The 72,089-nt window shown below is 42.4% G+C and overlaps 2 protein-coding genes across 3 annotated transcripts in view; both read right to left on the reverse strand.

The window, feature by feature from the left end:
• The window catches only part of TM2D3 (TM2 domain containing 3), a 9,248-nt gene extending 29 nt beyond the window's left edge, over window positions 1-9,219 (reverse strand). Inside the window, exons 1-6 of one of the 2 annotated variants that reach the window (XM_037510087.2) lie at window positions 9,108-9,219; window positions 8,552-8,629; window positions 6,813-6,970; window positions 4,587-4,761; window positions 2,516-2,591; window positions 1-707 (exon numbers count right to left, since the gene is read on the reverse strand). The exon at window positions 1-707 is cut by the window's left edge and continues 29 nt beyond it. In XM_037510087.2, the coding sequence (XP_037365984.1) occupies window positions 542-707; window positions 2,516-2,591; window positions 4,587-4,761; window positions 6,813-6,970; window positions 8,552-8,629; window positions 9,108-9,198 (744 nt within the window). In that variant the 5' untranslated portion in view covers window positions 9,199-9,219 and the 3' untranslated portion in view covers window positions 1-541. The remainder of the gene's footprint in view (window positions 708-2,515; window positions 2,592-4,586; window positions 4,762-6,812; window positions 6,971-8,551; window positions 8,630-9,107) is intronic. The other variant, XM_037510088.2, reaches the window with a different exon arrangement.
• An 11,543-nt stretch (window positions 9,220-20,762) lies between these two features.
• Window positions 20,763-56,794, reverse strand: TARS3 (threonyl-tRNA synthetase 3). Its single transcript, XM_054694774.1, has 19 exons — window positions 56,531-56,794; window positions 55,595-55,660; window positions 54,134-54,330; window positions 51,779-51,902; window positions 50,425-50,546; window positions 48,830-48,947; window positions 46,590-46,654; window positions 43,935-44,013; window positions 42,947-43,093; window positions 41,690-41,788; window positions 37,143-37,309; window positions 34,632-34,794; window positions 31,782-31,919; window positions 29,583-29,660; window positions 29,390-29,490; window positions 26,918-27,022; window positions 24,230-24,302; window positions 23,165-23,279; window positions 20,763-21,892 (listed from the first exon to the last, which is right to left on the reverse strand). The coding sequence occupies exons 1-19, from the start codon at window positions 56,792-56,794 to the stop codon at window positions 21,744-21,746; spliced, it is 2,370 nt and encodes a 789-aa protein (XP_054550749.1). The 3' UTR covers window positions 20,763-21,743.
• Window positions 56,795-72,089: the final 15,295 nt, after the last annotated feature.

The raw sequence follows: 72,089 nt of genomic DNA on the forward strand, positions 1-72,089 counted from the left end.
TTTATTGATTTTCAGTATTTTTACAACCTTTTTATGTCACTAACACAGTTCGACCACAGTGACTAGACACAAAAGTTGTGCAGTTCACGTCAGTCACACAAGCCCAGACTACATACCTATTACAGTGCAGAACTCACAGGTCACTGAAGTTTAGGTAGGTAACTTCATTGCGCTAAAGAATAAAAACAAGTCCCACTTTCTGCGACCAGAGCTGACAAGCTTTTCGAGACAGATGACATTCAGGCCAGAGACACGAGTGATACACTTTAACTTAAACAATATAAAACTAAAGTCATAGGAATTAAATAGATTTTCAATCACTGTAGTTTGTTCTTCTAGTTAAATTTTTCACAGAAAAAAATATATTTCAGGCAAATAAAAACAAATTTGAGACAAGCATGGTTCAGTGTTTGTTTTACCTTCATCAAGGCAGGCGAAGTACAGATGCTGTACATTAAAAACATATAAATAACCCCCTCACGGCACATTTATTCTGAAAGGCAAAAGGACGTGTTGTGAGCACTGCTCCTCTCTGAAGCACCTAAATGTACAGAGAGCCATCCGCTGGTCCAACATAGCCCACTCCAATTAGCAAGACATCGATCAGGGTCCAGATTCCCAGGCCACCGAAACTGAAGAGCTTGCCGAGGCCTTCTCGCCACTGGCCCAGGTAGAAGCGGTCGGCTCCAAAGCCCCCGAGGGTGATGCTGCAATGGCAAACAGGCCAGATCCATCAGACAGCCGCCCCCCACCCCCTCCAGGTGTGGCTCAAGAACTGTGCTAACTCGTAGTTGTGAAAGGGCCTCTTACTCTTACACTAGTGACTATTTCACAGATGCAGACACCACATCACCAGGGGCAAGAGGCGTTACATGTCAAAAGAAAGACTGCAATTTTAATTCTACTGAAATCCGATGCTTCTCTTCTAAAGTAATCAATCTCAACACTTCTTCATCTTGAAAAGAGCTCATTCAGAGAAAAAAGCAGCAACCCCGTCTACCAGAAAGTGTGACAAGTCAGCAGTCAGCCTCATGAGGCAGCCCAATGCCATCAGGCCGGCGGACTGACAGTGACTCAGCTTTAAAAATGTAGGGATAGGCAGAAATGACTTTTAGGGCCCTTCAAATTCTAAGATCTAACAGTAATGGACACTTTCCTTTTTACTATTTTCTTTTTGTCTTGTAAAATTTTTATCATGGAAAATTCCAAGCATATCAGAGTAAAGAGAACAGGTGCTCTAACAATCATCGACCCTGGCCAGCCCCATTTCATGTAAACCCTCCCATCCCAGAGGACCCCAAAGCAAGCCCGAGACATCACACTTACAGCGAACAGTCTGAAAGATGTTGAGCTCTGAGAAGCAGACTATTCTTACTTTTTAAAAGCCAAATGTTAAATAAGACGTTAACAATGTTGGGGGAAGTCGGATGAGGGGTGCCAGGAACTCTACTCTGTACGGCTCTTCCTGGAAATCAAAAATTATCCCAAAAGAAAGCTGCTTTTTTAAAAGTCGGTTTTCAGTTTGAATATGAACAGCTGCTGACAAAGACCCTGGACATTTGTCAAATCTTACTCTTGCTGTCTAATCTTCTAACTCGGACCCCTCTTTTACCTTCCAGCTACGCCTTCCACCAAGCAGGATCTTTTCTTGCCCAGGCCCAAACCCTAACATAGTGGTTCTCAACAAGGGGCCATTCTGGCCCCCCGGGGAACTGTCAGCAAATATCTGGACACTGTTGATTGTCACAAATGGGGGGGAGGGAGGAGTCACTGACATCTAGTAAGGAGAGTCCACAGATGTCACTCACATCCTCCTATACCCCGGAGAGCCCACCACAAAGAACTATCTGGGGAGAACATCATCTGTGACCAGGCTGAGAAACCGCCCCACATCACCCTGCAGGCCTTGAGGTCTCAAGCCAACTCTAAAGCTTCCACTGTCGATGGAGCAACTTTAAATAGTTAATCATTTAATCAGTATCTCACCTGCTCTGCACACCCTTTAGTGACTTGGCACATTTTTTAATTATTGGAAAGTTTGAGAAATACAAGTATATCTTTATATACAAATTATATCTACAATTATCTTAGAATGGTAGTATTCTAAGTGATTTTCAATGATTTTTTTGGTCATTTTCATTCTTCTAAGTTTTTAATACTGAATATTATTTTTACAAGAAGGAAGTTGCTAAAAATTAAAAATATACATCACAAGCCCACTTACTATAAATCCTCTGTGGCATATTCTGTACTCATGGTCATTCAGGATGGGAAACCCTGACGGCCCCAAATGACCTACATTGATTCATTCATGTCATCCCTAAAATGGGCAAGCGAGTTGGGAGAAAAGTTAACACTAAATCCCACGAAGCTGCCGGGCTGACCACCTAAGAGCTCCTGCTGCTACAGTTTTCAAGAGTTTATTTAACACATGGAAGAGAATATGAGCTCAGTGTCTGGGAGATTCACTGATCCCAAAGAAATGCAAGTGGCATTTATTAGTGACAAAGCTTACCTGAGCGCCAGAGCTGTAGACCACTTATAACCTCCAGTCCAGTTGCAGTACAGCATTTTGGGAAAAGTACGGTTACCTTAGGAAAAAAAAAAAAAAAAGGAAACACGGGTATAAAGACACGCCTACAAAAAGACATTTATCCATTTATCGCTAGGGCCTTGTTATTTAGAATTCTCTTTATAATGAAAAAAGGTTTACTACTACAGGAAGCAAAAAAAAAGTCCTTATCATTTATAAGCTTAGAATATTTAAATCACCTAAGAATGTGAGATGCCCTATAGGGCCTCCCAAGTCTCAGGGTTGGGTAAAGAGTGCCTAAGGCGGTGCGGTACTGAGAGACAACACAAGCAGTGGGGAAAGAGCCGAGACCACACACATATAACACTTCCCACAAGACATGGGGCACACAGGACTGGCCCAGAGGCAAGTGGCTGTTCACATGGGGAAAACGTGAAACTCAATCTACTGCAGCCCACACACCATCTAGGGAGAAAGATTTCTTTAACAACAAAGCACTAACAATGAACGACCAATAACTCCAACAATTAAAATTTTCAAGTTCTGTTTATCAAAAGGTACCACAGCAAAAATGTAAAAAAATAGCCAAAATCTGGGACAGAATTTTAGGGTGAGTATCTAAAATATAAAACTCAGCTTTCCTAGAAAGCTTTACGAAAAAAGATACAACTTAAGGACAACATACATGGGACAGGATTTGGGTCGTCAAAGAGTTATGCACCCGTGGTGGGAATGTAAACTGAAAAACCACTCTGGACAACAATGCACCCGGGGCACACAGGCTGCACACAGGAGACAGGTGCACGGAGGTGAGCAGCAGCTCCCCCTGAGGAGCATAACGCTGTACATAAGCCAAGCACTTGGGGAAGCGCACACTGTTAAACACTCATACAATGGGTTATTAGACAGGAGTCAAAAACTTTAGAGAAGACACAGGGGTGAAACTCAGAGCCATAACGCTGAGAGGAGAGAAAGGCCCATATGACCATACACAGCCCATTATTTCATGTAACCATGAGACACGCACCCCTGAATATCACTGCCTCATTTGTTACATACATGTGATATTTAAAGAAAAGGAAGTGAGGGGGATTCAGAAGAGTCGTTACCTCCGAAGAGGAGGCAGGGCATGAGCCCCAAAAGAGCACTCTGGCAGTGGCAACATGATGCCAGCACTGCTTTAGTTGTTAACTGGTTGAAAATCCTTTACTGTAGACAGTTGTCCCCCCTTTACCTGCAGGGTATACATTTAATCCAAGACCCCCTGAGCATGCCTGAAGCCATGGCTAGTACCAAATCCTATGTACACGAAGTCATTTCCTGTACACCCGAAACTGGATACACGATTATAAAGAACCAGTAAGATAGAAAAGGCATAGCAATGTACTGTAATCAAAATCATGTGTATGTGTTCTCGCTCTAAATCTCTTACTGTACATAATATTGACCACAGATAACTGAAACTGGTAAGGGGGAAATTGATGTATTATGCTTCATCATCTTACATATTTTTCTTTGTTTTGTCAAGTATTACATTTGAAAAGCTAAGAGATTTGTAAATTTTCTGAATGCTTTTAATTTTTTTAGTTCATTGAGCTTATTAATAACCTTGACAGAACTAAAAAGTGCCGATGAAATGGTTCTGATTAAATAATTCCAATTCTTAAATTTCTGTTTAAAATTTCTCTAAGCGGGCCTCCCCGGTGGCGCAGCGGTTGAGCGCTGGGTTGTGAAGCTGCCCGTAGCCTCTGCAGCACCAGTTCGATCCCCGGCTGCTCCCCAGCCACCGGAGGCGGGTCCCGTATGGCGCGCAGACCTCTCCTGCCGCCCGCTGCTCCCCTCAGCAGTGTACTTCAGTCCTTCTGCCTGTTCTGCTCCCCGCTCTGGCTCTGGTGAATCCTCTCACCCTCCCGCGCTTCTGACTGTACCCAGTGCTTGTATGTATGTATGTATCAATCAATCAATCAATAAATAAATCTTTAAAAAAAAAAAATTTCTCTAAGCAAGCTTAGAGAAAAACATTGTACTCACGAACTGCGTGGAATGGACTCACCCAAGCAATGAACATGGTCTCGCGCCGTGCAGTTGGCGGTGTAGCGCTGCCGCGGGCAAGACACCGTCATGCAGTTGGTGGAATTGGAACACTCATAATCGGTTTCTGGAAGCTGCCAGCAAAATCTGCAAGTCATGTTGATGATGAAGTTCTTTTGGGATTTGAAATCTTGATCCTATGTGCCAGAGGACACAGCACTAGTCAATCATGATATTGCAGTTTGTTACTATGTCAATGAACTACACAGTGATCTGGCACAAAGCTTCTAAAATATTGAATTCTCACTTAGTTAGAAGTGGTGGAAAAAATAGGTACCAAACCCGCATATACAAATGTATGTGGAATGACCCTATAATCATAAAGATATACATATACCCTAAATGACTCTTTAATCATAAAAATATACACCCCCAAATATCTAGCTAAATTCTTATCAAAAAACGTTAGTTCATGGCATTAAGATTATTTCATCACTTTGTTTAAATTTTTAATAATGAACTTGCGTATTTTTATAATACAGGAAAAAGAAATTTATTTTATAAAGTTATAGAATGACAGAGTTGGAAGCGCAGATAATGTGCCATCTGTTCAAGGTCACTGAGTCGCAAGCTATGCAGAGAACACAGGTTCCCCAAGTACATAGAGGTTTGGCATCCCAGCATTTACTGAATCCATCTTTTCACTATACAGAAGTACAGACCCTTCAAAAGCTCATGAATAGTACGAAGATTTGCTACCTTTCCCTCTGCAACAGCTGTCACTACTAAGAGCCTAAGAGCACAGAACCCAGCTAAGCGACCATACCTGCTCAGATCCAGGAGTCTGACATCTTCAAGAAAGCAAAGTAATACTTGTGTCAAGCACGTTTCTAGCCTGCGTCAACTGGCTCGAGTTACTATTATAACCGGAACAGCAGTAATCTGATATGGAAAGGGTTGGGAGGTTTTTCCATGTATTTCTATACTTACATGATCATTATAAAATAACTGCTTTGTGTAGTGCAATCCAACTGCGATTCCCTTAGCCTGTGAGTCCCTAGTCAGTGCGCGTGGACTGCAAGGGCTAATGTCTTCCATTAACTTAAAAGTTCGCAGTTAAGGTTGAGCGCCCAAGGGCACCCACACATATCAAGAGAGGAGTTACACACAGGTGATGATCATAAATAATTCCTTACTGAGATGGTAGCTTATTTACCAAGAAGGGAACCTACAGGTCCTTATTAAACAAATAAGAACGGTGGCTTGTCCTAGGCTGGCTGGCTGGGATGCACATGTCCTGTCAGCCAACTCACCAGGTTTTACTGTTCTCATTTTCAAGAAGAAACAGACCCTCAAATTGCACCCTTCATATTCTACACCTGAGGAATGGGCAATATTACTGGCTATGGGGTCAATATTACTGGCTAGTAATACAGGAAACAGGTGACACAAAAGCACCTGGAGTAGGTGGAGAGAAAGAACCAACCTGGTACATCTTAGCAGGCTAAGGACTGTACCAGGCACCATGACCAGGGAGATTGGGAACTTCCCTAAGTTTTGTAATTCCTCTACCACAATTATTTTTCTTATCCTCTATTTTCCATGAAGTGAATCTGCATGATGTGGGGGCAACAAAAGAAGGAAGAAATTGAGCACTGTGTCTCACTCAGAACCAATTTTGGGAGGTGAACGTCAAAGAAGCTGAGGCAAACCGAGGAATACCGGGAAAGCGCCCCTAAGGCCTTAAGTTCTCCCATTTCACACTAAAGACCTGCTACGCACCAGACCCCTGAAATAGCCTTCAAGTGAGTTAGCCACTAGGCAAGTATGCAGAAAATTCTAGTTAAGACACAGCAACAGACTGACTGATACCCAAAGATAGTCATGAAGACTACCTGGCAATCAGATGCATTTTCCAGTGCACTTTAAAGGGTAACACTGGGATTTGAAAATGGCAGATACTTCAGTTTATGAAAATGACATTCAGGCAGAGTCAGTATAAAATCTTATCTTTTCTTTGGAGTGCAGCCTCCCTCACCCACTCCTAACACAAGGCCTCAAGAGAATTACAGAAAGAGCTGGGGAATGGAAAGAACTACAGAAAGATCTGGGGAATGGAAGGAACATTCTAGCCCTCTGCAGACCAAATGCCAAAAAACGGAAGGGAAAAGGACACCTTGTTTTTCTCCTTGACCATGTCCCAGAACAGGACAGGGTTACACAGAAAGACCTTAGTTGCAATACTTACAACACAGGTAACAGAAGGTTTGACTGTGCAGTCAAACGTGACAGGCTTCCCATAGACACAGGAGAAATTTGTCTTGCAGTCTACACAGTCCGCAGGGAGTCTGCTGCACAAACCGTTGCTAGGGCACTTCATCATGTAAGGTGGAATATCAGTGCTTTCTGTGAAAGACGAACGCACAGCTTATATTCTATTATAACACTGGTCAGAACAAAAGAAAACAATTTTCTTAGGTTAAGGGTAAGCTCATTATAAACAAGATGCTGTGAGGAATGGAAAAAGCACAGAGTTGGAGTCAATCCCGAAATCAAAACTGGGTTTTGCCACCAGCTAGTTATGTGACCTGGAGCAAGAGCTAAGTAAAATATATCTAATTACTGTCTCCTAAATGACCATGCGACTCAAAAGTGCTTGTGTTTACACAAATATACATATATAAGAGAGAGTGTGTGTGTGTATATATAAATTGCTAAGTCGAAGTTGGGGACTCAAAATCTATCACGTTAAGATAAAACTAAGGCTTAAAGCTGGTAGGGTTTGCTCAAGATCAACGGGATCTTGCAAAACTTGGAACCAGAACTCAAGTCTCTCAACTTCCAATCCAATATTCTTTTTATTTGAATGCATTAATTTAGAAATGAAACCACTGACTTTAACTGATTCAGTATGGTACCAATTCTAGAAAATGCCCCCTGTCATAGTTCACATTGGTACTTATAAGCTATAATTTGTTAACCCAATATCTACAGTTTTATACTACCAAAGTTGAAAATAACTCTATTATTAATAACTTGTCCTGCAGAGTGCACTTTTTCCCAGCCAACCTAGCCAGAAATGCAATGTATTTTTATCAGTAAACAAAAGGTCAAAATTGCAAGTATTCTTGGAGAGGAAGAGCAGCTTCCAAAAGTATCCAACAGTCAAAAATTCTTGTGCTTTCTCTATAAAATAATCTATGTTTTAAATTCAAGTATACTATTGTCTTCTTGTAGTATTTCATAGTCACATAAGAATCAGTAAAATATCTCTGCCAGATTCAACTGCTTGAGATAACAGAACTCCAAAGGAAACAGAGACAAAGGTTCAATTTTGTAAAACACACTAAAACTTATCACTTAAATCTGATCCTACGTAGTGTCACTGCATTACGGAGGCAATTCTACAAATGCTGTTTTTCTTATGTTCGTATTACTACTGTAACTGGGAGTGGAAAGCTTCCTGAATCACACAGCATAAATGACTTTAGAGGGCCAGACTAAACTCACCACTTTACGAAAGTGGAAACCCAAGCCCAAGAGGGGGAATAATTTGTTCAAGTTCCCAGTAGCACAATCAGACCTAGACTCCAAGTCTCTATCAGTTCCTCTGTGATGCTTCCATTCCACCAGCCTTGGGAGAGGGAGACTTTAATATCCAACATCACTAACAGGCTTCAAGAAGAAACAGAAGAGATTTTCTGATGGGGAAGAAGCACTGATGGTTATCTTGATGGATGAAGTGGAAAAATAACAGAACTCAGGAGATGGAAATGAGGAGTGTGAAACTGGAAAAAGAGATGAGGCAGAGATATATCCAAACGTATTCAAACATGAAAAGTGTCTACAAGGAAATTCTGTATATGCCGCCCTTGGCTCACGTAATCTAAAAGACAGTAAAAAAATGGAAAAGAAATTGTATGAGAGAGAGAGACAGACTACTAGATATAAATAGACACACTTACTAGAATAGAAAATGTCTAGTACCTGCTGCTCTGGGAATTACTGTGAAAGTACGTGTAGGGCCCGGATCTTTTATTGACTGAGCCAGCGGTTGCGAATGCTCTAAATTTAAGGATCCAACAATTAGAGAAACATGTTATCCTGGGGTCTGAGAGTCTTGGTTTGTAGGGTTAACACGCAGGGTCCACGCAGGTCAGTAACTGCTCGTGAAAACCTCACAGCCTGATTGCCCAGAACACGAAAGAATCAACCACCACCGGAATCGACCCAGTTTAGATCTCTAGGCAACTGGGGTATTAACAAAGCTTGGGATCGGGATCCAGTTCCGCTTCCCCGGCCGCGCCCCGGAGCCCTCGGTCCCCTCTGCTCCAAGCTCCCCAGCTGAGTTCAGGGGCTCTGAGGTCCCTGAGGCGAGGGGCAGCGGCCAAGACGCACCAAACTCCGCTGCTGCGACCCTGCGCCCCCGCCCCGCACGCAGCCTCTGCCCTCCGCCCGCAGGCCCAGACCGGACGCGCCCAGCAGTCCCGGGGAACCCCCTGCCACCCCGCCTATCCCGGCGCAGACGCGGGCTTCAACTCACCACCGCCCGACAAGAAGCAGAACTGCGAGAGGAACAGCAACAAGCGGCAGACACGGCAGAGGACATGCAGCGGGCCCGCCGCAGGCGCCATCTTGCCGGCCCACGCGCACTTCCGGGCCGCGGGGCGGAGCTAAGCCAAGGGGCGGGGCGCCGACATGCGCGCACCGAAGGGGGCGGGACGAGGCGTGTTCCCGGAAGCAAAGGCGCAGGCGCGCGCCCGGCTCCGCTGGGATCTGCGATTCTCGGCCGGTAGCTCCCCGGGAGAGCAGGGCGATCCTCGGGCTGCTGCCACCTGCGACCCGGTGAGCTTGCTCGGTCTGCAAGTGGCCCGCGCGTCCTGGGCCGCCTGGGACCGGAGTTCACCCCTAAAGTTGTACAAGAATCGCTGGGGCAGGCGGTGTGCGGAGGAACACGCGCCAGGGAAACCGCGGCGCGCGCTATCGGCCCCGCCCCCTCTCTGCGCGCGGCACTACAACTCCCAGCATGCCCTGAACGCCACTTCCGGGGGGGATGAGCGGGGGCTGCTGGGAACCGGGAAGGAGCTGAGCGGCGGTGGTGGACTGAGACGAGGACGTTAGTAAAGCGGACACTGGTGTTGTAACAGGGTGGTCCCCAGGAAAGGGGGAGGTTCCCTGCCCCACCCAAGAGAGGGTGGAGCTGAGCAGGAAGAGGAGAAGCTACACAAGAGACTGAGGAAGGAAGAAGCAGGATGGAGCCAGGAGACCTGGAGGAGGGGCGTGGAGCCTAGAGACATGTGAAGAAACTGAGCTTGTCTTTTGGTCGTGGACTGAGTGACACAGATGTGGGTGAGACCCGTGGGGAGGTGACAATGGCAGCTTTTATCTTGATGTTGATTTTGCTCTTTTCCTTCTGGGCTTGTCTGGTAGTTTCTGATCCTTTTCTGTGGGTCCCCACTGGAAGATGCTTTAGACTTGTGGCAGGCTTTGGGGCCTTGCTCTGGGCCAATCCCATATGGATGGACTTTTACCCACGAGGGGACGGGTAACTTTGGGTGCTTCATTTAGAAACTAGACTCTTGGCCTTACCTGTATTGTTTCCTAGTTTTATTAAAGTTCCTTCCCACCTGGGCTTCCTCTTCTTGAGGGTACCAGGGCATTTTCGTTGGCCGGGTTGTCCAGTCCTGCCAATGGAGGCAAGCTTCCTCACCTTCTTTGGAGGTCTCTGGAACCCTACAAACAAGGCAAACAGGTTCTCCTCTTCTTGGTTCAGCTCTTTTTCAACTTTTTGGAAGAACTCCACACAAAGCCACACAATCAAACTCACGTCCAATTTTTTGTTAAAACAGACAAAATCCCTATGGAAGTTATGCAAAAACAGACTCTAAGATAAGTAGCAAAAATTACTACCACTATTTGTATGCCATGTTGGTATCAAGGGGAGAGAAAATGTGACAAGTTAGCTTTGCTGGAAAAAAATTGCAACCTTGCTGTAGATCCTGGTTACACAAAACAAAACAAAACAAAAACTTTGTGGATTCAGGACAGAATGCATAAAAAAATTACCAGTATTATGTCAAAGAAACCTTAGTAAATGTCAGGTGTATTTCCAGGTTTATTCAGTCCTTTGTAGGAAAGTTTTTTTTTCTCAACAGTTCCCTCAATAGGAATCTGTTGAGACCTTTTCTCCCTATATTTTCGGAAACAATTTCTGTAGATGTGAAACAATTGAATTATACAATATTACAAGGTGACAATTTACATACATACCAGATACTGAGAGGTTTTTTTGTATACACATTTTAGAAAACTACTGTTAACATTTTGTACATACCAAAGTTTTACCATTTTCCCAAGTGACAATGCTTCCCTTCCAGTTTTACTCCATTAGGTAAAAGCCAAATAGAACAAATTCATCTAATGCCTTCCCAGGAGGAAAGGGAGAAACTTCGTGGAGTGTCTCAGGAGCTCTACTGAGGTTCCACAAAATTTCCTTGCATCAGTCAAATGACAGGCTACCAAATTTGTACTTGAATTTAGATTTCTGGGAAGCTTTGCCATAAATATCAGAAAATTAGCAGAAACGACAATATTAAATCTCTATGAAGGCACCGGCTTAGTTCAGTAGCACAATGTTGACAATCAAACCATAACCTTTAGTTTTTCTCATAACTGGAGACTTTTTTTTTTTTTTCAACGTCTATGGGCACCACGTATACCAATTTTTCAACCTCTCTAGGCCAAGACAGACACAAGGACATACAACATATAGACAAAGACAGTTTTTTTTAGTTATGCCACGTAGAATATGTTATGTAACTGCAGTTTTACTCCATAGGCTCGGAAAAAAAATGTCAAAGTCCAAAAAAAAATGTGGAGTGTTGCTGGCAGAAAAATTTCCAGTTGTCATCCCACAAACCTAAGACTTTGGAAATAGGAAGGAAAAGTTTTATTAATCACAAGAGTTACATGACCTTGTTTATCACCTTAGGGTTTTCAGTGTTGAAGATTTTTTATTAGAAGTCAATCCTGGGGTATTGTGTACAGCAACTGAAAGAATAAAAGTTAACTTTTAAGCAAAAGGAGTCATCTCTTGTTAGCCACCAAGCAGGCACTCCTTGGGTTTTCTGGAATAGAACCTGAAAAAGCAAAATCAAAATATCAGTAATTAACTTTCAATTAAAAGGAGTCATCTCCTGGGGGGCGGAGCAACATGGCGGCGAGGAGACGCTGCCAGTAAGATCTCCCATTAAAAAAAGTGAATAGGGAGGAAAAGCGGCAGGTCCCAGTGAGAACTGGGACACGGAAGATAAACGGGTGACGCCAGCAAACTACCCGAAGAAGAAAGTGGCCATAAAAGAGGACTAGAGGGGAGGGAAGCGCAGAACCCTGCTCCCCTCCCCCGCCCACAGAGGCGGCACTCTCCGACCGGCAGAGAGGAGGGAAACAGCAAACCAAAACGGCCCACAAGAACAAACGACACAGCAAGTGGGACTGTGAGTGGAAAGGAACTATTGCAGCCACCACACCCCGTGAACGGGAGCTGAGGCGAACCCTGCAGGATCCGCCGCGGCGGTGCGCGAACGGCTCCGGGCGCCATTAGAGAAGAACAAAGACCCCGGGAGACGCGCACACAGCCCGGGCTGCCGGTAAGCTGGCGCGGGAAAGCAGCGCACTCAGTGCACTTGAAAAGCAAGTGCAGACCTGGATCGCGGCTGCCCAGGTCCCTGCGCCTGCGACCTAGGATTGCGGGGAGACGACCTAGGCTTGCGGGGAGACGCGCGGAGGTCCTCACTGAGGTGAAGGTCCCTCCCTGAGTGAGCAGGAACCAGGCGCCCAGGCACGGGAGCGGGGCAAAAGGCGCCATTCCCGCGCCACTGAACTGGGCTACAGCCCGCGTCCTGGAACTGAGGGCTTTGAACTGAGACCCGGGGCACGAAAATTCGGGGCGTGGGTTCTCCACGACGGTGGGGCACAAGGCAGACACAGCACCCCAAAGCTGTTGAGGTGTACCCTACCATTCCCGCTCTGTTCTCTGTCCCACGGGGTGGGGGGAGGCGAAAAACAGCCCCCCAAGGACAATAGGAGAGATCTCTGGCGCCACCTAGCGACCAGGAAAAAAAAGTCACTAACACCCTATAAAACAGGACATTTCTTAAGACTGCTTGAAAAGGGCAGAAGGTTTCTGGAGGACCCAGTGGCCAGCCGGGAAGTTATTCCACGCCAGGCCCCTTCCGACCAGCAGTCTGAGCCCACAGAGGGAGCAGGCACCCACGTCCGGGGCAGACCGGGTGCGCAGAAGAGTGTGCCTGAAACCGGAGGCACAGGGACTGCATCCCGCTTCGCCATTTGAGAACAGGGACATTTCTTCAGTAAAAACTGCCTAAAACCAGCAGAAAGCTCCCCCAGAAGACAGAGATGGCTCCTGGAAGAGCCAGAGGGGAGCGGAGAAGTTCACCCAAGATGTCAGTCAGTCCGAGCAACACAGTGTCCCAACGCATACGACAAATTAGAAAACAGACAGTAGGGAGTAGAAGAACCACACGCAGCCTAACAACTCCTCAGGAAAGAAGCACACCACAAAAAGAAAACCACTCCCCAGATTGCAACGACAGCAACTTGGAAGAACTTCTGAGCCTTCCAGAAAGAGAATTTAAAATTGCCATGATTAAAAAAGTGATAGATCAGAAGAAGGAAATTGAGTCCCTAAAGAGGGAAGTAAGAGAAATGCAGGAGATCAAAGAATTAATGGAGGAACTAAAGAACTCTGGGAAAAGCAATGAAAGCAGAATAGATGAAATGGAAGAACGAATAAGTAATCTTGAAGACACAGAAATAAAAAGAACCAAAACAGAAAAGGAAAGAGAAGTACGAAGGAAAAAGAATGAAGAAAGACTTCGGGAACTATCTGACTCCATGAGGAAAGGAAATATAAGAGTTATAGGAATTCCAGAAGGAGAGGAGAGAGATGTAGGAACAGAGAAAATATTCATGGATATAATTGAAGAGAACTTCCCAAATGAGAAGAAGGAGCTGAAAATTGATATACAAGAAGCAAGAAGAACACCAAACTTCCACGACGAAAGGAAAAACACAGCAAGACACATAATAGTAAAGCTCCCAAGAATCCAGGACAAGGAAAAAATAATGAAGCTGACAAGAGGGAAGAAACAGATAACATTCAAAGGAAAACCAATCAGGCTGACATCAGACTTCTCTGAAGAAACACTACGGGCAAGGAGAGAGTGGAGGGACATAGTCAACAGACTCCAAGAAAACAGATGCCAACCAAGAATACTCTATCCCGCAAAGCTCTCTTTCCTCCATGAAGAAAGAATATGGACCTTCCCAGACAAAGAGAAACTCCGGAATTTCATTGCGACTAAACCCCCACTCCAAAAAATACTACAAGGAATCCTAAAGCCAGAACCTCAGAGGGACGAATAACAACGAAAGAAGACCAAAAAAAAAAAAAAAGTTATTAAAAGAATAAATAAATAAAATCAAAGGAAAGACAAACATAATGGCAAATACAGATGCTAACATATCAATATTAACTCTAAATGTAAATGGACTAAACTCTTCAATAAAAAGACACAGAGTTGCAGCCTGGATTAAGAAACAAAACCCAACCTTTTGCTGTCTCCAGGAAACACATTTAGCTACAAAAGATAAAAATAGGCTCAAAGTCAAAGGATGGAAAACAATCCTACAAGCAAATGGGCCAAAAAAGAAAGCAGGAACAGCTATACTTATATCAGATAAAACAGACTTCAAACTCAAAAAAATAAAAAGAGACCCCAATGGTCACTACATTATGATTAAGGGGACAATACTTCAAGAAGAAATAACACTCATTAACATATACTCACCAAACGAAAGAGCACCAAAATATATCAGACAACTGTTGTCCTCTCTGAAAACAGACATCAGAGAAAACACATATGTAGTGGGAGACTTCAACACACCACTATCAACAATGGATAGATCAACAAGACAAAAAATAAGTAAAGAAACTAAAGCTCTAAATAAGGACCTAGAGCATTTGGGCTTAACAGACATCTATAGAACACTAAACCCAAAAAAAACGGAGTACACATTCTTCTCAAGCGCACACGGATCATTCTCCAGGATCGATCACATACTGGGGCACAAGACAAACATCAACAGATACACCAAGATTGAAATCATACCAACCATCTTTTCTCACCACGAAGGCATCAAACTAGAAATAAATCATAAAAAGAAGGCAAGGAACTATCCTACCTCATGGAGATTAAAAGCCACACTACTGGAAGACCACTGGACTAACGAGGAGATCAAAGAAGAAATTAAAAAATTCTTTGAATTGAATGACAAGGAGGACACCAATATCCTAAATGTATGGGATGCAGCAAAAGCAGTAATAAGAGGAAAATATATAGCAATGGAAGCTCACATCAAAAAACAAGAAAGAACTCAAAGAAACAACCTAATCTCGAAGCTCAAAGATCTAGAAAAAGAACAACAAAAAAACCCCAGAACCAGTAGAAGAAAAGAAATAATAAAAACCAAAGCAGAAATAAATGAAATTGAAACTAAAAAAACAATCCAAAAGATCAATGAAACCAAGAGCTGGTTCTTTGAAAAAATAAATAAAATAGACAAACCCCTAGCCAGGCTCACAAAGGAAAAAAGGGAGAAAGCACAAATACACAGAATCATAAATGAAAGAGGAGAAATCACAACGGACACAGCAGAAATCAAAAGAATAATCAGTAACTACTATGAACAGTTATATGGAAACAAGTTCAACAATCTAGAGGAGATGGACAAATTCCTACAACTCTACAATCACCCAAAGCTAGATAAAGAAGAAATAGAACACCTAAACAGACCAATTACAAGCAGCGAAATTGAAATGGTAATTAAAAACCTCCCCAAAAACAAAAGCCCAGGACCTGATGGATTTACAAATGAATTCTACCAAACATTCAGAGACGAATTAGTGCCTATCCTTCACAAACTCTTCCAAAAAATTGAGAAGGAAGGGACAATACCAAACACGTTCTATGAAGCCAATATTACACTAATACCAAAACCGAATAAGGACAACACAAAAAAGGAAAACTATAGGCCAATCTCCCTAATGAACACTGATGCAAAAATCCTCAATAAAATTTTAGCTATCAGAATCCAACAATGTATCCATAAGATAATTCACCACGACCAAGTTGGATTCATTCCAGGGGCACAAGGATGGTTTAACATCCGAAAATCAATCAACGTTATCCAACACATCAACAAAAAGAAATATAAAAACCATATGATAATATCAATAGATGCTGAGAAAGCTTTCGACAAAGTGCAACACCCATTCATGATAAAAGCCCTTGAAATTCTTGGGATACAAGGAACATACCTCAACATCATAAAGGCCATCTATGACAAGCCAACAGCCAGTATCATTCTCAATGGTGAAAAGCTGAAAGCAATTCCATTAAGATCTGGAACAAGACAAGGATGTCCACTCTCACCACTGCTTTTCAATATAATACTGGAAGTCCTAGCCAGAGCAATAAGACAAGAGAAAGACATCCAAGGAATCCAAATAGGAAAAGAAGAAGTCAAACTATCACTATTTGCAGATGATATGATAATATACATAGAGAACCCCAAAATCTCCACAGAAAAACTAATTCAACTCATCAATCAATTCAGTAAAGTGGCAGGATACAAAATCAACACGCAAAAGTCAGTAGCCTTCCTATACACAAACAATAAATCTGAAGAAGAAGAAATCAAAAAAACCACCCCTTTTATTATCGAAACAAAAAAAATCAAATATTTGGGAATAAATCTAACAAAAGAGGTAAAGGACCTATACAAAGAAAACTATAAAACACTGTTAAAAGAAATAGAAGAAGACACAAAGAAATGGAAAGACATCCCCTGCTCATGGATTGGAAGAATAAACATTATTAAAATGGCCATCCTACCAAAAGCAATATACAGATTCAATGCTATTCCAATCAAAATCTCAATGGCATTCTTCAAAGAAATAGAACAATTATTGATGAAATTCATATGGAATCACCAAAAACCCCGAATAGCCAAAGCTCTACTGAAAAAAAAAGAAGGAAATGGAGGCATCACACTCCCAGACTTCAAACTATACTACAAAGCCATAATCATCAAAACTGCATGGTATTGGACCAAGAACAGACATACAGACCAATGGAATCGAATAGAAAATCCAGAAATAAACCCACAGATTTATGGTCAACTAATCTTTGACAAAGGAGCAAAGACTATGCATTGGAGCAAAGAAAGTTTGTTCAATAAATGGTGCTGGGAAAACTGGGTCGCTACATGCAAAAGAATGAAGCTTGACCACTACCTCACACCATACACAAAAATCAACTCAAAGTGGATTAAAGAACTAGACATAAGACCTGAAACCATAAAATACATAGAAGGAAATATAGGCGAAACACTACGGGATTTGCACATCAAAGACATCTTTACAGACACATCACCCAAAGCAGTGATAGTGAAGAGAAAGATAAACAGCTGGGACTACATCAAATTAAAGAGCTTCTGCACAGCAAAAGAGACAATAACAAAAACAAAGAGAAACCCCACCAACTGGGAGAACATTTTTGCACCCAACACTAATGATAAAGGACTGATCACAAAAATCTGCAAAGAGCTGATGAGACTCAGCAACAACAAAGAAAATAATCCAGTCAAAAAATGGGCAGAAGAGCTAAAAAGAAACTTCTCTGAAGAGGAAATGCAAATGGCCAACAGACATATGAAAAAATGTTCAACATCACTTGTAATCAGGGAAATGCAAATCAAAACTACCATGAGATACCATCTCACACCAGTGAGAATGGCACATATTAAAAAAACTAGCAACAACAAATGTTGGCGAGGATGTGGAGAAAAAGGAACTCTTGTGCACTGTTGGTGGGAGTGCAAACTGGTCAAACCACTATGGAGAGCTGTGTGGAGATTTCTGGACCTACTAAACATAGAGCTTCCATATGATCCAGCAATTCCACTCCTAGGTATTTACCCAAAGGACACAGAAACATCAATTCCAAAGAACACCTGCACTCCTATGTTTATAGCAGCACTGTTTACAATAGCTAAGCTTTGGAAACAACCCAAATGCCCAAAAATAGATGACTGGATCAAGAAGATGTGGTACATATATACCATGGAATATTACTCAGCATTCAAAAAAGATAAACACATGCAATTTGCAGCAACATGGATGGCACTGGAAGGGATCATGCTCAGCGAAATAAGCCAAAAAGAAAAAGAAAAATACCGGATGGTCTCACTCATAGCAGGAATCTAGAAAACTTAAATAAGGGACCAGGAAAATGAATATAAGAAAGTGAAAATCAAAATCAACAAAAAACTATGAACCAGAGACACTTTTTGGGGGGTGGGGGGCGGGGGGGGAGGGATTGGGGTCAGAATGGGGCGTTTGCAATTGTATGGGGGAATATAAAAATAAAATTTAATATTTAAAAAAAATAAAAATAAAAAAAAAATAAAACCTCAAAAAAAAAAAAAAAAAAAAAAAAAAAAAAAAAAAAAAGGAGTCATCTCCTTACTTCTGTTAGCCACTCTGGGACAGAAGCTGAAAGAGCAGATTCAACATCAAAGCATGGATTACACCTCCCCCACAGTAGGGAGGGACAACAACAACAACACAGGTATGAAAACCTGGTACAGTTATATGATGCACCCTAAAGAGTGCTTTCCATAACAGACCTTCCTCAGAAGGAAGCAGAAACTTAGAATCTTGTCTTACACCAGCAATTGAACAAATCCAGTATTCAAAATGGCAAACATGCCCAAAACAAATTGTGTAGACAAAATTCACAGTAGCAAATCCTTTCAGACTCAGACAAAATCTTGTTAATTTTTCTGATCCAGACTTTGCAAAAATTCAAGTTATCTCCAAGAATCCATCAAGGCTACCAGCAATTACCAGTTACTGCTTAAGGCTACTCTTTCCTTAACACCCAGGCATACATTTGCTAATTTAAACACCACTGCTCCACAATTGGCTTGCAAAATGCATCAGGCAGAGAGCAGGAAGTAGCCAAAGACAAAGCAACATACCACTGAAGAACCATTATTGCCTTTAGAAATGCTAATGAGACAGCGGAGATTACAAAAAGAAAGAAAAAAAAAAGTTCCAAAGTCCTAGCAACAAGAACCTCTGAATTTTACAAGAGCACGCCAAGTGGCCTCAGACGCCATCTTTGATCTGGCCACATGGTCCAATGTACTGCCTAATTTTTTGAGTAAAACTGGCACAGAACAATTTCCACAAATTAAAATCTCTTAGCAAGTCACTACAAACAAATTACACACAAACACACAGAATCTTCACAAAGCCCAAGCCAGTTTTTCAACAGCAAATCGACATATGAAACAAACACACTGGAGAAACCAAAAATCACATTTGCGCTTATGGTAGCCAGTGCCATAGGGAAGCCCAATTTCCCCATGGGGCTGACTAACCACGGATGGCTCTGTCCTAAATCACGTTGGACGCCAAATCTGTTATAGGACAGGGAGAGGGGCAGCCCAAACCCCGCAAACCTGCCTATTCTAAATGGGTTCTGCCATCCGCCGCATCAACACAAAACATAGGAGACTTTAACGGGAAGGAACTTTAATAAAACTAGGAAACAATACAGGTAAGGCCAAGAGTCTAGTTTCTAAATGAAGCACCCAAAGTTACCCATCCCCTCGTGGGTAAAAGTCCATCCATATGGGATTGGCCCAGAGCAAGACCCCAAAGCCTGCCACAAGTCTAAAGCATCTTCCAGTGGGGGCCCACAGAAAAGGGTCACAAACAACCAGACAAGCCCGGAAGGAAAAGAGCAAAATCAACATCAAGATAAAAGCTGCCATTGTCACCTCCCCACGGGTCTCACCCACATCTGTGTCACCCCGTCCACGACCAAAAGACAAGCTCAGTTTCTTCACATGTCTCTAGGCTCCATGCGCCTCCTCCAGGTCTCCTGGCTCCATCCTGCTTCTTCCTTCCTCAGTCTCTTGTGTAGCTTCTCCTCTTCCTGCTCAGCTCCACCCTCTCTTGGGTGGGGCAGGGAACCTCCCCCTTTCCTGGGGACCACCCTGTTACAGTGTCTTCTTATTTTCTTAACTGAGTCCAGCCCACACCCTTCTCTTTGCCCACCTGCTTGACTTGGAAGTGCCTCCACCGGGAGTGAAGACCAAAGAAGCGTCTCTGGTTTCCATGGCCAGGGTGGGGCGGGTACCTGCTCTCCGCCCCCCCGTGGGCTGTGGGTCGGGAGTGGCATGGCGGTTCTGATCTGCTCCCCGCCCACCGACCTGCGCGGACCCCTGGCAGGGGAGCTGCCCGTCGCGCTGCCAGCCTCCGCTGGTATTCTGGGCTCCTCTAGGCTGAGCTGTGTTAGTTGCAGATAGGGCAGAATGCGTTCAGCAGGCCAGTAATCATTTTCTTCCTCTTGCTCCTCCACACGCTCTATGTAACAAGCCCCCTTTTATTAACCTTTTTATTTTCGGGTTTGCCCTTTTTTAGGGTGACTGACAGCCAGAGGCGGGCAAGTTTGGGAAGTGACACTTGAAAACCTGCTGCTGTGTGCTAGATACTGCGTGCAGGTGCTCCTTTGCAGATGAACGTGGCCCGGACAGCACGCTCGAAATGTACCAGCTTAGCTAGTGCCGTGGCCTGCTGTGGGTTTCACCACTAGCCAACTGCTTTACAAACAGGTACTAGTCCCAGAAAGTTTCTTTAAGATTGGGAGAGGCAGGACATTAAATATTACGAGCATGTCCTCAGGTCCAAAGCAATGGGACCAGAGCCCAAGATGTGAAAGACGTCCAAAGCATGGGCTTCTCTCTGGAGAAGGGCTCTCCTGGGGAGAGGAGCTGCCCCCTAGGACCCTCTTGCTACCTGTGTAGTCAAGGGAATCAGCACCCATCTCTACCACTGCTTCCTTTGTCCTCGGTGGTTGACTTCCCTCTTCACATCCACCTGCCACAAAATCATTTTTGGGAGGTGGTTCTGACTCCCCACTCCCTCACCAGCACCTTTGATGAATGCAAAAAAATATATATGGAATAGGGCCTGGTCTCAGTAGATGTTAGTTTAGGAAATTACACAGTTAGCACTTTATAGCACTACACAGGTCTGATGTAGAATACTCTTTATTTACCAACTGTTCAGGAAGCTAATTAAATATTCATGTTGAGAAGACAGGGCCTATATAAATTTAAATCCCACAGTAGTTAGCCAAGTAAACACTCAGTACTTTTTGGTTGGTAAATTCTCATTGGCATTAAGACATTTTAATTTGGTTCTGAGTGGTAAGGTATTTTTCTCAGTTAAAATCAGAAATTCAGCTGAGTATAAATTAGTGGAAAAGGAAATTTAGGAAATCATGTCATTATGGTATAAGTCCATCACTGAATCACCGGAAACATGGATGCATTTTATTTGGGAATTTATTTTTTCTAAAGATGAGCAAGGCCCAGTTGCCAATTAGAAGCATAAAACATAGCAACACTACAGGGCAAACAACAGTAGATTCCACAACAGTGAATTCTCGTGAGGGTTAGAATCCTGTGTTAGCAATCCAATATTTTGTACTTGCTTCTTTTGTGCCTGTTGATTAAAACAAAACAGTGATTCTAATTTTGGAGATACAGTTTCAGTGTGAACTTTAGTAAAACGGCCATAAAAATACCTGAGACATAATGTTACTAGAAAATAAAGATTTTTCTCCCTTATTTAAAAAGCTCTGCAGATATATTTGAAGTATATTTTTTGAGAATCACAAATCACAGCAAAGAATCTCATAATTCTCATTTCCTGGTATTTCCCTCTTTCAATGACATGCTTCCATTTAAGTCTCAAGGCATTTGGAAAATGAAAAATCTCCCAGGTTTGTCCTCTTTTTGTCCTCAGACACAGTGAATTAAACTTTGTCCATTTTATGAACTTTGTCCATTATATGAAATGCTCACTCATATTCTCCTTTCTCGTCCCCATCTGTGGACCCATCAGTGGAGCCAAAGTTCTTAAAAGTACTAACATTAATTATGAAAAATATATTTTCAAGGGTCAAAACAAGGTTACATATAATCAAGTACATATAATCAAGTACAAAAAAGGACTTCAAAAATCTTCCTCAGCATTTAGTGTTCGTGATAGCTTGAGATTCTTCAATTTATCAATAGCAGAAGCCACTGAAATCTCTCCATGAATTTTCTTGTCTCTGGTTCGAACATTTACAGCATTATTTGCCTTTTCCTTTTCCCCAACCACTGTTGGAAAAAAAGATACATAAGCTTTATAAATAATCAGCGATTTACTAAATTTTAGGTCAACAGTCACATGACAACATATCTTGAGTTTTTCTTCTATTAGTTGAGTTTTTCTTCTATTAGTTATTAACTATCAATCCAATGATCATTAGGGGATTATCTGATAAAAGTTTCTTCAGGGAAGGAATGATTTCTAATCCCATCCTTCTGTTACCCATTCCAAAGAACACCTATTGTAGTCTTGAGGTACACTGGGAGCAGGATGCTCTTAAAGATCCCTTGCCCAAGATGGGGTCACCAAGCCCATGGTCAACCAGCCAATTCAGAATATTCTGGAGTCTTGGGAAAAACTTTTCTCCCCAGGAAGCCATAGAGTGAGATGATTCAGGAATGTGCAGTTATGTTTCTTACCTTCTGGAAGGAAGAAGGTAGATATTCAAGAAAAGCATAAGAAATGCAAGCAAAACAGAACCAGAAGTGGGGAGAAACAGTCCCAATAAGGGTTAAGCTCCTCCTTCTCCCATGTACTTTTCTGATGGTCTGGCTATTTAATTCTATCTTCCATGTATGAGATACTCCAAAGCCTCCCAATAAATTCCAACTTTACCTAAGCTAATTTCACACAAAAAATCCTATCAACGCACAAAAAGTCCAACTGAAACACTCCAATACCCACTACAGAATTAAACACTTGACAACAAACTGCTAGCAGGACAGCTCTACTTAGGTTGCCTCATGCAGACTCTGAATTTGCAGGTGATAACAGTATGCACAGGTACATCAGTATCGGTTTCTTTTCATTTCTAACTCTTAAAAAGACTCTTAAATTCTGCATCCAGTTACTCCTGTGCCTCAGGATATTTTATTTTTTTCACTTGAATCTTCTGATCAGTTTTAAATCTGAAAAATTTTTACTCATTAGTTCAATCCCAAAGATTTCTAATAAACCAGAAAAGCAAGGAGGAAATATATCTGGTCTGTCACATGACTGAAACATAAAGAGTATAATGCTACAGATGAGATCATTTGCACATTTTCTTCATTGTTGGTCTGAGATATTAACTATTGCTGGTGATACTATACCATAGGAATCATGTAAGATTTTGTAACTTTTCTTCCAATGAAGAATATTTAGAAATGGCTAATCAGGAATCCTCTTTGTGTATAAGTTGAAATGTTATTTTCAAGTAGTTGTATCTATTCTTTATTTGTTTTTTGGAATTAAAGTGAAAAAAAATAAGCATTGGGAAAATATCTACAAAATTAAATTACCCAAAATAAAATTATACTGAGCCAGCTGCGCATTCCGTATTTTCTTATTTAGAGTACAACTATGATCTAAATCAACATCGGCCATGAATCCTTCTTCAAAAAATTCACTGGATACCTACAAGAAAATGAAACATTTTCATCATTACATTATTTGTGGTAGCCAGCACCCACGGTCACATAGTGTCCCTGCCTTCTGGTGTTCACATCCTGAATAGTTCCCTCCACATTGGCCTGTGTGACCAGAGAGAAGGGCAGAAGTGATGGCATGTCACTTCTGTAATTAGATTTAAAGACTGAAACTTCCATCTCTTTTATATAACCCCACTTGGGGAACTAGCTGCCATGCGGGGGAATATGCCAGTCTATTACAATTTTCAATTTATGATCCAGTTTATTTTAAGAAACAAAAACTGGAAATACCATGTGACCCAGCAATCCCACTCTTGGGCACCTAGCCAAAGATCATGAAACCACCAACTCAAATTATATGCGCTACAATGTTGACTGTGGCATTATTTACAATAGCTAGAACATGGAAACAACATACATTCCCACTGATGGAGGACTGGCTGAAGAAGAGGTGGTCTTTCTGCACTATGGAATACTATTCAGCCACAAAGAAAGGCAAAATGTTGCCATTTACAGCAAAATGAGAGGAATTCTAGGAACTTATGTGCAGTGCCATAAAGCAACTCAGAATGACAGAGACAAATATTGGACACATGGACCATTCAGGAAAGTAAAATACAAAGACTAGCAGACATTAATAAATGAAATGAGGTTTCTGAGGTTAAGTGGGGATGGAAGGAGAAGAGAGCTAAGGGGATACATCATGTGGAGAGGGAGGGAATGCCAATTTCTTTAAGATATTAAGCAATAAAACAGCTCTGACACAGCTACATAAAGAGACATGATTCAGGTCTTACTCCCAATTCACTGAGAACATGTGGGTAAATTACTGTGTTAGTCATGCAATATTTTAAGGCATGAATAACATTCTAAGTCAAAGACCTTTACAGACAACATGCCAAGATTGTGATGTACTCTCAATATCTCTGATTTTACCTGAAGTGCATATTCTTCACAAGTTGGCCCCACGGGGATGACCATTATCTGACGAGGAGACAGCCAGAAAGGCCTAAAAACGTATAAGATACATACTTTCATAATCTAATAAAAATGATCACTTACGAAATTCTAAAAATAATCAGTAAAATTTGCAAAAGAGCAGGTTAGGTGGAGTGGTATGGAAATAAACCAGTGTTTGGAGAGCTACAGGACAGCAGGGCAGACAAAAGGGGAAACAGGATTTTGATAGGACATGGAGGGAAGACACAGATAGGATGGCCAGACGCACACTTAACTTCCGACCCACAACTGCGCTTCTGGACATTGATCTCAGAGAAATGGGAACTTAAAATTCACACACAGCAGTTTTACTGATAATAGCCCAACCTGGAAACACCCCACATGTCCCTCAGCAGCTGAATGTCAGATGGGTGCACCACGGACATTATTTGCAATAATGGGGAACCAAGGATTGAAACTCGAGACACTCTGGATGGGTCTCTTGGATAGATTCTCAAGGGAATCCCAATGATTTAAAAAAAAAAAAAAAAAAGCCACCAGTCTCAAATGGCTGCATGTGTGATTCCATTTATGTAACATTTTTGAGATTATAACATCATAGATAATGGAAAACAAACTGGTGGCTGCCAGAGTCTAGTGCTGAGTGGGCACAGGCTACATGCGTGGCAATAAAACAGTATAGCGAGGGGTCTTTATAGTAATGGAGCTGTTCTGTGTCTTGACTGATGGTGGCCACAGAAATCTATATATGTGATAAAATTTTATAAAACACGCATATACACATGAGTGCATGTAAACTGACGAGATCTGACTAGGCTGGTGGAGTGTATCAATATTAATTTCTTAATTGTGATGAGAATCTACTCAATTGAGTCTTGCAAGTTGTCACCACTGGGGAAACAAAGGGCAAGCTGCGCCTCTCTGTATTCTTACCACTACCTGTGAATCTATAATTATCTCAAATGAAATGCTTTTAAGCAATTTTTAAAGACAAAGGTGGGTGTAAGCAATGTCTGATGTGGTGTTTGTCTTTTTCGTCAGCATAATGAGTATTTAGTTTGAAGGTGGAAGGAAAGGCAGTATTTACTATTGCCAGATGGAGAATCTGGCAGAGCGACAGAAACAAGGGGCTCTGGAACAACGCTGTGGCGGTGACCCAGCAGTACCATCTGGTGCTGGTGTCAACCGTGCGAGCTGCACGGTCTGTGCCTGCCAGAGCACAGCAGAGCCTCAAGACAGAACTAATTCGAGTGAATATCATTGTGTCGGCTCAGTGACTCACTTCTTTTGCTAAAAAAAATGACATTGGTGGCCAGGCATCACTGCGCTCTGACAGTGAGTAGGTTCCGTAAGTTATCACTAATCCCAGTGTGGTGTTGCTGGCAGAGGCCTGGCAGGAAGGAAGGGCAAAGCCAAATCCAGAGCTGCTGTCTATTCCAGTGAGGACAAGCCCCTGCTCTGCACGATGAGGGGGAACCCATCGACCTGCCACTAGACAGCTGGCAGCTCCCCGAGTCATGGTGCCACCAGAGGGTTCAGGATTCAGCACTACAGATGGGAAATTGAGTCCTCAGAAGAGGTGCGGCCCCTGCTTAGACACTGCTGGTGCACCCACACCTTGCCCCTACTGGCCACCTTGTTCACAGTCCTCTGACAGTCACCGGGGGGTGTAATCAGAGCACGGGTCCTCTGGGCGCTGAATACTGACATACCTGTGCTCACAGTGAGGGCCTTTGGGTGGGCAATATCACCTTCACATAGAGGGATCATCTACATTCCTCTCCCCAAAATTTATGTCCTGTTTTCCAGTCTACTCACTTCTGAGTCTCTGATCTTTTTGCAAAGCAGCTCCTGGAGTCCACGCATCAGTTTAACTCCAACCTCCAGCCATTTACCCTTCCAGGCAAAGGGGACTCCAAGACGTACCCCTCAAATCCCTACACTCGTGGACACCCTCCCTCTCCTGACCTGTATCATCTCTAACAGTGACTGTGCTGCCGTAGCGTTGTGTGGCCGTGTGTGGGCACCTGTTCAGAGCCATCTGTGAGCCAGGCTCGCGTGGTTTTCTCTTACATCAGTGGTCACAGGGCACCCCCACGAAGGAAACAGCATGGGCTGAAGGAGATGTGGCAGTACAGTGAGAGATGATGTCTATTATAAAAATCAGACTATATCACAGATTCTTTCATCTTTCGATCAACATGTTTAAGCAATTTAATTTCAGAATAATCACTTCATTCTTTGACTTTGGGTGAATCTTTTCTTAGCACCTTTATAAGCCTTCATTAGACAGTAATGTCCAAAACATGCTTGGAGCACTCTTTCTACAGCAGACATTTAAAGGGCTTAAAATAGGCGGGAAAAATAACCCTTTAACTCTACTAAGTTCTCAAGAATGTAACTTCGCAGGAAAGTAAATGAATATTACCTATTGATACCTTTTCTTATAATTCATTTTATGATTCCTATAGTATTATGTCACTTTGTCTTTGTTTTCTTTGTTTTTGGTTTTTCATCAAGCTACGTCCACACAAATTCTTAATGTGCAGTTCGAATACTTGTTAATTGTAAGGCAGGAGCCACCAGTTTTGATAGACTACTTTTATCTTGTTAGATGAGAGTTTTAAGAATAGACAAGAAGCTTTCCTTTTCTACAGCACTTACCATTTCCCCCCATAGTTTTCTGAGAGGATGGCTATCATTCTTTCCACTGATCCCAAAATGGCTCGATGAATGATCACAGGACGCTTCTTATCATCCCCATCCTTGCTGAAAAGTGAAAATTACATATTGATATCTTTCCTTATGATTCAAAAAGATATCTTCTTGCCCTGTATTTATGAATTGTTTTATCAAAATAGGTAAATAAGATGAGCTTCTTTTAAGTAATCATTAAATATGTAATGTTTAACTGTTTAATGTTTCACTGTAAGACAGTGAAAAATAAAAAAATGTGTTTCTGTATCGAAATTCTTTTTTATATAAACACTGGAGATGAATAATGGCATAAGTTTTTGTGAGTTAGAAAATGTAATTTTTAAAATTTCCATTTAATAGAAATAAACGTTTTTTCCTTTTAAATTATAATCTATTTTATAAACCAAAGGGAAATAAAATTTTTCTAGTTTTTTTTTTTTTTTAAGATTTCTTTATTTGCTTATACAAGCACTGGGTACAGTCAGAAGCGCGGGAGGGTGAGAGAATTCACCAGAGCCAGAGGGGAGAGCAGAGCAGGCAGACTGATGAAGTACACTGCTGAGGGGAGCAGCGGGCGGCAGGAGAGGTCTGTTGCACCATGTGGGACCCTCTCTGGCAGCAGGGGATTGAACCAGTGCTGCAGAGGCTGTGGACAGCTTCGCAGCCCAGCGCTCAACCACTGTGCCACCAGGGGAGGCCTGGAAAATGAAATATTATCTAGATAATATTAGGTCATTTTCTCTATTATTCCTCTATTGATTTATTCTAAAGTAGTAATTTGAATTAATTTACTATTAATAAGAGGCAATCTAGAAAATCATAATTTTTTAAAATTAGATTTATTTTGAGCTATTGCTTACTCCACTTTACTGAACAATTGTTAGACAGTGAAAAAATAAAAAATGTGTTTCTGTATCTAAATTCTCCTTTTTTATATAAACACTGAAGATGAATAATGGTTTAAGTTTTTTGTGAGTTAGAAAATGTAATTTTTTAAAATTTCCATTGGTGTAATTAGTGAAGCTGAATGGCATTTTATGTGTTTAATGATTATTTGTATTTATTTCAATTTCCTACTTGGGCCCACTGTAGGTATTGGGGGTAATTAATTTGTAAACATGTAGTGAAGACTATATAAAATGTGTCTAGTTTGAAGATAATTTTCTTACAAGGGATAAGTAGAAAATTAGGAGCAATTAGGGAACTTCCTCAATTTGATAAACAGCATCTACAAAGACCTATAGTAAGTACCATACTTAAAGGTAAAACCACTGTATTGTTTGCTCCTAACTGGGACCAAGGTAAGCAAATCCACTCTCAAACCTCTTATTCAACATAACATGAGATATTTAATTAATGCCAAAGGTGAAAGAAGGCAATAAGAGGCACACATATTAAACTATGCCAATTTGCAGGTGATATGATTGCCTACATAAAAAATTCCAAGAGGCCTCCCCGGTGGCGCAGCGGTTGAGCACTGGGTTGCGAAGCTGCCCACAGCCTCTGCAGCGCCAGTTCGATCCCTGGCTGCTCCCCGGCCACCGGAGGAGGGTCCCACATGGCGCGCAGACCTCTCCTGCCGCCCGCTGCTCCCCTCAGCAGTGTACTTCGGTCCTTCTGCCTGCTCTGCTACCTGCTCTGGCTCTGGTGCATTCTCTCGCCCTCCCGCGCTTCTGACTGTACCCAGTGCTTGTATAAATAATAAATAAATAAATCTTTAAAAAAGAAAAAAATTCCAAGAAGTCTACCCAATAAATCACAAAATACCTAGAACTATTTGAGTGCAGCAAAGTTTCAAGAAACAAAATGAACATACAAAAATTGGTTGTATTTCCCAATATAAGCAATGAATGTGTGGAAACTAGAATTCAGAATATAAGAAAATTTACAATTGTTCCTCCCAAATGAAATACTTAAGTATAAATAGGAAAAGATATAGTCAATTCTTCTATGAGATCTATAAAAATTAATGAAAGAAATCAAAGAAGTTCATGGATTAGAAGAGTCAAAATAGTTAAGAAGTCAACTCTATGCAAACTAATCTCTATACTTAATGCAATTCCAATAAAAAGTCCCACTGGGATTTTTGGTAGATCCATTTAAAACAAAACAATTAAAATAGCCAAAAGCATTCTTAAAAGGAATAAAGGATTCACATTACCTCATTTTAAGACTTACCATAAAGCTACAGTACTCAAAACAGCATGGTATAGACAAAGGAAAAAATCAATGAATCAGTGGAACAGAACTAAAAATCTAGAAATAGACACACACAAATATACCTGACTGAATTTTCAAAGGCTTCAAGTCATCTCAACTAAATCACAAACAGGTATACAAATATATATTTCACTCACAAGTGCTTATTTCTGTATTGCTAGTGTTCTAACAGCAAATAATTAGGATATTATTATTGCATTATCACATTCAATAACTCACCTAACATACGTAAGATTAAATCTAATAGGTAGTTGGAAGTCCAGCTGGATTGTAGCACATTGGTGGTATCTGCCAATAGCATCCTTGATTTTTATATCAATCTGTAAGTTAAATGATTCTTGCTTAGTGATAGTTCTGAGCCTTTTAAATTTCACTCTTTTTGAAACATGTGATCTACTTACTAACTACTTACTTTAGGGCCATAAAATGCTCCATCTCCTGGGTTCATCTTCCATGGTTTTCCAAATTCCATCAAGCTATTCTGTAGTTGCTGTATTCCATTTTTTCAAAGAAAAGAACATTTAAAACTTCTACTTCATGCTATACTGTATCTTTTTTGTCATATAATTCACAAAAGTAAGTTACAACAGACCTTAATTACCTTCTATTTTAATTCAACGTGCATGTATTGAGCATCTATTATCTTCAATAAACTACTGAGCAGAGGCGACATAAAGATGATTAAGATAGCACTTGCTTTCAGGAAACAAATATTGGAAAAATTAAAATATAATGCAGTAAATAACCCTGTGAATTGCAGTGCTTAGGGCGGGATCTTTTGGCCCTCCTGCCGATGCAGGTGCCCTCTGCCCGCCACACATCCCAGCTCCTCACTTTGAAGGCTTTGATCTTGCTCCTTCTTGCATCCTGTATAAGAGGACCAAGGGACAAGCCTTGAACCCTCTCTCTTGTTTTCCCTCCACCTCTGTACAGATAGCTAGGGGAAGGTGCCCTTTACAACTTATAGGGTGTGGGAGAGGGAAGACACTTAAGCCCAAGCCACATAATTCCTTCAAGTTAGCGTGCAGTGAAGGTAGTTAGCACTGAAGGTATGAGTATTAATAAAAGGGTTAAGTCTTTGGCTATTTTCTGAGTCCAGCTTTCTTGGAAAGCATCTGGGCTTCCTTGGTACCTGACCAGAGGCTAAGACGCCACCTAAGTCCTGTCTTCACGCCAATATACTGGTGCCCAGGAAGGAGGCTGACATTGGGAGTATAGTAAACACTGTGTCAGGGGGAGGGGGCTTGGGGCCAAAGTCGGTGTTCCAGAAAGCTGACTTCCAGGGTCCCAGCAGGCTTTTCTAGACTCTCAGTCAGAGCGGGGCAGGATCTGGCCTGGCTGAGGTCCCAGGAGGCTGAGGCTCCAAGAGGCTCCCTTCTGAGCCTAATTCCACTGCACCAGCTTCCCATGCACTAGCCCTGGGGAAGGTACTGGTCTCGCAGGCTGGGAGGCAACCCTTCTCCCTCACTGTGGTTCTGAAAGGAGAGACACTGGTTCACATTCCCAGAGGGAATGGGGCCCTGCTACAGCAGGTAACGACGTGACTGAGGGAATTAAAAAGTCAAGGAAAAGCCAGGGGAAGAACATAAAGCTGAGGTCACTGGGTCTCTCACTGGGCCTGAGAACATGAAGAGGAACCGGGAGAGAAGCCAGGGCTATGCAAGCTTTTGGTTTATGCAAGATCTAGGGAAAGTGTATGTCCTACGGGGACTTGAACCACTGTCCCTCACAGGACATGCCCATGAGCACGGGAGGGCACCCTGGTGAAGGAGAAATCTCCTGCTGTCCTGCCCCAGGGGAACCAAGTCTCTGGCTCCCAGCAGCTCTGTGGTCTACACTGCGGGTATGCTGGGTTCCCGCATGTAGGTGTGGGGCTGTGATGGTCTTAGAGACCTTCATGACACATTGCAACTCTGGAAAAGGGGGTGAGGGAAATTTGGTGCAGGGCCATCCAGCTGCATGGGGCTGATGGCTTTCCATTGGTTTCAGTGATAGAGGCTCTGGCAGAAGCCAGAGGATTTCTTTTAAAATGTATGAAGGGGCCTCCCCTGGTGGCACAGTGGTTGAGCGCTGGGCTGCGAAGCTGCCCGCAGCCTCTACAGCGCCGATTCGATCCCCAGTTCAATCCCCAGCCACCGGTGAGGGTCCCACATGGTGCACAGACCTCTTCTGCTGCACCCACTGCTCCCCTCAGCAGTGTACTTCGGTCCTTCTGCCTGTTCTGCTCCCCGCTCTGGCTCTGGTGAATTCTCTCACCCTCCCGCGCTTCTGACTGTACCCAGTGCATGTATAAATAAATACATAATTCTTTAAAAAAAAATTAAAAAATAAAAAATAAATAAAATGTATGAAGTTGGTTATTAGTGAGCAGCACAGAAAAGAATAGAAATGAAAACCTGATATACACTCTGACACAAAGGTAAGGCCTTGTTAGTGCCACTGCTACAAAGAAAACTGGATAACTACATTCCGCAATCTGCACATTTACCCCGTAACTTCCAATTTACATTTTCCTATTGCGCAGCATTACAACCACATGTAAAGTGACTACGATCCCTCTGGTATTTCACGCGTTCACAAACTGAAGAGCAAGCATTTCCTTTCTCCCTACCTTTTCAGCTTCATCCCATATCTCAATCTCTCCTAGGAAGGTCTCAGGCCTTGTTGACAAATTTAATTGAAAGGAGAAGCCGAATGTTGAGTAAACAGATTGCAAAAACTGCAAACATCCCTTTATTTCTTCTTCAATCTGAAATGAGAGCAGATAAAATACTTTCAGTAAATACCAAATTAAATCCACACGTGGTACTTTTTAAATTAAAAAAACAAGTTTTCATGTCAGTTAGAAATAAAGCATGTTTTTAGCAGGGAGTACAGCCATGACACTGCTTTGGTTCCTCCTCTTTTTCTCACTCAAATATTCATGGAAAAAGTGCCCACAATGTGCCAGGCCTATGCAGAGACTCCTCATCGAGTACACGCAGTGGACAGAGGCAGGCACACCAGGGAAGGGCAGCTGCCTAGGGGAGTGGCAATCATGCTGCAGGGGGCAGGTAAGCAGCATCCTCTGCAGAGTGGGGGGGGCAGGAGTTCTTGGAGGGCAGGGAGTCACAGCAAACTGCTGGGAGCCCAGCTACAAATGATGGTGAAGAGGAAAACAGCAGGAGGACAAAGAGGCATCAAACTTAGAGGGAGGCAGGGGCCTGAGGTAATTAAATATCTTCAAAGCCAAGGTAGCACCTGCACAGCTTTTTTTAAAGATTTATTTTATTTATTTACACATACTAGAACTGGGGTGTAGGCCAGAGGTGTGGGGGCTGAAAGGATTCACCAGAAACATAGTGGGGAGCAGAACAGGAAGATCTACTGAAATACACTGCTGAGGGGAGCAGCAGGCGAGTCAGGACAGATCTGCTGTGCCAAGTGGGTAGCTCCCTGGCCAGGGATCGAATTTCTGAGTGCAGGATGGTGTTGTAGTGGGTGGTGATAGCTTGAGAGCATGAAGACTTTAACCCCTGTGACACCAGGGAGGCCCAACACCTGTACTTTTTAGCCTGGGATGGAAAAGCAATGAAGCATTTTTGTTTTGTTAAGCAGGGAACAAACATAATGCAAAGTCTTCTTTTGAAGTTTGAAAAACGGACTGACAAGTCTGCTACAGAAGCCCATTAGAAAGCTGATGGGCCCTCTCAGAAGCAAGGTGATGGCGGCTTGAACCAGAGAGAAGTAGCTGGAATGTAGGGAATCTGATGCGTCTGCCGGACATGTATCCTTTCATTCAGTAACAGACAGTTGTCCATGTACTGAGCGCTGTGCTGATGCTGGGAGCTCAGGAAAGAATGAAATAATCCAGGAATCAACCATATACTTAGGGAGAGTGATCAGTAGGGCTTGAGACAAAGTGGACATGAAGAGTGAGAAGTGAAGGACACCTGGGTGCCTGCCTGGGCAGTGGAGCAGTTATCAGTACATCTTCCAGAAGAGGGGACTGGCAGTGTGGGTGGCAGAAAAAGGGGTGAATTTTGGACATGGAAAACTGAGGGTACTTGTGATGCCACACAAACACGTTCAGCATTATGTGGGGTTGAGGGTCAGAGCTGAGGAGGGAGAGTTGGGATGCAGATGAGACTTTGGGCTGAGCACAGGACTAAGCCTGAACCACAGCAACAGAGTGAGAAGAGCAGAGCTGGGGCTGTGAGGTAGGGAGAGGGGTTCTGGGTCCGTAAGAAGAGGATACATTTACATGCAAAAGGGCCAGGGCCAGCAAAACCAGAGTCTTGCTGAGTAGGTTGCCATTGTTTGGCAGTACCATGTTTCTTGATATATTCGGCTGTTACTGGGCATTAGCGTTGTTTCTATGCCATGACTATTACAAATAAAGCTGCTGTGAACATTTGTGTACAAGTCTTTGTGGACATGTGCTCTTGGAACGAGAGAGGTGGCAGATGGATGTTTAACTTTTTAAGAAACTATCAAACTGTTTTTCAAAGCAATCGCTTCATTTTACACTCCCACAACCAGTGTCTGAGAGTTTCAGTTCCTCCGCATCCTCAACAACATTTGTTTTGGTCGGTTTTGTCAATTTTAACTATCCTAACAGGGGTATCGTGTAGTTCATTATCCGTTACATTTTTGTTTCCTTGGTGGGTAATGGTCTTAGACATCTTATACATGTGCTTATTTGTGTATCTTCTTATATGAAGTAAAAATTTAAGTCTTTTTGTCCACTTTTTGAAATTAAATTTGTTATTTTGAGAGATACATGCAGTTTTGGGAAATAATACAGAGATCCTTCTACCATTTACCCAGTTTCCCCCAAAGGTATCATCTGGTCCCTGCCTGCATTTAACTTGATGGAGATTTTCTAGGCAGCTTTCGATTAACAGCATCTACTTTAATTTCATTTTGGCCAGAGCACATATTTTGTGTACTCTGAATCCCTTTACATTATTGAGACTTGTTTTATCACCTAAAACATGGTCCATATTGGCAGTTATTCCTTGTGCATATTCAAAGAACACATATATACTCTGTTGTTACTGGTTGAGTGTTCTATAAATATCAATTAGGTCAAATCATTTGATAGTAGCTCCTTGCATGACAATTTTAGTTAATGTGAAAAGCCTACAAAGTAAACTCTAACTTCTAGGCAATATTAAAATACAAAAACACTCAAAATTCTATCGTATTTCTTAAAAATATAACACTTAACATGTTGAAAATTGGGGGTGGCATAAAAGAAAACATAGTAAATTTCACCCTGATTTATGACCCAAATTAGAGCTTCACAAAATGTTAAAGAGAGGTGAATGAGACTCATACATTTGCAGTGAGGCTGAAAGAATAACAGACTTGTCCAAGGCAACACTGGATTTGTGTCAATCCTGGGCGGCTCACCTGCTCCCATGGGGCAGCTTACCCGCTCCCCAGGGTTGCTCACCAGCACCCGGGAATGGCTTACCTGCTCCACTGTGCAGAAGATGTGAGCATCATCCTGCTGGAAGCGCCTAACTCGGGTCAAGCCGCTCAAAGTCCCTGACAGCTCATTTCTGTGTAGAACCCCAAAATCAGCAAATCGAATGGGCATTTCCCTCCAAGATCGTGGACGATGGGCAAACATTAGACTAGAAAAGATGCAATAATACACAGTGTTTGTATACACAGACAAGACTAAGGAAATATCCAAATATTAAGAAATTACAACTAAGCCATAAATTTGTAAACACCTATTCTGGTTCGTAGAGCACCAGTTTAAAAAAAAATATATGTTCTTCATTACAGATTGAATCTCAAAATTCTAGCAAGGCAGTGCTATTTCTTTTCCAGAAATGCTGTATCTATCACTTCTCGGGCTTTTTGCTAAGATCAAGACAGAAATGTTTCTATCTCCTTCCACCAGAGAATTTACACTTACTGTTTATCATTCATTTCAAAGGCCTTTTCCTAAGTGCAGCCTTCTTGGCGACTTTCCCAAACAGGGCTGGTAAGTCTCTCTTCATGCTCCAAGAATGCCTGGAACATGCCTATGATGTCACTGATGGTACTTTTTATAACTGACTCTATATCTGGTTCTGCCCCACTCTGCTCATCAGGAAACCGAGCAAGTGTCAAGTCACCTCTGAATTTCTAGAAGCAAGCACTGTGAGGCCTCAACTAAGTGTTCTGTGCTGATTGCAAGATCTCTTCCCCACTAGGCCTCTGTGGTCCTGCTGCCCAGTTCTGGGGTGTGAGACACAAAAGTACATAGTTCACTTTCATTCAGCCTTATTTAAAATCGTTGTTGAAATCACAGGCTACAGTTTCAAATGGTACCTAATAGGAAACTGAGTGAAGAAGTTGTCAACACAACAGCAAAGCAGGTCTCTGCAAAGACAGCATTGGAAGACGGCAAACCTTCCACTTTCTGTTTTAAAAGAGAGGTTATGGAATATTTACATCCAGTTTTCAGGAAATTAAAGGCAAATATATATTTTGTTATATGCTATCGCATAAAAGTCTTTACTGAAAAGGCCAAATAGCTTTTTTCAGTGTTCAGAGGTTTGGTTGTTTTTTTTTTTTTTTTTTTTCATTTATTTTTGAGTATTATTGATATGCCACTACACAGCTGGATACTTTTGGGGGTCCATATGTGACAACATGCCTCACTCACCCTCCAGTAAAGCTCCAGTGCCATAGCCCCTTCACTTTCTCCACTTTACCTCCCCACCCACTCCCTCTGGTCACCAGTATATTATTCATAGAATCTAAAAATTATTCTTGTTGTTTTGCCAATTTGTTCTCTTAGGTTATTTATAGTTTGAAAATGAGTGAGACAATCTAGTAACTGTCTGGCTAATTATTTCACGCAGCATAATCACCTTCAAGATCCATCCATAAAGGCACTACTTCACCTTTTAAATAGCTGAGTAGTATTCCATATTTTACAATTTCGTTATCCAGTCAACCGTCAGGGACAGTAGAGGTTTGTTTTAATAGTTACCGTCTAAGGTCAATTTACTCGAAGTTATGTATGTTGATAACACAAAGCTACATTAGTTGGAATACATTTTTGTGGCGAATTATGTAAAATCTTGGAATTACAAGGCTGAATTTCCATATCAACTTTATAATACTTACAATCTTTCATAGACTCTAAGACAACATTGACTGTAAGATCTACCACTGTTTCATGTACCACTAAGAAAAAATAACCTATTAGTAAAATTATCACATAACACTAAGAGATATTCTATTTCAGGATGTCAAAATATGGGGGCAAAAGGTATCTTGGAATCAACAAAATCTAACAACTCCTTGATTATGACCTTAACAGTCTTGTTATAATTAACCCAGACAGTATATATATACACACAAGAATTAAATGTTCTGCAAATACGTATATTTGAGGTGTACTGCTATTTGGAAGACAAATATTATAATCATTTATAAAGTTACTACATAATGTTATCCTCTGAGAAGCAGAAAACACTAAATGGTTTCCAGCTAACATTCCACACCTGCCAAAGATCAAACTTTTTTTTAAAGTAAATTCAATCTCCAGAAAGAAATAATTTGGTAAAGAGGATCAGTAGTCACTGAACTCTAAAAAGTAAGGTAGGGCCTCCCTGGTGGCGCAAAGGGTTTTAAGCACAGCACTATGAAGCTATCCACAACCTCTGCAGCTTGAGTTTGATCCCCAGCCAGCCAGGGAGCTACCCACATGGCACGGCAGACCTCTCCTGTTTCGCCCGTGCTCCCCCCAGCAGTGTGTTTCAGTCAACCTATCTGCTCTGTTCCCCACGCTGTCTCTGGTGAATCCTCCCACTCCCCACACCTCTGGCCTGTACCCCAGTTCTTGTATGCATAAATAAATAAATCTTAAAAAAGAAAAAGAAAAAGAAAATTAAAAGCAAAGTAGTAGTAGTAGGAGCTAACTGCGGTGAAGTGTGCTAGGTGCGCTCCTGCAGAGACCTGCTTCACTGTCGCCACTCACCAGTGCCCTGGGCAGTTCATGGGCTTAAGGGCAAAAGTGTCCTTTTCAACATCAAAGCTGAACATGTTCTCGCTGTAATGCTCCCAGTGGCCCGAGGCTTCCCAGAGCTTACTGTTGAACACGTTGGGAGAGAGCACTTCTGTGAAGTTACGTCGGTGATATTCCTCCTTTTAGGAAAATGCGTGTCAAGTTAAAATCTGCTGTGAGATTCACAATTTCATGCAAAGCAAACACTGTAAGCAGATATTTTAAAATTCAGGATGTTAGCTTATATTAATTCTTGATTCATGTGTTCTCCATTTTAGCTGTGGCTCTTTCTGGGTCACAAAGGAAAGATTAATGCATACTCAGTGTCATTTTCAACTGGAGCATATTTACTTTATAGTATTCAATAGTATATAGTATAGAACATTTTAAATCTTTGAAAACTAGTAACTGAAATACTATATATATATATATATATATATATATATATATATATATATATAAACTTTCTGTAACTACAAATCCATAAGTCTTTCTACATTCTAGATAAACAGCAGGGAAAAAAAATTTTGTGACTCAAGAGATCACTCAGTAAGCCCGGACGCTGTTTATAGTAAGCTGTTTATAGTTTGGGCCTATTTAGTTTTAAGTAGAAATGAATTTGAGCTGCTTTCCTCATCCAATCACTAGAGACAGAAAAAGAGTCTTTCAAATAGAGTTTTTGTTTTTCTTAGACTTTGATGTTGTTGTTTTTTCTTACCATAGTTTAGCTAAGTAAAAAATATTTCTTACAATTAAAAGTAAAACATAATATTTTAAAATTATTAGCAACAATAGTGTTAGGTCACCGAAAGGGACATTATGAGACTCTGCAGCAGTGTCTTTCAGCCCATCAGGGAGAGCCTTGGTCTTAGCTTCCTGCTTGCAGCTTTACCTACCCTTTGTTTTCACTAAAAGAAAATGTTAACAAAGTTATAGGTCACTAGGTATGACAGTAATTGCTTGGCGGCTGTGTCACGTGTTTCTATACACTCAGATTAAAGTAGGTTCCAGTTTGTGTGTGTGTGTTTGCTTGTTTGTGTTCACGAGCTGCTATATTTAAAGCTTAGCCCAGAGGTAGTCACCAGTGGATTTTGAATCTACTCTGGATAGAGTCATGATAGCAATTTATGGTTTCTCAAGGTGTCTGGAAATTATTTGAGCCTATGCTTTATGAGGGGATGTATCATTATATCTATAGATTACTTTGTGCTATTTAGCAAAAAATTACTATATTTAAATATAAAATGTATTTTTTTGTCCCTGGATGCTGCCAAATAAGCCTTGTAAAAGCCTCCCCTTCCACTGATATCATGAATGAGTCACAGCTTCCCGAGGAAGTGGACAGCTGCAGAAGCTACTCATCGGAGGTGTGGAAGCATTCAGAGGCTGTGTGGGAATGAAAGAGCCAAACACCAAGCACTCCAGAGGCTCTGGTTCTGTCATGTATGCCACCATGGAGCAGGTGGATGCAGCCATGAGTGGAAGGCCACACAAAGTGGATGGAAGAGTTGTGGAACCAAGAAAGATTATTTGGTTTAGGACAAAGATTCTACTCTAATAGTAAACAGAACTGAAGCTATTATATTAGGCTATTGGTAAAAATGAACCTTGACCCCTACCGTCCACAGAATCTAAAAATGAATTCAAGGTAGATAAACTACGAAAGGTTTTGCCTCTGAAAGCAAATGCAATCAAGTTTCTAGAACAGAACAAAAAGAATAGCTTTGTGACTCTGAGGTAGGTAAAGAGTTCTTAACCAGGACACTAAAAGCACTAAGAGAAAAGAAACACTAAAAAACTGAATTCCATTAAACATAAGAGTGTTCATCAAAAGGCATCGTTAAGAAAATGAATCAATAAGCCACAGCTGGAAGAATATACTCACAGGACATATATTTAACAAGAGACTCATATTCTGACTATAAAGAGAATTTCTATAATAATCAATAATTAAAAAACTTGATTTTTTAAATGGGCAAAATACCTAAACAGAAACTCCTCCAAAAATAACATAGAAATGGCTAATCAGTGTATAAATAGAATTTCAACATCATTATTCATGAGGGAAATGCAAAATAATACCATTATACTTGCCAGAATGGCAAACTGATAAAACCAAGTATTGATGAGGATGTAGAGGAACTTGAAAGCTCATATATTTCTGGAAGGAATAATATATGGCTCATCCACATAAAAACTGTTTGGCATGTTTTTAAGGAGCCAGTTAATGCTACCTTATGACCTGACAATTCCACCCCTAGGAGTATACCCAAGAGAAGTAGGTACTTGCATGCACATAAAGACAGGTACAAAGATGTTCACAGCAGCTTCACACCTAATAGCTCCAAACTAGAAACAACCTAAATGTACAACAATAAGAGAATGAAAAAATTGTACTATACTCATAAAGTGGCATATCTCAAAAACAATAGGGGGGAAAAACTATTACAAAAGACTTGGATGAATCTCAGACAGAAAGTTAAACAAAAGGATCCAGAAACACAATGGCAAATACTATGATTCCATTTACAACAAGTTTAAGACCAGGTACAACTAATCTATGGTAATAGAAATCAGTGCAGAGATTATCTCAGGTGAGAGGAGGCAGGTACTGACTGGGAAGAGGCCCAACAGGACATTATGAGAGGATATAAGTGTTCTATGTCTTGATTTGCACATGTGTGAAAATGTCCAAGCTATGTGCTTCAGATTTGTGCATTTTAATAAATGCAACTTACACTCTGGCCGCAGCTTCCACTTGAGTGCATAGATGAATCAGAGGTAGACTGTCTTATCAAAATAGAAGCCCTACTCTGCTCATCTTCTGGTTGAATTGAGAGGTCAGTCTTCAGTCCCAGCAGAGAGGAAATGCTTTAGTGGAATATAACAATATCTACAGACTCTGCAGCTATTTTTATATATAATATCTAGAATATTAAAAAAATTACTAGATATGGGAAGAGGCAAGGCCATACAACAGAAACCCAAGAGAAAAAATGGGCGATGTCCCAGTTTTTCTTTGTTTTTGCACAGAAAGGCCAATTTCTTCAGACAAGCATTATCTGTGAGTTTGAAGTTCTCTAACTCATCTGTTAAATATTCTGTTAAATATTCCCATTCCAAGCCTTCCCACCAATACCCTTACCTTGGCATAACAGACCATTGTGGTTCTGTGTGTAAATGGCTGTATAATTCAGCAACCCACACAATCAGACCTTGGGCCTGACCATCAGCCATATGCATCTTGCATCTATAAAATATAAGAGATTCCTTTAAGGCCACTATTTGCTCTCTACACACTCCACACCCAATCTAGCCATTTCAAGGTGCCAGGGAAAGTGTTGATTTTCTGGCAAAAACAATACATCCCAAACAGCAGCTGTGCTGATCACTACCAACTGCTGACACCTCTGATAATTTTCAATGAGTCTTCAAGTCTCACCTCTCCATCCCCTGACTACCCTGGCTAAGCACTGACCAGTCCCTACAGAAGGTATGGAGCCCAGGTGAGAGAGCCCATACTGGTTGGCCTCCAGGGGCACCAGGATAAAAAGAGAAGGAAGGAAAGGGAGTCTGGTGATGCAGACAAAGAATAACCAGTTCATTCCATGTGCCCTTTTCTCAGGAAGCTCCTAAAGAAAGTGCTCTCCTAAATGAGAGGGGTGAGCTGGGAGAAGGAAGGTACAGCATCAGGACAAATGGGATTCAGCAGAGGAGAGATTTGAGGGAAGTAGCCAGGATGCTGATGAAAAGAAGGCTTCAGACATAATTTGGCAAGAATCTTAGCAGCAATTTAGTTCTGGAGCAAGAGGACCACATGGAAAAACAAATTACCGAGAAATTATTTGAATCATCAGAAGATGCTGTAAGGAGTTTCTTAGTTTTAATAGAAAGTTGCAGATGAATTAGTGATATGCAAAAAGAAAACTGGGTAAACCAAAAGTTTATGTATTAATTATAGTAAAGACCAAAAGCACACGAAAGGAAATGCAGCCCTAATATTCCACAAGGATCCCCTAGAGTATCCAAATAGTCCTAGTGGAGACTTTCTAATCTATGAGCTTGGATTACAAGTAGGTATTTTACTGAATTGTTTTTTCACTCTGTGCTTTGGAGCTGTCAAGCCACCTGGTAGTCACATCAGACCACAAAGGAGCACATTTTGAGAAGCAAAGAGTCACAGTTTAGTATTCTGTGCCAGATATGACACTTCCTCCTTTCTTCTGTCTCATAGAGAGTTCCATATTTGGTCTAAGGCTTATCTTTGTATTGTAAGCGCTAGAAATTTATATGGATAATAGGCACATTGACTAAAATCCAAGAATGAATTTTAGTTAGGGAAAATACCATTTATCTCAATATTTTTGTTAGAAGACATCATTCAGTATTTCTCTTTTAGGTACAAAATTTTAAATATTACTAAAATAAAATTAAGGGAAATGTTTGCCCATTTTACTACAAGAGAAGATAGTAAAATATACAGTGCAGATAAGAAATAAATAATTTCTAAATTAACTTACTCGTATGAAATCCATCAATGTGTTATAAATGAACGCTCCTCTAGGAAGAAAAAAACAGCTTCCAGGACTCAGATCATGGAAAAAGAAAAGTTCTTGTTCCTAGATTAAAACAATAATTGCACCTCAAATTTCACTGCCATTGCTTAATGTTTACTGCACACATGTGACATGCTGGGAACAAAACACATTTTAGTTTATAAATTATTCATTCAATTTGGTAGAATATTTAGTTTATAAATTTTAGTTATAATTTCCACCTTCTAGTAGTTGACATTCCAAAGTCTGCAATACGTATGTCTAACTATATACACCACAGTATGTGTGCAAGTACAATTCATATTCATGGCTACTTAGCTTTAAACTAAGCTTTTATTTTGCCTTTTAATTTACTGCTAATTTCTTACTGGATAGCAGGCAAAATGATCAGATAAACCCACCGTCAGGCGTGGGCTGCAAGCAATGGTGACCATTATCACCCTGTCACGTGCCCCTGCCAGCCACGTCACCCCGCCTCTGTCCTCTCGTCAACCCCACAAGGTTAGCAGCATCGGGGACATTGAGCAAGCAGTGCCAGGGCCACCTGCGGCACAGCTCACGACTGGCAAGGCTGACACCCAGCTCCACTTGCCTTTAAATTTTATTCTTTCTTTCTGCTCTAATTCCCAAAGTCTTATCAAATATACTCAATTTTTAAAGAAAAAGCTATGGGGCCTCCCCTGGTGGCACAGGCGGTTGATCGCAGCACTGTGAAGCTGTTCGCAGCCTCTGCAGTGCGGGTTCGATCCCAGCCAGCTGGGGAGAAACCCACATGGCACAGCAGACCTCTCCTGTCTCACCCGCTGCTCCCCTCAGCAGTGCATTTCAGTCAATCTGCCTGTTCTGCTCCCTGCTCTGTCTCTGGTGAATCCTCTCACCCTCCTGCACATCTGACCTGTACCCCAGTTCTTGTATAAATAAATAAATAAATCTTTTTTTAAAAAAAGACACAACCTATAAAAAAAAAAAAAGAAAAAGCTGTGGTTATAACATGACAAAAACGAAAGAAGACTGCAGTTTTAACACCTGATGAAAGATACACGAAGAAAGAGGTAGAAGACATGTGGGGTATCAGCATGAAAGAACTTAACAGCATGAGCCCCAGCAAAGTGGAAGACAGAGAGGACAAGAAATGACATTCTAAGGCAATTATTTTGGAGACATAACCATAAGCCAATAAAGGGGTGTCCCACTCAGGGGTGACTGGGACCGGCAGCACACCTTCCCGATTTTCCTGTGGTCTCGGTTCTTGGCTTCCTCTTGGAGCTTTTCCCAGGTCTTCATCATCTTGTTATCAGGAAAGGACACCCCATAGATCCTCTGCAGGGTTTCCATCTCAGGACGGCCCTCCCAGTAAGTCGAGGAATTCTGGACATCAAACCAGATTGGGACAGCACGTCACACGTGAGATACCAATAAAAGCCCCCCCTAGTTAGGTCCTCCAGCCCCTCCTGCCGCGTGAGCACAGCTTACTTAAAGGCAGCTTATTGTAGTGCTGGAGAGGCTCTTGCCTCCATTTAAACCTTCCCAGCCCAAATTATGCCACTAGTCAGTAAATTATGTGAGGAGTCTGTGTGGAATCGAAGAATAAAAAATGAGAAAGGGTAGAAAGGAGAGAAGGCTAAAAGCCACTGCGATCACCAAGGAGGGGAGCAGCAGAGGAAGAAGATACAGGAAGTGAGGGTTGGCCTCGCTGATGCACAGTGAATGATTAAGTGGCTGTATCACCCCTTATTTACCTGAGAAAGCCAAGGCCCAGGCAGGTCAGGTCAGCAAAGTCAGCCCCAAGCCTCCTGATTCCCTCCATCACATCATCGTACCCCCCTTTTTTATTTCTCCATCATGTCATCGTATCCCCATTTTTTATTCTTTTCCTACAGTAGCTTAGTCTCACATGCAGATAAAAGTTCTGGCTCACAATAGGGTGACCCAAGAAAACAACAATATGCCCAACTATGTCTTAAATATCACATGCAAAATAAATGCACTGTATCACTTACAGAAAGCGAATGATAAACAACGAAACTACATATGAAGTTCTAATTCTCAAAATTCTAAAAAACTGTTATTTGTAGAATATCACGTAAAAATTAAAAATGAAGTATTTTAAAACAGGGTGATGTTCAGGTTATAAAAGATACAGGTGCAATTCCATATTTTCTAGTTCAACCTGGGTTTTCATATATTTAAAAAAGAAATCAATCCTTACCTTGAAAATTCTAATGGCTTTAATTTTTCCAGTGTGTCTCACATGGGGGCCTTTACAGAGGTCAATCAGTGGACCGCACCTAGCAGGAGATATTTAAGACATGCGCAGACACAGTTGTATCTTTTGGGACTATTCATTATAAACCATGTTGAGACTCCTATTTTTTAAGTGAAAGATTTCACTTATTTGTATATCTAGGGGTAATTTTTAACTTAGGGGCAATGTAAGTGAAATCAAACTTTAATTTTTAATTTAGGGCAAAGGAGAGAGGCAATTCATCAAGCCTCAGGTCCCAGTCTTCCCTCTCAAATTCCAAAGCTGCAGAATCTTTGGAAAGAAACTGCCTACAGAGACAGCACTTTTCATTGTCACGTCCCAAGGCCCCCCCAAAAACTTCCACTGTCATAAAAATCAAAAAGCTATTCCCCTGCTCTAAACTAATATCAAAAACCAAAATCATCTGTAATTTATACAAAAGGCATTAAACCAACACTTTAAAAATAAACTTTGCCAAACCCCAAGAATGTACAGCTCCTAGAGTGAATAGTAACACAAACTGTGGAGTGCAGGGGTGATGTGTCAGCATGAGTTCCTCAATGGTATCTCATGGACTCTCTGGTGGGGGATGCTGATAGTGGGGGTGACTCTGCACGTATGTCGGCGGGGGATATGCGAAGTCTCTACCTTCCTTTCACTTGCTCTAAAAATGTCAAGTCTATGGGCCTCCCGGGTGGCGCAGCGGTTGAGTGCTGGGTTGTAAAGCTGCCCGCAACCTCTACAGCGCCAGTTCCTTCCCCTGCCCATTCCCCGGCCACCGGGCGAGGGTCCCACATGGCGCACAGACCTCTCCTGCCACCCGCTGCTCCCCTCAGCAGTGTACTTCATCAGTCTGCCTGTTCTGCTCCCCGCTCTGGCTCTGATGAATTCTCTCACCCTCCCACGCTTCTGACTGTACCCAGTGCTTGTATAAATAAATAAATCTTTTAAAAAAAAATCAAGTCTATTAAATAAGTAAATATCAAAAAGTTTTTTTATTTGTTTTTGGCCCTCTGGTTTTATGAAAAATGCCTGCTTGCCTTGCAGTTTATTAAAACAGTACAGTTATTTAGGATGCAAATCTCAGGCAAGAGTTTAGGTGAGAAATGACACCCAGCTGAAGCTGGGGACCTGCTTATGCTTATAATGAACAAGAACCCCCAAACCTTAACAAGCACAGACTTTTCTTAAGTGCAGGAATATTAATAGTTACATACTAAGAACAAAGGTTAGAGGGAAGGGCACTTAACACCAACCAACTTAAGGAAACTTTAGCGAGGAAAGTGAGTTGTTCCTTAATGATTCCAACCAATTTTAAGTATTTTTAAAGTTCACTGGTTAAATAGTCAACAATTACAGTGAATAATTTATGTAATTATTTTTATGTATTTTATGTATCTTTCTGTAAAGGAATTGGCTTATTCACCAAACTAGGATGAAGCTTTAAATATGAAATGTCACTTCTTTGAATGACCAGGCTTAATATAGAGTTCTCTGTCCAGATGGAGGCATAGTCAATGCTCAGAGGAATGGAGGGAATGTCTAGTTAGTAGCAAAGATTCAATGCTCCAAGTTCATATAGTCCCATTAAAAAAAAGATTCAATTTCCAAAATTTAAATACAAATCGTTCAAACTGATAAATAAGTGTCAATGCTGACGTAAATAAGATTTTAAAAAGAGCAAGGGTTAGAAGCCAGAAATTTAACTTGACATATTTTTTCGGTTTCTTCCCTTATTTTTAACTTAAAAATGGTCATATTAGCATTTATTTGTATTATAGGTAAAATCTTACCAGAGAGTGACAAAAAGCAAGATAAACATGGTATCCCACTTCAATGTCAAATGGCAAGGAGTTATAATTAAGAAAAGCATTATATTTGACTTTCCAGGAAGGGAGTGAGTTTTTACTTACAGTACAATAAAGCAGAGAACTGTCAGTACCTGACTGTGGAATAAAAGTACCTTGCTGGAGGATATTTGTGATTGGAACTATACAGATACTAGATCTTCTAAGGTGGGGCCATAACGAACAGAAATGGGGGACAGCATCCCCATCAAGTGGCTTAACAAATGGGTGAATAAAAAGGGGCTCAGAAGCCTGATGGGTAGAAAACACAAAGTCATTCTGGTCTTGCTTCCACTTCTCTCTTCTTTCCCGTCTAGCTATGTTTTTGTTTCCCAACAATTTCTTTCTGCTTGATCATGCGTGTCCTGCTAACACCTGAAGGTTGATGGGTTTGGACTCTGGGGAGCATAGCACGAGGCTGAGAATCAGTGTGTGACAAGATGACCCGTAGAAGCTCCCACGGCCACATTCATAAGAATGTGGAAGGAAGAAGCAACATTCCTTTCCCTGCAGCAAATACAGTCTTACCCACATGGAGAAAGACTGTGTTAAAGTTCACATCCAGAAAACAAAATTTGGATTATGGTACCATCCTGATAAATAAAAATGAGAAAAATTTTTTTTTCTTTTGGTGGTAATATTTCAAAGTCCCTAACTGAACTCTGTACAGCAACCACACAGACTGGTAATTAGACCACCCACCCAAAGCCAGACTGCGTCTACTGCGGATGTCTCCAGTGAACAATGTTTAAAATTCACACACACCCCTTACCTGTAAACTGTGGTGGTTGGAGTGTTAACCTTCTCATTCAGGATGCGGCATTTAAACTTATTGTACTATAAAGAAAAATATATTTACATGTTATTTCAGAAAATGTTTAAATTTTTTTTTTTTTTACTTTGTTCAATAAGCACTGAAGGGCATCTTCTATATTCCAGGTGCTGAGACCCTGGGGATGTAGAGTTCACAGCCTCAGCTGTGCCTTCCAGCACCAGAGCCAGGAGCCCATCACAGAGGACTTGAAATGTAACGAATCTGAAATGAGACTCACTGTGAGTGCAAAGCCACTGCATCTCATGGGCATCCTGGATTAAATAGTTTCTTGACTATTTTTTATATGGGGTACACATTAAAGATATTTTTGATAGATTAAGGTTTTATAAAATGTTATAAAAACTAATTTCACCTATCTTTTAGTTATGAAATGCAACTGCCAGAAAGCTTTGGATTATACATATGGCTCAGATTTGTGGACTGCATTATCTTTCTATTGGTCAGCCCTGTTCTGGAAGATTCCAATTTTAACTATATGCAATAAATTCAATTTTGAGGACACAGCTACAGCACTAATTTATATGAAAATGAAGTTTATGGTAAATGATTATATCTTTACATGTGAAAATGTAGAGAGACTTCCCCTTTCTTTTCCACTTTCATCATTATTCTCATGGTGCCAGATTCTTTACATTAAGTAAACTACTTAAAGGAGGTGGATGCTGGGAGGAAAAAGAATTGTATGATTTAAGTTTTCAGACTTCTATGTTGAAATCAAATCAATTTTCTTTGCTGTGATCTAATTTAGATCTCAACCCACAGAATGGGAGAAAAAATTGCAAATCACATATCTGATAAAAGATTAATATCTATGATTCCTACAACTCAAGAATAAGAAAACCCAATTCAAAATGGGCAAAGGCCTTGAGTAGACACTTGTCTAAAGAAGACATACAAATGGGCAATAAGCACACAAAAAGATGCTCGGTCTCACCGGTCATTAGAGAAATGCAAATCAAAATCACAATGAGATACCACGCATACCGACCAGGATAGAGATCATAAAAAACAAACAAACAAACAAACAAAAAATCCCAGAAAATAGCAAGTGATGGCCAGAATGTGGAGAAACTGGAACCATTGTGTACTGATGGTGGGATGTAAAATGGTGTGGCAAATACCATGGCAGTTGTTCAAAAAATAAAACACAGATTTTTTCCCACGTTTTCAGTAATTCCACTTTTGTGTATACATCCAAAATAAATGAAAGCAGGAACTTGAACAAATATGTGTACATTCATGTCCAGAGTAACATATTTCACATTGTCAAAAGGCAGAAGAAACCCAGTGTCTATTGACAGTTGAATGAATAAACAAAAAGTGACATATACACAGTGGGACATTATTCAGCCTCACGAGGAAAGAGATTTTGACACATTCTACAACTTGAATGAACCATAAGAACATTATACTGAGTGAACAGTCACAAAAGGCCAGCTACTGTGTGACTCCATTTATATGGAAGTTCCTAGAGGGAGAGAGGTATCAGTGTGAGATGGGCTCAGAGCTCCTGCCGAGAAGATGAGGGAGCCCTGGAAATGGACCTTGGTGATGGGTACACAGCAATGTGAATATCACACAACTATGCCTTTAAAGATGGTTAAGATGAATCATTTTATGTTTTGTCACCGAAAAAGAGGAACTCTAATTTCACCAATCCAAATCTATTTTTAATGCAAACCCACAAAGCTAAAATAGCACCTTCAAATTATGGGCTTCTTTGATGTGTATGATTTCAAAACTCAAAGGAAGGATATTTAAGTATATTGGTCAAAATAATATAAAGCTGACATTTGATTCTAGGTTATTCTAGGCTAAAATTTAAAAAAAAAAGTAACAGAATGCCTCAAAGCAAAAATATAGAATTTTATATGGCATGGTAAATGTTATTGGATAGTCAAAATATTAGAAATACTAATCAAATCCTAATCAGATTTATAAGGACACGTATGAAAACCATACACCTGGCCTTTGACCTACCTATGTCTGCATGAAAATTTTTAGGAAATTGGGAAACACCACATGGAGTGACTGGTAGCAACCTCACACAGGTTGCTGAACTGTTTGGAACAGCACAGGAAGCAGCAATTATTTATAAAAAAGAAACAAACATTGGCTATGATAATTATTTGTTATATTCCTAGCAGCCAGGTTTCCGTATTCTAAAGAGTTATTACCTTAAACATTTCTAGGAGGACGTCCTTGCTGACCTCCAATCTCTCGAAAGGCTGCTTCTCTTTCATGATGGCCCGACACATGTCCTCCAGGGCCAACAGCTCTGTGCTGGACACAGCTCTGAAAACAAGAGCAGGCAGGGATGAACACAGATTTTTCAGACACGATGATGCTCTTTCTAGTGACCTTTTGCCCCCTGGCCTTTTTTCTCTAATTGACATGCTTTCTAAGCTGAGGGGTCGGGTATTTTATTGTCCAAGCCAAGCACTCGCACACAAGGCAAATAATCCAGTGTCACAAAGTGGGTGACTGAGGCATCAATGGATGATGCCTTCAGTTCTCTCTGTGATGAGCTATGCAGTTTGGAAAGTGCTAGAATAGAGGATGTTAAATGTTAGCTCCTCTAAGCCTGTTCTAGGCAGTCTCCTTCGCACGTTTCTGCTCTGTTCAGGAGTTGTATACAATGGTCCCTGACCGCGGGGTCCAGGTTGGGAGAAAGATCTGTGAGCTTGAACTGCAGCATCAGGTGCTACCAAGGGCAATTGGGATCCGCTCAGCATGCCTGACCTCCAGTCACACTGGCTTCCCCACAATGCCTTAAACAAGCTTCATTTGTTTCACAGCGGCCTGGCATGTTCCTCCCCCAAATTCCCAGTTGTTTCAGTACTTGCTCCCCACCTCCACCTTGGCACCTGCTTCAATGTCACATGATGTTTTCCTGACCCCCCTGCCTGGCAAGGCACACACCTTCCATGCCTGGGAGCTCCTGTTACCACCTGAGAGTGGTACCTGCTGGTTCGCTTATGGCCTGTCATCCCCCAACTAGACTGTTGGCTTCACGAGGACACAACTCATCTGTTCAGGGCTCCATCACTGGCCTCAAGGCAGCACATGAAGCAGGAAGTCAGTCACAAACCCAGTGGCGTGAGAGCTGGGGTGGGGGTAACCAGAAGTGAAGTTGGACACCATGAAAGCAGGACACCCCAGAGGACTGGAAGCTCAGTTGGGGACATCGGTTAAGCCGGGTGTAGGAGTCAGATAAAGGCAAAACATACCATAGTCATCCAGGCAAGAGACTGCGGGTCTAAGGTAAGGCTGAGTAGAGAGGAGCAGAGGATGGGAGATTTAGAGATAACACTGGCAGACCTGGGCTGAGTGGCTGGGTGGTGGGGAGGTGGGGAAGGGCAGGAATGTGAAGGACCCTCAGGTTTCAGCTCTGGCAACTGCAACTATGAGAAATATAGGGAAGGCTGGGGCAGGGCTTGTTGCTAATGACTTCCAGTCCACACCTATTGAACGTGAGCCTCTGAACTTCCCCGCCCAATATTGGTGTGTGTGAGACTTGGTTACCATGGCACAGAGAGAGTTCACTGCTCCCTAGGGGTTCACTTGTGATTCTAATCTCAGTTAGTATTATATTCGAGCAAGTCCCAGATTAGATAAATAGCACAATACTTCCTTCTGGGGAAAAGACAGAAAACTATTTGTGAAGTGGCCCTGGTATCTAAACTAATAAAAAATATTTTTTCAAAAATGGTTAACCCATGTGTCATCACATCATGACATGGAATAAGATGTGAACGTTCAGTGGTGTTACCTGTCTTCCATGAACATGTCGTAATAAAATCCATTTTCAATGGGGGGGCCATAGCACAGGTGGCCGCCATAGTAGAGCTCCATGGCCTCCCCGAGGACATGAGCACTGGAGTGCCAGTACACCTGCAAGCACAGACACAGAGCCACGGGCTTTCAAACTTATGTCATAGAAAATTAATCATAAAGACTATGAACAGGGCCTCCCTGGTGGTGCAGCGGTTGAGAGCTGGGCTGCGAAGCTGCCCACAGCCTCTGCAGCGCCGGTTCCATCCCCAGCCGCCAGCGAGGGTCCCACATGGCGCGCAGACCTCTCCTGCCATGCCCGCTGCTCCCCTCAGCGGTGTATTTCGTCAGTCTGCCTATTCTGCTCTCCACTCTGGCTCTGGTGAATCCTCTCAACCTCCGTGCCTCTGACTGTACCCAATGCTTCTTTAAATAAATAAATAAATCTTAAAAAAAAAAAAAGAATATGAACAAGCAAGCGGATATGTTGCTGAACTACTGAATAGCTTTATTCTAAAAGCCATTATGATATGGTTCTAACAGCCTGGAATAATAAACCAAGAAATTTAGCCTAAGTGTCACAATTAATGTACCTGTGCTAATCATAGGTTTCTATGCAGATAATGGACAGCTTGAAGGGAGTCTGCAAGGCTAAGGAGACAAGTATATCAGAAACCTATGTGGAAATGTCTCTATTTATAGGCTATTACATTAATAAGTATTTGAAGGATATTTGAGTTTTGGTAATTTTTTCTAATTCTCATATATAGAAATCCATTTTAAAAAGTCCTTTGAAATTCATTTCGAATACACATCGATTTAATAATTACAGCATTCTAACTTCAGGAAGTAATTGTTTTTGTTTTTTTTTTAAAGATTTATTTATTTATTTATGCAAACAGTGGGTACAGTCAGTAGCGCAGGAGGGTGAGAGAATTCACCAGAGCTAGAGCGGAGAGCAGAACAGGCAGACTGACGAGATACACTGCTGAGGGAAGCAACGGGTGGCAGGAGAGATCTGTGCGCCATGTGGGACCCTCGCTGGGCGGCCGGGGATCAAACGGCACTGCAGAGGCTGTGGGCGGCTTCACAGCCCAGCGCTCAACAGCTGCGCCACCAGGGGAGGCCCAGGAAATAATTGTTTTAAGAAATGACAAATATGGGCACCTTAAAAAACATTTCTAGACATCCATTCCATTAAAACTTATATATTTATTAAATACCATGATGCAAATTTTATATCTTAGAAGGCCACAACACTCATTATCCTTGACTTTGATACGTGGCTTCATGTATATCATAGTTTACAACAAAAATATCCAAAGTTTGGTTGGTTGGTTTTCAGTACTTACAGCTTGAGCTTCCTCGTTATCAAACATAAGCAGCTCCAGGGTAGAATCCCCTTCCAATGGACGGTCCAAATCCCATAATTCACCATTAACTTTGGCTACTACCGTGCTTTCAGCCAGCTCTTGACTAGTGAGAGAAAATCACTGGGGAGTTAACCTGATCATAGGCTGGAATGACTCATTAAAACAAAAAATTAACATTATATCCAGTTTTTGAAAGTGGATAGAAAGTACAAATGTAGGGCCTCCCTGGTGGCCCAGAGGGTTAAGCACAGCACTATGAGGCTATTTACTGCCTCTGCAGCGCAAGTTCGATCCCCATAGGACAAGGAGCTACCCACATGGTACATCAGACCTCTCCTGTCTTGCCCGCTGCTCCCCTCAGCAGTGTATTTCAGCCAGTCTGCCTGTTCAATTCCCCCTCTGTCTCTGGTGAATCCTCTCACCCACCCCATGTCTGACCTGTAACGCAGTTCTTGTATGCATAAATAAATCAATGTTTAAAAAAAAGAAAGTACAAATATAAACTAAGAGAACAATATGATTTTGTAATATTTATCTCAAGTACAAAAGTAATACTATGTTTTGGAAAACAGAGAAAGCACAAAGAATAAAATTACAATCATATTTTCTTTCTCCACCCAGAATTTTCTGTAACATTTTGCCATGTCTTTTCAGTTTTTTTCTACATGGACTCCCCTGTAGAAACACACACACACACACACACACACACACACTGTTTGCTGAATTCAAAATGGACTCATTTTACTCACATAATGTGAACTGTTTCTGCATCTTACTAAGATTCTGAAGCTCCTAAAGCATGACCATAGATGCCAAGAGGGATGGCACTGTCCCTGCCTGCAGAGCACAGAGGTCTGTGAGAAGCCACTAAGTCACTTTATATGTCATTATTCAGACACATATAATTTTCATTTTTATTTTATCTGTCAAAAACTGAGAAAGACATGTTGATGTCTACTACTCCTGGTTCCTGTAATTTTGTATTTCTTTTTTGACGTTAACCTTCTTTAACCCATAAAGGTTCGGGATAACTAATCAGACTTCTGACACAGTTCAACCGTTGTTTTTTTTTTTTTTTTAAGCCTCAACATCCCAGTTGACAGTTTTGGTCCTGAACTCAGCTGCTGGACAGTCTGTAGCCATGCAGCCTGGTTTGTCTGATACAGCTCTGCCTGCCCTTTAGTTTAGGGCAATTTTATCTTTCAGAACCTCCTGCAACCCCTTGGTTAGTAAAGTTGAGGGCAGTGCTTTTAAATTTGACTCTATGGAGACACCTCTCACCGGTGCATAATGAAGAACATGTTCGATCATCAAATAACTTTGTTTTCCTGAACAGCTTTCTCCAGATAGGGATTCTCAGTCCTTAATATGCTAACTTGCAACCTGACTCCCCATGAAGACACAGACTTAATTTTGCTTCAAAGCCCATTTTCCCCTTTTCCATCTATTCCTCTGTCCTGGAAAACATGGGAACAGGTTGGGAGAGGCCTTTAGGGTACATGATATGATAAGATCAAGAGAAATATGATCTTATTTCAAAGGAAATCTGAGGATTTCAATTGTTGAAAAGTTTGCTTTTTCAATAATAAAAGTTTATTTACATGGCAGTTTTGTATTATAGTTTCTGAAGAACTGTACTTAATGCTGGGAATTAACATGAATCAAAATGACATAACTTCATTAATGTATCTAGTTTTCTAGGGCATTCAAAGGACTTATTTCAGGACTGATAATAGCCATAACACATAGTCATCTTCAATCTATCATTAGAAACCTTTTTTTTTTAACCTGTCTGATGATGTTTCATTTTTCAGAGTGTTTAAGGAAATACAGGGTTTTGTTTAACCTTTACAACTTCATAAGGTAAATGGGAAAAGCAGGATTTCCACTGAGATGTAAGAAAACAGACTTGAAAAGCCTAAGTGATCAGACTGAAGGACCAACCGCCCATGGTTAGTTACTGGTGACACAACGGCTTGGACTTAGGTTTGCAGACCCCGACTCCAGCGAAAGACCTAGAAAGGCTCACAGGAATATCTTAACGAACAAAGTCAATATAATGTGGCCTATCAAAGACTATATATTTTTCTCTACTATACGTTTTGACTACACCTTTAAAATTTTGGCCATTCAAGGAGGAAGAGCTTATTTTCTAAGATTCAATTACTTATTTGTTATTTATATATTTTTAGAAATCAAAGAGAAAGAATTAACTAATTACATTTAATCAACTAAGCAAGAAAAAAAAAATAGTTTAGCAGTCCCTAAGAACTCATATTGCCCAAGGTTTGGTGCCATAATACATCTGAATACCTTCTCCAAACTACAGTTTACCTGATTTCAGCAGCCACTTGATACGGTGTTGTTTTGCAAACTTCCCCTTCCACTGTCTTCCCATCAGCCATTCTTATTGTGATCGTGTTGCTGGTATTGCCCTTTTTTCCATATGAGGCAAGTAAGAGCTGCTGGTCTTTCTTCAATATTTCAAAAAACTTCAATCTTTCCTTTATGAAACTTGGTTGATTTTTCCCCTGGAAATCATAAGAATACAATAAGGTTAACATACCCAGTCCACTTTTTCCTAATTGTTCAGCTCGAAATAAATTCCATAGTCAGCAAGACATTGGTCATTTCCGGTACTAGCGGGCACTACGGCTCTCAACTCCTGAAAATTCCTCTCCATTTGGTTGACTTCTTGTCTTAATACTCTAGGTCCAGCTCAAAGCCCACCTCTTCTAGGGCCTCCCTGGTGGCGCAATGGGTTAAGACACAACCTATGAAGCTATCCACAGCCACTGCAGCACAAGTTCGATCCCCAGCCTGCCATGGAGCCACCCACATGGCGCAGCAGACCTCTCCTGTCTCACCCGCTGCTCCCCTCAGCAGTGTATTTCAGTCAATCTGCCTGTTCTGTTCCCCACTCTGTCCGGGGAATCCTCTCACCCCCCCCCCACACACACCCCTCTAGCTGTACCCCAGTTCTTGTATACATAAATAAATAAATCTTTAAAAAAAAAAGCTCACCACTTCTAACTACTACACCCAGCTTTCCCCGTGTTTCACATATTATGTATGCAGTCACATGCACTCACTTAAAATACCATCTTAATTTTTTCTCTAGTTGTTTCTCTGCATTTGTCGTAACTCAACCAGACAGACCTTAGAGGCCAGGTATTCCTCCTTAGATCTTACTAACTGTTGATGCTCAGTAAATACTCTGGTTGTTTTCATGAGTTAAATAAAAAAGCAAAGAAGCTAGCTTCCTCCAAACAAAAGAGCTCTGCTCTCTCAGCTTAAATTCAGGAGCAGCTGTTTGGCAAGCTCATCTCTAAGTTAAGACATCTTGTATCTAAGCCTGACAAAGTTTAAAATATATTGTTGTGGTCAGGTGTAATTATGTTCTAATTTAAAATCAACTCTAGGGCCTCCCCGGTGGCGCAGCGGTTAAGCGCTGGGTTGCGAAGCTGCTCGTCAGCCTCTGCACTGCCGGTTCGATCCCCGGACACGGGGCGAGGGTCCCACATGGCACGCAGACCTCTCCTGCCGCCCGCTGCTCCCCTCAGCAGTGTACTTCGGTCCTTCTGCCTGTTCTGTTCCCCGCTCTGGCTCTGGTGAATTCTCTCACCCTCCCGCGCTTCTGACTGTACCCAGTGCTGTATATATAAATAAATAAATCTTAAAAAAAATAAAATAAAAGCAACTCTATAAACATACTGAACTATATAAGCAGATAACTATGTAAGCATTTTTAACTTACGGGTAGTATTTTCTATCGTTTCCATAACAATGCCTTACCTCATTGTCAAGGCTGCTTTCCTTCTTCTGTTTAATGTCCTTTTCTTGGCTTACACTAGAAGGAGGCTGAGAAAGATGGGTAGATTATAAACTCTTACCAATGACAAGAAAGAGCAACACCTTTGTGAAACAGGGTGGTGGAGGGGGCAGGGGAGGGTGGTGTTGACATAGGGCCAGCAGGCCAGCGGGCAGCAAATGTCCCATGTTTGGTGACCCCCCCAACCACACCCCCAGTGGGCAAGTCTGCTCTGGGCCTCAGTCTTTTCCCTTTGTGCCTTTTCACATTCTTGCTAATTACACTTAATATATTTTCCTCCTTAAAGTTTTCCCTCCTAAACTTTAACCAAATAATGGAGCTGAAAAAGGGTGGGGGGAGCTGAGGCCAGAGACCTTATATGGACCATTTCATGAAGATGTTGCTAGTCCACTACAGTCACCTTGAGTTAAGAAGCACAAAACACGCAGCAGTCTCAGAAAGCCTTCAAAACTTAACAAATGCAAGTCACAGGGATGTCCCTAAACGAACCCAAATACTACAATACTCTATTACATAATTAGAACATATACACAGATTTCAAGACAGCCCACCCAATGCAAACCACCACCACCACCAGCCAGCCAGTCCCTCAAGGCCATGGAAAGTTTGGAGACGTAGCTGCTGTTTTTCTGCCCAAAGATAGAACTGAGAATTTTTTAAACTCCTGCAGTTTTTTGCAAACAAAGGAAAATGCTATTTCTGCTCCGGGAGAAGTCGGGTGCCAGGCGTCGCTGGAAGGGCTGGGCAGCGACAGCCTCAGATCTCCCGCAGGAGCCCGAGGGTGCCCCGGCCCCGGGCTCCCCAGGCCGCGGCGGGGCCCAGGGGGCCGGGCGGGCGCCCTCGTGGGGCGCCGCTCGCACCCCGGCAGCGCGGCCGTGGGGCGCCCGCCGCCCGGTTACCTGCGCGCCGGCCACCGCGCGCCCGGCCTCCTCCCCGGCCAGGCACAGGCGCAGGCGGCACAGGCGGCGGCGCAGGTCGCGGTTCTCCGCCCGCAGCTGCGCCACCTCCGGCGAGGGGCCCGGGCCCTCGGCCGGGCTCCGGGCGGGCGCGGCCAGCTGCTCATCCCTCAGCCGCCGGACCTCCGCCCACAGCCAGCGGATGTCCTCCTCCTGCCGCCGCAGGCGCGAGGCCACGGCCTCCGCCGCCAGGGCCTCGGCCGCCATGGCGCGGTCCTCCCGCGGGCACCGGAGCCCGCAGGCTGGTGGCCGCGGCCGCGAGCGCCGGCAGCAGCTGGGCGCACGGCGGGGGCGGGGCTTGGGCGGCGGGGGCGGGGCTCGGGGCAGGGGCGGGGCTTGGGCGGCAGGGGCGGGGCTAGGCCAGCTGTTGCGGCGACGCAAGGGGCGGGGCTGCGGGGCCGCACGCTGCAGGGGCGGGGCCATAGGGAGGCGGGTGGGCGGGGCGACTGGAGTGGGCGGGGCCTCTAGTGGGCGCGGTGCAGAGGGCGGGGCCGAAGCTGGGCATCTGTCCAGGTGTGCCCCCCCCCCCAGCCCGCGTCTAGAGTGGCTTGGGGTCTGAGCAGGCTCTGTGTGCCTTTAGGGGTGCGTCGGTGGGCTGCCAGGGTGTCGCCACTCGTGACTCCTCTCCTCTAGCGAGTTCTGGCAGTCACCATTCTTTCGTCTTGCAGCCAGTTTCTAAGAAGTGGCTGTTGAGAATAGAGCTTCTTTGACCTTCATGCCAAGTGTGCCCAAGGGTCAGGGTACACAGAAGATCTCTGCGAAAAATTAAATCTGAGCAGATCACGAATTGATTTTTGTTAACTTTTCTAGGGCTTAGAACGTGGCAAACACTGTTCTAACCTCTTTACAAATAGTATATCCTTTAATACTCATAACAAATACTATTATATCCATTTCCAGATGGACAATCTGAAGCAGAGAGGATAAGTGACTTGACAGGAAAACACAGCCAGTGCATGAAAAGAGCTGAGATTCAAATGCAGACAATCTGGAGCTTTAGGATGCCATTGTGAACTGCATATTTTCTGACCCACAAAACCCTAAGTTTGGGCATATACAGCATTACTCAACCATCACATAAACAGGTATGTGATGGTCAAGTATACACACGTGAAAATGTAAAAGAGGTTCAAAACACAGTAAGAATGAAGGCATTATGGATATGTGTAAAAAAAAAAACCACTGCCTCATTATGGAGGATACACGACATACTGGGAGAAATAGTCTCAATGTTCATCTCACATAAAGGAGTAATTTCCCAAATTTAATTCAGCTTTAAAAATTAAAGGGGGGCCTCTCTGGTGGCACAAGGGGTTAAAGCACCGCACTATGAAGCAATCCGCAGCCTCTACAGCATGAGTTCGATCCCCAGCCAGCCAGGGAGCAACCCACATGGCAACACAGACATCTGTCTCGCCCACTGCTCCCCTCAGCAGTGTATTTCAGTCAGTCTGCCTTTCTGTTCCCCGCTCTGTCTCTGGTGAGTCCCCTCAACCCCACCCCCATCTCTGGCCTGTACCCCAGCTCTTGTATGCATAAACAAGTCTTTCAAAAAATAAAAGCAATTTGAAACTTAATTATAATTTAATGAATGCCATAGCCAAACTGAAGGGGGGAGAAGCAGAAAGAATGAATGACTGTAGAGTGTATTCAGTCTTTGTCAGGGTAGGAAGAGTAGGGTAAGAATTTGTAACAAATACTGAACTCTTGTTTATTGTAATGGTCTGGGTGAAAAAATTCTGATTTTTTCAACAACTTTTGATGTGTTATAAGACGTAGCAAATGTGTTCATGCCATTGGAAACTGGGGTTCTCCATGTAGAAAAGAGATCTCCATGTGGAATGTGAATGGGTGGGAACAAGCCCTATAGGGAGAGACTGGAATTGGAGGCATATAAATCATGAGCTCATGATTTATAAATTGCATATTCTTGGTTGTGTGTACATGTGCATATATGGGCATGTATATATATATGGGCATGTGTATGTGTGTGTATAATTATATATACATGTTTATTTCCTAACTCTGGAGTCTAAAAGAATTAAGAAGCAAAGATACCAGCACCAATAAGCACATCTAGCATCAAGGTCTTGCTTTCAATACCATTCACTAAAGGAATGAGAATTCCTGGGACATGGGCTGACACCAGGGCTGGGGCATGCAGATTCAAGATAAGCCTGGAGTCCCCTGTCTAGTCCCAAGTAAGCTCACCCCACCCCAAATGAAGGCGCCTACAGTTGTGATACTGAGGGAGGCAGAACCTCACCTAAGCAGAATCCGTATCCCCAACACATATCCCAATCTTGTCACAAGGAAACAATCAATAAACACAAAATGAAAATCTAGTGGTTTTCTAATGAAGCGGTGTGAGGAAAGAGAAACCGCTTTCTTCAAAAATGTCAAGACAAAGCGTAGAAATGTTCCAGGCTATAGTCTCACTCATAGCAGGAATCTAGAAAACATAAATAAGGGACCAGGAAAAAGAATAACTATAAGAAAGAAAATATCAAAATCAACAAACAACTATGAACCAGAGACACTCTATGGGGGGTGGGGGGTGGGGAAAGGAGGGATTGGGGTCAAAATAAGGGGGTTGCAATTGTATGGGGAATATAAAAATAAAATTGAAAAATAAAGAAAGAAATGTTCCAGGCTAAAGGAAGGTCAAAGGTCATGATAGCCAGATGCAATGTCTGACCACAGATTGATTCCAGGGGAGGGAGGGTGGTTAAGAAAATGATAAAGGACATTATTAAATCAACCAGACAAAGTTGGAATAGGAATTGTATATTTGATAAAAATGCTATTTTTTTTAAAAGATTTATTTATTTTTATACAAGAGCTGGGGTACAGGCCAGAGGCATGGGAGGGTGAGAAGATTCACCAGAGACAGCAGGGAGCAGAACAGGCAGGCAACCGAAATGCACTGCTGAGAGGAGCGGCAGGCACGACAGGAGAGGTCTGCCACGCCATGTGGGTATCTCCCTGGCCGGCCGGGATCGAACCCGCGCTGCAGAGGCTGTGGATAGTTTCACAGCACGGCACTCAACCCGCTGTGCCACTGGGGAGGCCCTAAAAATGTTATAGTCAAGGGAATTTTTGAAGTTTATGATTGTTCTAAAGAGTTCTAAAGCTACGTAAAAATGAGCTGAACTATTTAGGGGTAAAGGATGATGATGTATGTAACTTATGTCCAAATAGTTCAGGAAAAAAATAATTGTAGGGGAAGGAGAGAACAAATGATAAAACAAGGGGTTAAATGTTAATGTTCTCAAATGTGAACTTCTGAAAAGCTATCAGATGACATCACTCCCCTGGGTAAAGCCCTCAGGACCTTTTCTACTGCAAAGTAGAAAAATTGGGAGAAAAATCCAAATTCCTTATCTGGACCAACCAGGTTGGCAAGATTACACTCCTGACAGCTCTCCCATGAGCCCACATCCTCCAACCCAGTTCACAGGGGGCCTCAGTTTCTCAAATACATCCCACTCTTTCCTGCCGTTGGGATTTCTCCCATTCTGAGCCTCTGCTCCTAATATATCCTGTACTCTCTTTCCCTGTGATCTTCAACCAGGCAGTGTTAGTTTATGTGCCTCTCTCTACTCTGTTTAAGGGACCCCTACTCCCATTTTTCACTCAGCATCTTTTTCAGCTATCATGTAATGATTTTGTTTATTTACCTATTTATTTATCTACTTGACTCTTTTCTGACCTGACCTGTACTCCTTCTCTATCTCTCCGGGGTAGGGAACTTGTCTGTCTCATTCATCATCATTCTATATCATGTACTGACACACTGTGGGTGTCCAAACAAAGAAAATCATAGAGTAAAAGTGACTTGGGATAAAAATTTGGTGACAGTAAAACGACCCGTGGGCGTGGGGCCGAAGCACATAGGGGGAATACACAACTCCATATGGCACTACAGTGGTGGACACACAACTGCACATCTATCCAAACCCACAGAATGCACAGCACTGAATAAGCCCTAATGCAGACTCTGGACTCTGGGTGATAATGATGTGTGAATGTAGGTTCATAATTGGTGGGGGAGTTGGCAGTGGCGCAAGCTGTGAGTGGGGTGGGGGATAGGCGTTCTATGAGAATTCGCTGTACTTTCTGGTCAACCTTGCTATGGACTGCTATAAATAAAATTCAAATCTACTTAAAAGAAAAAAAAAATAACCTGATAAACCACAGAACACCACAAGATGGCACAATTTCCCTCAGCAGTTTCAACATGGGGCTCATTTACCTTCCTTGATGCTGCTGAAAAAGACAGTGGGGATTCTTTGATGGTCTGTCCTGTTCTTCAGAGGTTCAAAGTGCTTCACATATTGTCACAGCCAAGCCTCAGGCTTTTTCTTTCACTGGAAGTTCTTAAATGTGGGGTCTACTGTAATTCAGGTTGAGTGAAGGCAACAGTTTAAAAACTACCATTGAAGAGATGCCCATTCCCAACAGGAGGGGCGCTCCACACCACAGAGAGTGTATGGGAAGCACTTAGTCAGCCAGGAGGCGAAACAAGGAAATGTGGGGAAGAGACTTTATCGTGGTTTCCTGGCCAGGTAGGGTCAACAGGCTTAAGGTTGGCTGGTTTGACTCATTTCACTGGGCTCTAAGGCCTAGGCATTATTCCTAGCTGTCTGGAACCTGGTGCTGGGTGATTAGGTCGGAGAGAGAATGACCCCAGGGTGGTAGCCCCATAAAGGAGGTGACTGGGGATCTGGGCTGTGGATTGGCTACTTGCATCTGACACTCACTTAGAGTCAGGGGTCCCGGGATCTGTAAGGATTGGTAGCCCTGAGAGAGCAGTCTCTCCAGGGTCAGCAGGACATCAGAAGGACATGGTTAATACCATAATGACGTAAACTAACTTTCTTAACATCATACAGGACATGAGCAGCAAAATCAGGAAAATATTTTCATTGGTTTCCACTACCAGACCATTCCAATGTAGTTTTGACATCTGAAAAGTAAATCTTCCACACAGAGACTACAGAAAAACACCTAAATGCTTCTATAAACCAAATTTGCAAGCATATTATGAAAAGCAAAGATCTTTTTATAAATTTCTTCACTGAAGGAAATGCAAGAAATGTGTGGGCTTCTTTAAATCATTCTTTTTATCTGCACACGATCTCACAGTGATTCTTAAAGAGGAGATGCCTGTGATATGGGTTCTGATAATCATCCACATGGGCAGATGGACAGGACAAGGACAGAGGGCATGGGAGAGCCTAGCTGGTCACCTGCAGATCCAGTCAGGTTGACCCTCAGGTGATAACGTTTCACCAGGATCTGGGAGGTTCCAAGCAGGTGGTCACAGGAAAACTGGCTTAAAGCAATCATATTATATACACAGGATCCTCAGTGAGGCATTGCGGTGGCAGAAACCTGGGCTGAGCCAGCAATAATCCCTTCTTCTAATCTGACTTCATTAAGTGCACACCAACGGCTGATCAGAGGAGAGGGGTCATTCATGGGATTGAATCACTTAACCAAAACATCCCATTGAATTTCTGAAAGGAAAAAAAGCCTTGATTCTAGGAAACAGCACAGTAGACAGTTTAAGAAGATGGAAATGCCAATAGCCAATATGCAACCACCAACTTTGGCTTCTTCCTCTACTGTCTGTGGCTTTGCTGCAAAGCCAGGTCTAACCCTAAATTGCAGTGGCCAGAAATCCAGCAACAGAGGAGCAGCGCATTCCTGAGACGGCTTCTGATGTTATGACGAGACCATTCAATATAGATGGTGAACATGTTGTGTTTGTCACATTGCAAGTAATCATTTGGGGGTGGGGTGGTTGGGAGCAGTCTGGGGAAATGTTCATTTGGGGATGATACAGAGAATTTCAATTGAACAGAAATTAGACTGCACTAACTGTTGCCAGTTAACAGTTAGTTTACTGTTGCAGGGCTAATTAGCGCAGCCCAATCCTCTTAGGTCACAACTGTCAGCACAGCCAGTTTAATCTGAAGCCTTCCTTCTCCCTGTAGATCTATAATAATAATTCCAGACGGCAGGATGAGTTTGCCTCCAGATGTCCACGCAGTGCAGACATTTGCCACCAAGGCCACCAAGCAGAAAGGCCCAGGAGGGAGACGGGTCACCAGCTCCACAGGTGCCGAGATGTTCGAGAAAGGGCCCAAGTATTGATTCTATTATTGTGAGTTGACAACACAGAGAGAAAAGGAGAAGAGGATCAGACAGCTCCTGGCAATACCAAGGAGTTATAAAGAGAAGATACTGAAGGAATTCAACAGGAGCGGGGTACTCCCCCGCCTGGTATATGATGGCATGCTCTCCCTGAAGGAGTACGAGATCCTTTCCCAGGACTGCTATCCCAAAAAAGTGGAGTCGTTTTTTCTGAAACTTTTCTCCAAAGGCCCAAAGGCCTTCTGTGCTTTCTGCGGCTACCTGGAGGAATTCTGTCCTGACCTGCTCACCTGTTTTCTTCTTTATTACCAAGGTAAGGACGTAGGTTTCTTTGAAAAGTAGCATAAGTTTGATAATGACATTATCAAAATTGGATACCCCAGCTATTTAATAATGACCTTTGACATGGCATGGGTTTTTTATTGCAATAAAAATCCAATATAAAACTCTAATATATCCTCTTTAAAATCTCATGATATTGAAGTAAATGTCCATGGGGGGAAAAAAAAAACAAACCTGCCATAACCCCACACACAAGCTGGGGGTGATTTCAGTTGTCTAATAGAAAGATTTACATCTCTTTTGTTTTAATGAGGAGTTATAAATGAAAAGCAGAAAATATTAATAGGTTAGGAAGTTGGACTGAGCTTTCATTTACAGATGAAAGCATAAAATGATCATGATTCCTTAAAATGTTAGCATTACCATCTGACCCAGCAATTCCACTCCTTGGTATATACCCACGAAAAATAACATGTGGCCACACAAAAATCTGTGTAAGAATATTCTTAAGAGGGGCCTCCCTGGTGGCGCAAGGGGTTAAGCACCGCACTATGAAGCAATCTGCAGCCTCTGCAGCACAAGTTTGATCCCTGGCCAGCCAGGGAGCAACCCACATGGTGCAGCAGACCTCTCCTGTCTTGCCCACGATTCCCCTCAGCAGTGTATTTCAGTCAGTCTGCCTGTTCTGTTCCCCACTCTATCTCTGGTGAATCTTCTCACTCCCCCGCACCTCTGGCCTGTACCCCAGCTCTTGTATGCATAAGTAAATAAATATTTTTTTAAAAAGAATATTCTCAAGAGCTTTGTTCATAATAGAATGCAGAAATAACCCAAATTTTCAAGCTCTTATGCTCACCTGTGACTAGGCAGGTGCCTCTCTTTATCCTTTTCCTAATAAAACTGTCCTTTTAAAATGTAAAAAAAAAACCACCAAATTTCCAATAATTGATGAATGGATGGATGAACAAATGTGGTATCAATACAGTAGAATATTACTCTGCCATTAAAAGGAATGAAGACCTGACACATACTGCAACACAGATGCACTCATGCTATAAGAATTAAAGCCGCAATAAAATGCCATATATTGTATGACTCTATTCATATGAACTGTCTAGATTAGATAAATCCATAGAGACAGAAGTAGATCAGTGTTGGGCTTCCCCTCATGGCACAGGCAGTTGAGTGCCACGCTGTGAAGCTGCCTACAGCCTCTGCAGCGCGGGTTCTATCCCGGCCGACCCGCGAGGGTCCCACATGGCACAGCAGACCTCTCCTGTCTCGCCCGCTGCTTCCCTCAGCAGTGTATTTCGTCAGTCTGCCTGTTCTGTTCCCTGCTCTGCCTCTGGTGAATCCTCTCACCCTCCCGTGAATCTGGCCTGTACCCCGGTTCTTGTATAAATAAAATAAATAAATCTTTATATTAAAAAAAAGAAGTAGATCAGTGTTTACCACGGGCTGGAAATAGGAAAAATGAGTAGTGACTGCTAAAGAGTGTTTGGGGGGAGATGAAAATGTTCTGAAATTAAATGATGAAGATGGGTAGGTACATCTCTGAATATACCACAAACCACTGAGTGGTATTTATTGCACTATCTTAAAAGGATGATTTTTATGATGCATGTATTACATCTCAATAAGCTGTTATTTTTTTAAATTAGCATGGAAGTCTTCTCAGCTGTTTCTATGCTCAGAACCTTCTGGAGAGAGTTCCGTTATTGCTTTTCCCAGTTTCCCTACCCTTTTTCTTCTAAAGCAAAAAGGATTCTTTCTGGCTAAGAAAGAGTGTGGGCTGGTCAATTTATCAAAGGGATGAAGGTTGGTGGGAGGGAGGTGAGCATGGAAGAGAAAAGCAGCAGGACAATGGGGAGCAATGGGGAAAAGTGATGGCAGTAGGTGTTCTGGTGAGTGATGGTGACAGACAACAGAAGGGGATGCCTGTCTGCAGTGATGTTCTCTGTGTGTGTGAGCACCCACTGGAGTGTTTGAGAAATGCACAAAAGGATTTGAACTGTTTCAAAGTACTGTTTGGTTGTTGGTCTTCATTTGCCCACAACACTTATCTAAGATTGAACCATAAAGCTCCTGGCTTCACAACAGTTACACGTATTTTAAGATTTATCTTAATTGGAAAATAATCCTTGGATTTTTTTTTTAGGATAGTTGTCATGAATTATAGTTTTATTGTAAACTCTCCCATTTTATAGCCCCCATTACATTCTATCAAAAGGTCTAGCTATTGGAAAAAGTGAAGTTGGTGAAATAAATATTTATAAATGGCTTTTTATTTATAGTTTATTTTAGGCTATTATGGAATGCATTCTTATCTATTATTTCATGTTGTAATGTAGTATATATCACCTTATCAGAGAAATATTTGTTCGTCCATTAATTTTATATAACTATATAGAGTACTATGAAATAAAACCAGTGCAGAGTGAAGTGCTTTATTGCTATCAAATATCACCCTTTTTTTATAATTTTTTTAATGATTTATTTATTTATTTATACAAGCACTGGGTACAGTCAGAAGTGCGGGAGGGTGAGAGAATTCACCAGAGCCAGAGCAGGTAGCAGAACAGACAGACTGATGAAATACACTGCTGAGGGGAGCAGCAGGTGCAGCAGGAGAGGTCTGCGCGCCATGTGGGACCCTCGCAGGTGGCCGGGGATCAAACCGGCGCTGCAGAGGCTGCGGGCAGCTTCGCAACCCAGCGCTCAACTGCTGCGCCACCGGGGAGGCCCTCACACATTTTTTAAATGATAAATATTTTTCATATTGAAACTTAAAAGTAAGTCAAAACTAGCCTATCATAATAATCATGTACACTATCATCAAAGGGACAATTGCAGAGTGTGTTTTGTTTGCTTGCTGTTTAATTTTGCTTGCAAAGAAATAGTTTTAGCTGAAGAGGAAGAGGGAGTGAGAAAGGGGCCAGGTAGGGCTTTAGCTCTATCTTTAAATTTTAATTCTTTTCAAAATTCTGAAGTGTATGTGTCAAACTGTTAATGCTGAAATATGGGCATCTATTATGTTATTGCCTATGTTTTTCTGAATATTTGAAAATATTGTGATGTAAAAACAAAAATGGGAAATCTAATCTAAAAAATGATCTGTGGTACAAGATACACAAGATACACAAATCTTACACCCATGAGAAAATTTTTTGCCACACACACACACACACACACACACACACACACACAGTGCATGTAAAATCTAGTCCAATCTGAATAATGTCTGTAGTTAACAGCTATGCCAGTATCATTTTCTGGATTTTGAAGATTGTAACAGGATATGTAACATGTTACCATGCGGTGGGGAGGGGGGCAGGGGGGGGGGGAAGGGAGTTGAGTAAAGGGCACATGGGAACGCTGTACTATTATTTTTGCTACTTCTATATGAACCTAAAACTACTTAAAAATTAAACAATGTAAAAAATTATATGGCAATAACTATCGAAATTTAGCTGGAGAGATAATTTTTTAAAGAAAATTCTAAATGCTCCAGTTCTTTTGCACCTGAATGTCATCAATGGAGAGAATTTAGAGCTTCAGATTAACTTTGTAAGTGCTTCCCCGAGGGATAATTCCAGGCTTGCTGCCCTCAGCACTGAGCCATCATGAGGCAATCCCTTGTGGATGCTCCAGCACGGGCTGCTTTATGACGAGCTGTAATGGCATCTGCTTACAGAAGCACTTACTGTATGAGGGCAGATTCGGCTCTTAAAGAAACAAGAGGTCTTGTAGTTCTTATAAGACAAAAGGGTCGGCTACCGTCATTAGATCTACATCCTAATAAACAAATACATCCCAGGCAACCCAGCTAGAAAGGCTCCAAGTAAGTAATTCTCTTCTAGGGCCCTCTGTGGAAGGCAAGGCTTATCTAATAATACAAAAATAGAGTCAAAAAGTTGGGCCTCCCTGGTGGCACAAGGGGTTAAGCACAGCACTATGAAGCTATCAGGCAGCCTCTGCAGCATGAGTTCGATCCCGGGTCTACCAGGGAGATACCCACATGGCGCAGCAGACCTCACCTGCCGCTCCCCTCAGCAGTGTATTTCAGTAGATCCACCTGTTCTGCTCATCCTCCCCATGGCTCTGGCCTGTACCCCAGTTCTTATATGCATAAATAATCATTTAAAAAAAGTTGTATGTCTCTCAACATTGCCAGTAAGTGAGATCACAAGGTCTAGTAGCATTACAGTGTTTCATGTTTTATGTTCACATTTTAATACTGTTTGTAGACAAGCTGGTTGTTTCAACAGATCACTTGTGCCAAAAGGGGTGAAAAGAACACTGAGCAGCTCTTATAGGGGAACAGAAACCACACTGGGTGAGAGGGTTATCTCTGTGGGAGCTACCACCCCTTAAGGGGGCCACTGTATTTCTCCTGTTCCCACCTTGTCCCACTGGGAGAAGAGTCAAGATCTAGAGCCAGAAGGACAAGGTAAGCGTGAGCATGTTAGGAGTTCTCGGGAATAGTGGTGCCAAAGCCATCCTCTCCAGAGCCCATGCCCTAGGGAGCCTTTCCAGGGTGATGTGATTCAGTGTGACCTCACAGGTCACATGTCTGTATTTGAAAGGTTTGAACCTGGCACTGCACATACAGGGATGGGAGGGTGGAGTCTGCCTTCTAGGAGCTGGAGGAAGAGAGGGACATGAGAGGTGCCCCAGAGGGTGAAGGGCCTTTAATGCAGGAGGGCCCCACAGTTCATTGGGACACCATCTTTGCTAGAAAAGTTCACCTCTTGTGACTGTTGGAAGTAGGGCCCTGAGGTTGCCAGGGAACAGATTTTCAGAGGTTTTGACGTGGGTGTGCAGTGAGGGCTGCCCCACGCTAAGGTAGAAGTCATGGTCAGGTCCTGAAGCAGAAGAAACTGAGTTTTGCTGGTGAGTGTTCAAAGTCAGCAGAACCCTTCTTAGAGTGGATCTCACCCTCCCCTTAAAGTGGCTCCAGAAAGATCTTGCACGTCATTGGACAGTGACTTGGCTTGAAGAAGCCACATTTGTTTTTTTTTGTTGTTGTTGTTGTTGTTGTTTTTTAAAAGATATCTTAGGTGTTTTGGTTTTTTTTTTTTAAAGATTTAGTTATTTATTTACACAAGCACTGGGCACAGTCAGAAGCACGGGAGGGTGAGAGAACTCACTAGAGCCAGAGCAGGGAACAGAACAGGCAGACTGATGAAATACACTACTGAGGGGAGCAGCGGGCACGGCAGGAGAGGTCTGTCACGCCATGTGGGACCCTTGCTTGGTGGCTGGGGATCAAACTGGCGCTGCAGAGGCTGCGGGCAGCTTTGCAACCCAGCACTCAACCACTGCGCCACCAGGGGAGGCCCAGAAGCCACATTTGAAAGAGACTCTGGTTCGTCCTTTCCTTCCTTCCCATTTCCATTTTTATATATTGCAAGAATGTGGGTATTTATTCCAAAACGCCCACAACCAAAAAGATCCCAATATGTACTTCCAAAAAATGGTCACTCTATTTCTTGCCAAAATAAGCAATTCTTTAATTTGAACAGTATTTAATTATCTGTATTTCAATGAACTAAAGGATTTTTGTTTAGAAAAATGTGAATTGAATCATGTCCATCCTTTTATATCCAAATGAAGTAGTCAAATCTCCAGCAACAGATAACTTTAGAGAAAAAAACAAAGGGGAGCAACAAGTGGATGGCTTCTTATCAAAACTGAGTCATTCATTTATGTTACAATGCAGAACAAACCCCTAGAATCTTACAAGATACATCCCCTACAGAAGAAAAAGCAAGGATTGGGATTCAGCCTGAACCGAGTGATGCCCTTGATTCTGAAGATGAAGAACAAATTCTTCAATCACTCACCAAGTATGTGGACATTCTCAGCGTGTTTGCAACCTTTAAAAGTCCTATTTTTCCCCCTCCTCTGCTAGCTCTGGTTCCACTGTGTCCCTCTGACCCTTTACAAAACATTTTGCATTATGCCCATATTTTCTAGGATGTGTCCAGGATATTGTGTGATTTCTTGGTCTGTTTCACAGTATGAAGTACTATACTTGGAGAGCACCTTTTTATTGTGTATGTTGATGCTACTGAAGTATGTGCCTGATTGTCCTTACTTTTTGCTTTTTTTTTTGGATCCTGAGTTTGCTCTTTTATTTTTTTTAAAGATTTATTTATTTATGCATACAAGAAATGGGGTACAGGCCAGAGGTGTGGAGAGTGAGAGGATTCACCAGAGACAGAGTGGGCAGCAGAACAGGCAGATCAACTGAAATATGCTGCTGAGGGGAGCAGTGGGGAGACAGGAGAGGTCTGCTGTGCCATGTGGGTTGCTCCCTGGCCAGCTGAGGATCGAACTCGTGCTGCAGAGGCTGTGGATTGCTACACAGTGCTGTGCTTAACCCCTTGCACCACCAGGGAGACCCCTGATTTTGCCTTTTAAAGCATCCCAGATAATTATGCACTTCAGGAATTAAATTCTAATATCTGAACAGGGGGTCAAGAATTTTGTGGCCTTCCCCTAAAACACATGGTAAAACACACACCCCCAACAAACTTTAATGCGCAACTCTGTGTGAGATATTCTGGAGTTGCTCGAACATGAGCAGACTTCAGCTGCTTTTTTTTTTTTTCTCACAAATTACATGTTTTATGGGCTAGAATAAAACTCGGACTGTGCTAAGCCTTTGTGGCCATTTCAGGCAGGTACAGTCTCTCTGACAGGAAGGATTTGAATAAGCCCAGAACTCAAAAACTACCCAGAAATGATTCCTATTCATTTCATTCAATGTCCTTCCCACCTGCAAAAGGCAGGAAAAAAAATATAAACCATCAGTTTTCTTTAATTTGCTCATGGCTTGCTTATAAACACCTAAGCTATGATAATTAGTAACTATTGTAGGAAAGCACATAAGCCAGCATGTACTGTGTTTAATTAGCACGTATGGTCGACTTCACCATTTTTCAGGCTTATTAATGTAAATATGTACCTGGAGCCATGTTATCAGTCTGTTCACTCAGAAAGTACACATCCTGCTTCGTGTCCTTTCTCCTGCTTGCTGTCCTTTCTCCTGCTCGGTGGAGAACTGAATAGTCTTGGGCAAAGCTCTCAGGTCCCTGAGCCTGGCATGGTGGGCATAGCTTCCCTGTGTTGGCAGGTCCTGACATAGTTACAGAGAGTTTTTCTTGTGATGACATTTAAGATCTTATTTACAGTCAAATATACAATATAGATCATTACTTACGGCCCTTGAGCTGAAAGTGACATCCCCAGAACTTATTCATCTCATAACTGTAAGTTTGTACCTTTTGATCCTTTTTAACTCACTCCCCCCACCTCCCACTCCCCATCTCTGCCTCCCAGTCTATGCTGTTTCTATGAATTTGGCATTTTCAGAGCCCACATGGAAGTGAGATAATGCAGTATTTGTCTTTCTCTGTCTTTTAAATATGCTTCTTGAGGAGATCAGTCATATAGAAAATGCTGAAAATTTAAACATGGGGTCTGTGAGTTAGTGACAGATCAGAGGATGCCCAGTGGGATTTTCTCAGGAGGTCAGGAACGTTTCCATCCTGAATGGATTTTGCCACACCCATGTCAAAACCAGCTTTGATCTGTGGACTGTGGGAGGACATTTCAACTGCACCTTTGCTGTGCTGCCCTCAGGGTAAAAGCCCTGCTCTGTGCACTGTGGGCTCCACCCTTCTCTTCCCCCTTGAGCTCACCCCAGGAAAACCAACCAAGCTGAATGGAACCCGACCTCTACCAGTCCCAGCAGCAAAAATCAGGATGGAATGAGGTCCCTCAGAGTGGCCCACTCTGCACTAAGACCTGATTTCAGAAACGATGGCACGGGCTGTGACTCTGTTCCTCAGCGCTGGACACAGGGCATCAGCTGGCACAGCAGCCCTTGGCATTACTCCTTTTTCTGTTCATTCAGCTGTTAAAAAAAAAAAGAACAATATTTGCTTACAGAAGAGAACATTGAAGAAAAATGAAAGGCAGGAGAGAGAAAGCTGCAATTTATTTAAGCCTCATCGGGGGATAACCTAAATTTTTAAGAACAGAGAATAAATCAGAGAGGCTTCCATCCCTACCCACACAGTGGTGTGAATTCACCCAGGCAACCGTATCCAGAACCTACAATCCACCAATGGGAAACCAGCAGCGGCTGTCCGGAGCTCAGGCAGGTGGGAGCTGGGGACACAGGTGTCAGGCTGCATCAAGACCAGGCTGCAGGCTGCAAGGAGAAGTCAGTTGACAACCATTCCATTTACTGAAAAGGGAACAGGATGGGGCAAGCGGAAAGAAATGTTGTCATGGTTTATATCTAAACATTGTCACTCATGCAGAATGACCCTCCCTCTGGGGTCTGTTGATAATTCTCAGTGGGTCTGGATGATTCTGTGGGGTATTGAGGACCACTGTTTGGCTAAGGTTCACGAGCGATGTCCATGCATTATTTTAATTCCTTTCTCCAGCACCACAAAATGCAGTGATCCCCAAGTCACAGGTTTAGAAACTGAGGTCCTGTCACTGAAGTGACTTGCTCCAGACCTGAGATTTGGTGTCTTTTCCAGAACTCTGTAGCCTTCAGGACCTGGTATTCCTCACTCGCTGGGGGCTCAGAATGTAAGGACGTGGCCAGCTGGTTCTTCGTACTCTAAGGACTAAAAGAAATGTGGTCTCCTGCCTACCAGGCGGGCTGAAGGTTGGAAAGGGCCGATCTGCCGCCACCTTCTAGCTCACTCTGTGAAACATGTCTGCTCCATTGTTCACTCACCACCTTGTTTCTAATCTTCCAGCAGTGACGACGCTTATGGCATAGCTACTTGTTGACTTTGAGCAGAATGTGTGACTGGACATGCTGACATTTAGGTTCTGAGGGGCACTTTTCTCCTTCAGGTGGGCCTTCCTTGGCCCTCGAAGCCACGTTAGCCAGGTCACTGATCCTTTGTCTGCCTCTGATACCCACTCTGGGCAGCACCCTTCGCACAGCCTCTGCTTTCACTTGGGAGCACTGTTAATAGATTGATCCTGGGGACAAGTTCTAGAACTGCCACCAACTTGATTT

This window comes from Talpa occidentalis, unplaced genomic scaffold, assembly GCF_014898055.3.
Source record: "Talpa occidentalis isolate TD23 unplaced genomic scaffold, MPIMG_talOcc4v2.1 talOcc4.14, whole genome shotgun sequence".
In the NCBI taxonomy this organism is placed as follows: Eukaryota; Metazoa; Chordata; class Mammalia; order Eulipotyphla; family Talpidae; genus Talpa; species Talpa occidentalis.

What these genes read in the sequence shown, in the direction of transcription:
- TARS3 (XM_054694774.1), bottom strand. Translation starts at nt 56,794, where the DNA reads ATGGCGGCCGAGGCCCTGGCGGCGGAGGCCGTGGCCTCGCGCCTGCGG. An exon ending in GACATGTTCATGGAAGACAG is followed by an intron (nt 48,948 to 50,424) that starts GTAACACCACTG and finishes TCTTGTTTTCAG; the next exon opens with AGCTGTGTCCAGCACAGAGC. An exon ending in GAGCATTTTATGGCCCTAAA is followed by an intron (nt 29,491 to 29,582) that starts GTAAGTAGTTAG and finishes TTTAACTTACAG; the next exon opens with ATTGATATAAAAATCAAGGA.